This window comes from Zeus faber (assembly GCF_960531495.2).
Source record: "Zeus faber genome assembly, chromosome: 15".
NCBI lineage: Eukaryota > Metazoa > Chordata > Actinopteri > Zeiformes > Zeidae > Zeus > Zeus faber.
The window spans coordinates 11583737-11653922 of record NC_137194.1 but is presented as its reverse complement, the minus strand read 5'-3'; the positions used below and the strand labels follow the sequence as shown (position 1 = coordinate 11653922).

General features: G+C 44.3%; 4 protein-coding genes across 5 annotated transcripts; 3 read left to right on the top strand and 1 right to left on the bottom strand.

Moving 5' to 3' along the window:
- The first annotated feature begins 10558 nt into the window (after positions 1–10558).
- tmem9 (transmembrane protein 9) lies at positions 10559–13922 on the top strand. Of its 2 annotated transcripts, none has more exons than XM_080015925.1 (6): positions 10559–10620; positions 10841–10943; positions 11062–11153; positions 11688–11796; positions 12477–12608; positions 12695–13922. In XM_080015925.1, the coding sequence occupies exons 2-6, from the start codon at positions 10866–10868 to the stop codon at positions 12842–12844; spliced, it is 561 nt and encodes a 186-aa protein (XP_079872051.1). In that variant the 5' UTR covers positions 10559–10620; positions 10841–10865; the 3' UTR covers positions 12845–13922. The 2 variants fall into 2 exon arrangements, with proteins under 2 accessions (XP_079872051.1, XP_079872050.1); XM_080015924.1 differs by having other exon boundaries at positions 10573–10691.
- A 1562-nt stretch (positions 13923–15484) lies between these two features.
- Positions 15485–45077, top strand: LOC307241555 (dihydropyridine-sensitive L-type skeletal muscle calcium channel subunit alpha-1-like). Its single transcript, XM_080015720.1, has 45 exons — positions 15485–15865; positions 18088–18193; positions 26392–26531; positions 27896–28029; positions 28436–28588; positions 29261–29466; positions 29572–29675; positions 29800–29945; positions 30060–30141; positions 30224–30384; positions 30490–30715; positions 30842–31049; positions 31235–31355; positions 31512–31626; positions 31728–31827; positions 31968–32037; positions 32539–32671; positions 32898–33027; positions 33124–33183; positions 33441–33547; positions 34072–34159; positions 34268–34375; positions 34479–34531; positions 34634–34780; positions 34961–35162; positions 35712–35870; positions 36359–36469; positions 36561–36644; positions 37300–37347; positions 37954–37980; positions 38083–38208; positions 38303–38368; positions 38512–38603; positions 38679–38838; positions 39012–39139; positions 39247–39343; positions 39458–39560; positions 39664–39765; positions 40578–40711; positions 41035–41160; positions 41274–41482; positions 41584–41648; positions 41744–41790; positions 41872–41940; positions 42906–45077. The coding sequence occupies exons 1-45, from the start codon at positions 15681–15683 to the stop codon at positions 43230–43232; spliced, it is 5565 nt and encodes a 1854-aa protein (XP_079871846.1). The 5' UTR covers positions 15485–15680; the 3' UTR covers positions 43233–45077.
- Positions 45078–45213: 136 nt separating this feature from the next.
- smc1a (structural maintenance of chromosomes 1A) lies at positions 45214–62325 on the bottom strand. Its single transcript, XM_080015721.1, has 26 exons — positions 62001–62325; positions 59576–59764; positions 58718–58830; positions 58203–58406; positions 55674–55912; positions 54744–55002; positions 54290–54430; positions 54092–54174; positions 53880–53979; positions 52799–52906; positions 52184–52369; positions 50856–51035; positions 50590–50736; positions 50341–50478; positions 50132–50248; positions 49936–50042; positions 49647–49788; positions 49380–49525; positions 49095–49248; positions 48899–49009; positions 47823–47979; positions 47035–47189; positions 46690–46841; positions 46500–46569; positions 46314–46424; positions 45214–45901 (listed from the first exon to the last, which is right to left on the bottom strand). Exons 1-26 carry the CDS (start codon positions 62107–62109, stop codon positions 45821–45823), a joined length of 3699 nt encoding a protein of 1232 aa, XP_079871847.1. The 5' UTR covers positions 62110–62325; the 3' UTR covers positions 45214–45820.
- A 200-nt stretch (positions 62326–62525) lies between these two features.
- ribc1 (RIB43A domain with coiled-coils 1) lies at positions 62526–69052 on the top strand. Its single transcript, XM_080015196.1, has 8 exons — positions 62526–62628; positions 64166–64386; positions 64868–65064; positions 65167–65272; positions 67024–67142; positions 67726–67968; positions 68604–68770; positions 68944–69052. Exons 2-8 carry the CDS (start codon positions 64188–64190, stop codon positions 69023–69025), a joined length of 1113 nt encoding a protein of 370 aa, XP_079871322.1. The 5' UTR covers positions 62526–62628; positions 64166–64187; the 3' UTR covers positions 69026–69052.
- The last annotated feature ends 1134 nt before the right edge of the window (positions 69053–70186 follow it).

The window sequence follows — 70186 nt, the reverse complement described above, 5'->3', positions numbered from 1 at the left end:
ATCTTTAATTTGTTGTTCCGTTTCTTCAACAGTTCAGTGCAGCATTTATAGATGAGGAGTGGACAGTGTGTAAATTTTTGGAATCCAATTGAGCATCTTTTTAATTCCGCCTGCTATGTTATCAGTTGTTTGCGAAATATTTATATATATAAATATAAATATAAATATAATTTTTTATTTTTTTATTTTTTTTATACAAATTGTTCTGTGTAATTATTTTTGCACCATGGCGCTGCATCAGCTTTATTGTATAGCTGTGCCGCACACACTCACGTGAGATTCTACAAAGAATCTCACCCCGATAAATGACCTGACATCGATTTGTGTTGCTTATGAAATTGCTTTTGCCAAGGCTGTGCACATGCATATATATAGACATCCAAAATGTTAAGGGCCACGCTGCTCCCCGCCTCTCTGCCTTTCCACAGCACCGGAAGATATAAATGGAATGTAGTCAATTGTATATTGGTAATGCAGTAGAGTGCTGCCGTGAAAATGTCAATATTGCTGGCTCATTAATGCCGCCTTTAAGGTACAGGATCACTAAGAAACACAGCGAGGATTGGGCAACGTGTCCCTCTGTCGTCAGAGGCGAAAACGCATTACATTCAGCCTGGATACAAGTGACAAAAACATGCTTAATAAATGCATCAGCAGAAATGACTAATGACTGGTGCAAAGAAATGTATTTGATTAAAATACTTTATACATAATATTTTCAAAATTCAGTTCATAAACCAACATTATAGCATTATAATTGTGTTAGCAGTAGCATTGACTTTGGCTGTTGATTGTTATAAACACTTAGAAAAACCTAAATGTATGAAATAAAATATAGAGTAATAATTGTGTAATTGCATGTAGTGATTTTGGTCTATAATCATATATGGCTATATCAGGGGTTTCTGGCCTTAGAGACCCCCTAAACCCAAACCTGATTTAATCTGAGACCCCCTATTTAACACTTCAGTCAGTGATTGTTTTGTCTGAATTGGTTCTATTTTCATGGTAGAGAGCGACACGTTTTGAGGCCATGTAATATACACCTTGATCTGCTTATGTGACAAAGTTTTACATCATACTGAATCATAAACCATGTGACGTTTGTGACGTGTGACAACGTATAAAATAACCTCAGAGACAGATTTTATATATTTGAACACTCAAATGTAGATTTTTGAGCTAGTATATGACTTTTAGGAAACATATGCCTCAAAAGGCTTATTGACCCCCGCTGCGATGGCTGGCGAGCCCCTGAGGGGGTCCGGCACCCTAGGTTGCAATCACTGGGCTTATATTATAGACTCTCCAATCTATCAATAATGTTCTCCCGTGCTGACCCATAAGAGGAGGGTACATACTGTAATCACACAGTGGCTGGTGAACTGATATGAAATTAAAAAAAAAAGAGACAACGTTGTCAAGGTTATCGACAATATAGAACACTTACAGGGAAATATGCAATTTCGAAATGTGTTTGATTGAAATACTCTTACCAAAAACACGGGCTTGCTCCTGTCAAACTTGCGGTGGGAAGAGCGGGGGACCGGACACAGGTTTGACCTGGCGTCGTGGGAATGCGTTACAAGGGCAGGCGGCGCAGGGAGGAGGGGAAGACACAAGGGCTCCCTGTGAATTATTAAGAGCCATCATTTGGTGACTTATGGTGGGTGGCTGACAGGGATTCAACGATAAATTGTGCCGGGGAAAGAATTACACTTTCTTTTTTTCCCCTCCCACCGCCGATCTGTCTCCGGCTCTCTCCGAAACACCCACCCCTTCGACACTTCACCTTTATCCCTCTCCATCCCCTTCCTCCTCATTTACGGCAGGAAGTTCTTTTGGCCGGCGCGTCCTCCGATGTCCGTCGGCGACGCGCCGCCGGCGAGGAGAAAGTCCCTGCTCCCGACGTTAAAACCGCTGGATTCCAGGCGAGATGGACGGACGCAAAATCTCAAATTCGACCGAGCTTCTTAAGAACCCATCGGCGCTCTCCCCGCTCGATCCCTCTCCGAGCGAGGGATCCCTGTGAGTGAGTGATAATGTGCTGGGAACCGGGGGAACCCAAGACCCCCCACGGCTCCTCGCCGGCGCATTTCCGCCCTGTTGCCTCCTCGCCGGTGGCTTGGTGGTCCCTACATCGCGCCCGTGTCAGGAGACGCGTTTTCCCGAGTCTAATTGACATTCCCTGTTGCGTAATGTTTCTAACTGACTGATCAGGTATCAGAGATGGAGTTCTCCGCGCAATAATTCATCAGGGCCTGCCGGAGAGAAATGGGGGGAGCGCCGGTGGGGGCGGGGGGCTGCGATTTTTGCATCCCAAGGCCCCCCGACCATGAATAATTGAACTGATCTGATTAAGTTTGCCGTGATTACTCGCCCACACCTGACTGATAAAGCGCCGCACCTGTGTTTGCCGTCTCTTCTCCCGTTCTCCACCTTCCCTCTCTCCCCTCTCCGTCAGGCAATCATCTCTCCTCTCCGTCAATTAGTCACACGCCTCGTGCGCCGCAGTTTGAGAAAGACTTCTTTGTTTTGTCTGTCTCACTTTGTCATTTCTTCCACTGCTTCTGGTCGCCGCCACATGCTGTTGTTTTTTTTAACGCTGTATATTCATTGGCGCACAGATGCCAAATTCGGTTCATTAAAGGCTGTGTTTGTATTCGGAATGCGATATTGTGCTACTTTTCTCCATGCCCCTAATGACAAATACAATTAATCTATTCTCCAGCTCAGACTCTATCCGTCAGATCTTGATTAGCCTCTGTTGAAGTGCCAAAAAACAACTCCTCCTCCCCTCCCTCTTCAGGTAATAGAATAATGGATCCTCAGATAACTACAGAGCAAACTTCAGATAATACCGTAATTGTAACAGGCACGCCATCTGATACACTGTATAACTTAAATATAGGCCCTCCAGACTCCTTGATTAACGCATCTCGACTTGTGTGTGTGCGCACATCTGATGCCACGCGCACGCACGCGCACACGCACACGCACACACTCCATTTAAACAGGATCGTTCTATCCGCTCTTAACCTTCAAAGTCTGACTAAGGTTGGCACTTTGATCTGTCTTCCTGAGCTCAGGAAAGAAATGCATGACAGAGAGCAACTTAAAGAGGTAGCGAGGAGGGGCGGCAGAGGAGGTGTTTGGGGGGGGTCTGGGAGAGTGACAGCTAATGACAGTGGCTACAAGCTGTGACCTTTAGAACGATCACACGAGCATGACGATCCGGGCTCAAGGTGACAGGGGAACAGTCGGCTTCCCGCTGGAGGATAGGAGAGGCGTGGACAACCCAGCCCCGGCGGTCTAACGTTCGGCGGGTGCGTTTTATACGGACGTCGGCGGGGATTCGAGGACCCGGAATCTGGGTGTAGCTAGATTCGAGGCACTAGTATTGCAAACGGAACCCTTACAATACAAAAATAAAATGCGCGTCGTGTTAAATAGGACTGAGGAGCTGGTTTCGGAAATTTACGGCCGTCCGCTCCACAGGTGAAAAACAGAGGGACGAGGGAGGGAATGGAAAGGAAAAGGGGTGTGGGCTTATAGGGTGGATGTGTCCAGGCCATCCTGTCAACCCTGAGCAAACACCCTATCCTACTGAGAAAGAAAAAAACAAAACAACCAAAAAAACCCAAAAACTTCCCAGCCTCCAGCATCGCAAGCGGCTTGGCCGGGACCTCGTAGCAGTCCACTTGTCTGCGCTTCCCCTCCGCAGAGCCCTCACAAGAGACGGTAGGAATACTAAGAAAGCAGGCATAGATTTTCTGCGGGGGGGAGTGTTTTGGTGTGTAGATGTGGGGGGTTCGGTGGTGGGGGTGGATAGAGGAGAAGGCTGTGTGGTGAGTGGTGGGGTTGACTGCCCACATCACCCAGCGCTCCCTTTCTCCTCCTCTCCTTCTCCTCTGGAGGGACCCTCTGTTTGTCAGCCAGGCAGTGGAGCGTCTCCCGCCCCAAATCCCATTGTCTCTCTCTCTCTCTCTCTCTCTCTCTCTCTCTCTCTCTCTCTCTCTTTCTCCCTCCCCTCCCTCCCTCTCCCCCCCTCCCTCCTACTTCTTCTGAAAATATTCCTTTCTGCATTTCGCCCTCCCCTGCGTCTCTCTTTTCCTTTTCTCCCCATCACTCTCTCTCTCTCTCTCTTTCCTCTCCTCCTCCTCCTCCTCCTCCTCCGCCGCCGCCTGTGAGTTAACCAGCACTCCCCTCCTCCTCCCTCGCTCATTGTCTTTCAGTTGGAGGAGCGCACGTTGATAAAGTCAATGAAGTCCGGAGACAGTGCGGTACGCCCGGACGGGGGGCACGGCTAAACAGAGGTGGGGGTAGGGGCGGAGGTCCAATTTGGTCCGAGGAAGCGTTCGCGATAAGTGAAGGGGGGGGTGCATTGAATTACAAATGGAGAGCGGGCGTACGGATGACATGGAGGAAGAGAAAGGGAGGGAGAAAAAGACAGAGATGCTAACTAGAGAAGGGGTGCGAGGTCTGCGAGGCATTTCAAACGCCGCAAAAAATTATAGTTTCACTACACCCGAGTGTTGCACCGCACCGTGGCTCCATCATTTAGATGTCTATCCTTGAGTCGAAGCCTCGCTACCTGCAGTGCATATATCTCACTTTTCCTTCGCCTGCGCTCAACCTCCCCTCTTTTTTCAGCCTCTGAAGTTGTCAAACAGGGAATATTTTCTCCCTTTTCATTCCTGTCCCTGCCGGGTATTCCCTCCCTTATTCAGCGCAACTGCACCGGTCTCTCTTTTCCACCGCTTCCATCCATTTCTCTCTCCCTACCTCTCTCGCTCTCTCTCTCGCTCCCTTTCGCTGCCTCTGTCATTTCCAGGCCCCTCCTCTGTGCCCAGCCGACCCGGCGTCGCTCCCCACGTGAGGCCGGATTAGAGAGGGAGAGCGCTGGGCTCCATTGATTTCTGAAGCTGTGAGACGACAAGTTTAGTCTCAGATCTCCCTGTTTACAGCTGATTCACCGCAGAGGGGGGAGGGAGGGTAGAGTTTGGTAGAGTCTGGAGAGATAGAGCGAGGGAGATAGCCTGCTTATCCTTTGGCAAGATGTTTGCCTGTTATTGTATTGTGGTCTAGATCTATCTATCTATCTATCCATCTATCTATCTATCTATCTATCTATCTATCTATCTATCTATCTATCTATCTATCTATCTATCTATCTATCTATCTATCTATCTATCTATCTATCTATCTTTCTATCTTTCTATCTATCTATCTATAGATGTGTGGCTCTGGCCTGGGGTGGTGTGACGCTGAGCTGCCAGCTCAGGTTGCAGTAGGTGCCACCGCAGTGGAAGGTGAGCGTCTGTGGCACCGGGAGGAGGAAGCTCTGCGTGGACGCAGGCCGTCATGTTCGCAGCGTCTCACAGGTGGGGCCGCACAAAGTGGGTCATTTTGGGCGGAGGTGGGGGGAGCATCTCCAGCAAGTTTGAACACATTGCGGCAGTTCCCGACTAGACACATGTATGGATATACGGAAAGCCCCTCTCAACATGCCTCCCTGTCGCCAACGGCAGGTGTCTTAGCACAAAACAATGTAAAAAAAAATACCCTGCAAAAAGGACATTGGAATAAATTCACAAAAGTAATAAAAATGCATAACTGTAAAGATGGTTGTCAATGTCAAATGTCGGTTTTTAATAAGATAAGATAAGATAGTCTATTAACTACTTTGCCGCAGCTCAGTGAGGAACGTGAAGTAAGTACAGAAGTAGGAGTACACAGTAAATTTCCAAAACATATGCATATAAATAAAAATTGGTAATAGACAGCTCAAGAAGTGTACAGCGTAGATTTACAATGAAATAGAAATAGAATTGAAATATTAAATATAAAGTATGCAATGTGCAGTTTAGCATATAGCAATGATTATAATAATGACAGCAGGATATTTATTATGGAGATGTTATAAGTATTATTAACGTGACCGCTTGAGTCTCTGGTTTCAGGATGTTGGCTTGTATCTTAGTCATGTCTGTCCACAACCTAACAGAATAATGGAATAAGCCAGTTCTTACATATAATATGTATGTAAAATGTGTTTTATTATTCTTTCTTTCATGCATGCATAAAATATTGAATCTAGGTCATTGTGTGCATGCATGTAGATATGTATGTAGGTATGCAAGTGATTACATACAGTATATGCATTTAATACGCATATCTTATCAAATGTGCGTACTGTATGTGATGTACATTAGTATGTATGTATATGTATATGTTAAACGTGTATTCATTTAGGTAGTAGATATATGGATATATGGAGATAAGTCTCATCTCTTCAGGTTAAGAAAGAAATGCACTGAATCAACCAATGGCATTTTTAAGCCTATTGCTATTTAAGCCTTTGCTGATGAAGACTGTGATGTTCAGTCATTAGCAAAACATATTTATTGAAAGCTGCTTTGGACAAAAGCATCTGCTCAATGACGTAATATGATTTAACGTAATGTGATAAATGAACTGATCCGTCACCGATTTGACAGCTATTGGTGTCGTTCCTTTCCGTCTCGCTTTGTCCAGTCTCTTGCTGAGCCAGATGTGGAGCACTTATCACCCTAAAGACACCCATCATAGAAATCAGTCTTAGTCTGAGATTTGGTGCTGGCGCTGTGTCACGGGGACTTTGGACGTTAATGGCTGACAGTTTATTGACCCGTCTGCCGACACCTGTTCAACAATTTGGCTGATTTCTTTTTTTCCGAAGACCAAAGGCTACATCTCATGGAACAAAGCCCCATCCGGCCCTGCAGCTATTTATCCACCTCTCCATTCACGTCACCTTTCATTTCTCGCTCTCGTTCCTGACTGTCTCTCTTCGTCTAACCCCGTGGGCTCCCATGTGGCATGCAAAGGGGGGGGGGGGGGGGGGATTTCTGGCAGGGTGCTTTTTACTTTTCCTCTTCTCCTAACGTGTCAGGGTTTCCCGATTGACCCAAGAAGATGCCTTTGAAGCTCCCGTGTTTGGTTCTAAACATCATAAAGAACATCTAAAGGCCGCGCATTATAGAGGGCCAGAGTTCAAATGGGAGCCCGCTTCAAACATCTCCCTTCTCGGCGCGTCTTGCTTTCTCTGCGGCGAGGGGGAGGAAGGAGACGGAGAATAGTGAGCGGGGGGGTGCGAGGCGGGGGAGGCAGCCTCTCAGGCATGTGCGTGTGTGTCCATCATGTGTCATGGCCGCCGCTGGCTTTCATGTTCTGTCTGGCTGAGTCTCCTGCTCCAGCGGTCTCCGTTTCCTCGCCGAAAAAGTCAGCGTCTCTCCGAGGCGGGAGTCATTTCAGCCCGGGCCCCGCGCAGCCCGACTTGCCGTCCCCACCTCCTCCGACGACGACACCTCCACCCGGCGTGGGGTGGGCCGGTTTAACTGGCAGCTGCCTGTACAGATGAAATGGAGGAGGGCACACACTGTGCTCCGTGTCACCCACGGCGCCTACTTTTCTCCCAGTGCCTCTGCCGTCGCCAACCTCTGTGATCCGGATCAGTTCTTCCTGAAGCTTTTCATGCTACCTTGCTGAGGAAAACATTCCCTGAAAGCTTTTCCGGTGCTATTTTTTTTTTGTTTGTTTTTTGCGACGGTATAAAGGTGATTGAAGACAATATTTATTGCTTCGTTAAGAGGGTTTTATTCTCGCTTTCAGGCTGTTTAAAAAAAAATAAAATTATTACCGTATGTCTACCTAATCTCCGCAGGTCGCACATCTGACAACTGGAACTTTTATTCCAAGGCTGCATGTACTGTTGGAATATTGCTCAAGAGATACACGGTTTACCTCGCACTTTACCCATTCGGTGCGTATCTCAGTTAACGTGTCTCCCGGTTAATTCGACCGGCTGGTTCTCAGTTGCACCTGATTTGTCTTTGGAGCTCCCTACAGCAGATTTTGACACCAACACACACACACACACACACACTCACACACACACACACACACACAAACACGAGAGAGAAGGACCATGTTTGATTACCATGGGAACGAATAGGATTCAGTTGCTGGGGTCCAAAATAAGCCAGTGGCTGATGAAGACAAATGTGCAAACACATGTTGGCAGAATTGCTTTTCGTTTGAGGGTGATCGGCTACACTCAGGAGGGCGGAACCAGGAGTGGTTGATTTATAGTTTGGTGTTGTCCCCGGACCACCACTGTCTGCTGCCTCCCACCGCTGTAATTACCATGTGTGGGTATTAGAATAGTGCTCACCCCATCCAAGAGCAAAGGGGAAGAGAGGAGAGGAGAGGAGAGGAGGAGAGGGGAGGAGAGGGGAGGAGAGGAGAGGGGAGGGGAGGAGAGGAGAGGAGAGGAGAGTAAAGAAAAGAAAGAAAGAAAAGCTGTGCCGTGGAGGGTGGGTCGAGGTGGGAAATATCACTTCCCAACACCAGTTTTGATATTCACACAGTGTCCTCCGCCGTAACATGATAGAGAAGGAAGGAGTGAACAAAAAGCAGATGATGTGATAAAGGTCAAAAAGGGACGTAGTGAAAGGTCAGAGGGTGGAGAGGAGCAGGGGGGTAAGAACAGAAATAGACCAAGTGTGACTCCGTGTACAACTTCATTCTGATGCAATAAACCAGAGGCAGGCATCCTGCCGCGTCTTCCACAAACCACACTGGAAGGGTTTGGAGTTGATTTCTTTCTGTTTGTTTGTGCACTGTCATTCCGGAGACATTGCTGCTGATCTGGGGAATATAATTGTTACTACACGAGTTCCAATGACAGTGTTTTCGTTTCAGCGTATATGGCTCGGCGTATTTAAAGGCATGGGCTGCACAGTGGACCTCATTAAAGAAAACGGGACTGACAGAACCGATCACCAATCCATCTAATCTTCTGCGGCTTTCTGCGTCAGCTCCCTCTGCGCATTGGGAATTAGAGCATCTCCTAGTGGGCAGACGGTTTCCAGGCCAACAAAATGCCTTCACACCATGGAAAAGATCAAATCCAGCAGCACCTTGACACACAGTTGAAATACTCACAGGTGTAATAGGTGAATATATTCACAGGGTCTATGTGATTCATTTACCTCCGATTGTATTTGTCAAATGTAAAAAATAAAGCTGAAAAACTACTCCTGCGCTGTACAATATACCTGTTCCTCCCTCAGGAATCATCTGAAGAACAATGTTGTCTTTTTTTTTTTTTCTATGCCATTTAAACTATCATTTGCCCAAAAGCAATGCAAATAATGGTATGTTAAGTGTCTGGTTATGCACTGGAATCCACATAGAACTAATTGGCTTATTATGACAGGACACTGGTAATAACAATTGACATGGTGGAAGTTGCCATTTAGTGCAAAATCATCATCTTCAGAATCATTACGCTTTGTACCCGAATTACATCTTTATATAAAATTATTCTGATTTAATAACCGGGTGAGCCAAAGACTACTGTGAATACAACACAATTGTCAATTATGACTAATATAATTGAAAGGTAAACATTAAATGTTTACCTTTCAATTATATCAGTCATAATCATTTGATAAACAGTATAACTTGTTTGGGATAGCTACAGTAACCGGGGTGAAAACATACTTATTACTGTGCCGTGAGTCATTTAGAGTTAGACATTTAAGTGTCATGAGTGAAGGTTGAAGAAAAAGAGACTTCTAGAAATGGCTAAATGACGGGTCACAAGGAGGTGGTTGGTCAGATCATGGCATTGTGCTGTTCTCATGGACATCATGGTTCATTAGTAAAATAACAGTGGCCCTAATTCTCTGCGGCCAGGAGCTCAAGCGGTTCAGGCTGAATTTGTGAGACATTGATCTCCGCGGCTTATTAAAGATATGGGCAGCTCACTACACAGAGAGATGTGAACAAGACATAAGCAGGATTACATGGCAATGGAGCCACTGATCAGGTCAAGGATCCAATGGCTACGTCGCAAATTCCACCAGGGAGGAGGTGCTTCGAGGTAAAAAACAGTGTTGACTGAAAATATGACCTGCTCTACAATACTATCCCAGCTTGACCAAATCGAAGATAGATAATAACAACAATAATAATTATAATAACAACAACAATAATAATGATAATATTAATAATAACACTATAATAATGATTATAATAATAACAATAACAACAACAATAATCATTATAGTAAGAACAACAACAATAACAACAACAATAATAATACTAATAAATTATTTATTTATTAAATAATAATGATAATAATTATACTACTACTACTACTACTGCTACTGCTACTACTACTACTACTACTACTAATAATAATAACAATAATATATTATTATTATTATTATTATTAGTAGTAGTAGTAGTAGTATTTGACTTAACTAGTATTTGTTTTAAATATGTAGGCCTACTTCTCCATACAATAAAGGATAAACTTATTGAGTAAGAGTTTAAAGTCTGAAGTTTAAAATATGATTTAGTATATGTTGTGCGTGAGTTGTGAGTTGTAAGTGCCTAGAAAATGCAGAAACAGCGCAGTAAATACCGTCACAGTTATTATTTCTCGTTACGGCCCGGTAGGGGGCGCTGTGCCCACGTGTTTATTCAGCTCTGTTGTGACGTCACGGCCGAGGAGGAACACCCGGAAGAAGACGCCGCAGAAGAAATACATACACGTGTTTTATGAAGGTACGCAGCAGTTTATGATTAAAGCCATCTTATTCCGAATGCCAAGTAAAACAGTCTACCGTTCGCACCACGTAAGTTAATTGTATTCCCGTTTGGGGAAAAAAAAACCAGCCTTGCAGTTTACTAATGCAGGTGCTAGCTTAGCGGCTATGTGGCCTGTTGGAAGCATGCTTCATAAACATGTACTGATTAGTTTTATTTGTGGATGGTTTCTTTCCAGAGTCCTTCTTCTTGCCCGTGGAAAGATGTCCCGGTGGAAAGGATCCGGATTCTCTGTTTTGGTTCTGACGCTGACACTGATACTACTGGAGGCAGAGTCCAAGGTATCTCACGAATACCAATGTTATCGAAAGAGCCATTTGACATGGGGCCTAACTGACATACTGTTAAACATAAACACCCGACAGATCTGCACTGACTTGCTTTGTTTGCAATTCACAGAACTTTGAAGATATGCGTTGCAAGTGCACCTGCCCGCCGTACCGAAACATTACTGGATACATATATAAAATAAATGTTTCCCAGAAAGATTGGTGAGGGACCCACCGCTCACCAATCTGTGTTTGTTTCTGTAATGAAGGTTAACGGCGTGCGTTTCCCCGTAGTCCACCCTGTGTTCCCAAGGCTCGACAGTATGTTCCCTCTAAAAAGGAATATTGTCTGTACCTCATCTACATTAACAAAAATGCATAATACGATTATGGATGTAGCTAATATCGTTCACGCCAGTTTCAGTTCCAACTTTCTAAATGTTTTGTGATGTTAATTCAACGTGGGTTTTCGTTGGAGTATCTTTGAAGGCAGCCTATCCAGAAACACCACCGTCAGATATTATTTATCGAACAATTAGTGTTGTATCACGCGGTTAATATACCAGAGGTATGGACATTATGTTGGAGGAACATAGAATTAAGGGACCTGGGAACATAAATGTGCTTCAAAATTCCAGACTCTATGGATTATATCAAATGTTATCTAATGTAATTGTACTATATCTGACCGCAGAGGGTTGTATATTACTGATGTTTCACTGCCCCACACTGTTCCTCATTCAAAATGTTTTTCAGTCACTGCCTCCATGCAGTGCAGCCTATGCCGGTGCCAGGGCACGATGTGGAGGCCTACTGCCTTCTGTGTGAGTGCAAGTATGAGGAGCGTAGCAGCAACACCATCAAGGTACAAAACCTTCAACTCCCCTTTACAAAAAATTCATTTAATATTAGTTTTCATACTGGACATTAGTCTCTTTAAATTTAACTGAAATTAACTCTTTATTGGTACCTTAAAGGCCTCTTCTTCATCTTAATTATCCCTTATACAGCCTACTTGCATGTATGTAAATTGCTACATAATCTGACTTTCATGTCAATATTTTGGTGTTGGATTTTGCAAAAATATTGACACCATAAATTCCTTTTTTACTAAGCATTAAAATGCGTTTGTATATGCGCTTCAATATTAGATTTTTGGCTAAATGTTTTTTATCTGAGAAGTTCATGACCCTATTTGTGTGTCTTTAAAAGTAATTCAGGAATTAAAAGCAGTCGGGGTCACCAATCATTTTTTCCTTCCTTTAATCATTTAGCCATAATATATAATGTATTTTGTACACATAACTAACAGCATAATTGTCACAATGACAACTTCTGAGAGTAAATGTGCAAAATGTTTTTAGCTGCAGATGAAAATATTTGGGAGCTTATTGAAAGTTGATGTCAGCCACCAAACAGGGCCATAAAGCCACATAAGTACTATTACAACTTTTCATTTGTGAGTTGAAGTTACTTGCGTGGTAAAGTGAAAGCCAGTGTTCGCAGCTGCATCAAGGTGACCAAGAGGTTTTCCCTTTACGTAAGGTGACCATCATCATCTACCTGGCTGTGGTGGGCGCGCTCCTGCTCTACATGCTGTTTCTGCTGCTGGTCGACCCTCTCATTCGCAAACGCGACGCCTACACTCAGCCGCTGCACAACGAGGAGGACTCTGAGGTAGACACACACACAATCTTACAGGAAGTGAGCCAGGGTACATGAACGTGTGTTTTTAAATTTGGGTGTTTGAACTTTTCTGTCAGTGCGTTCAGGAGATGCCTCCGCAGATGGACGGAGGGCTGGGCCAGGGCAACACGGTGCTGGGGCGGGTGGAGGGGGCACAGGAGCGCTGGAAGAAGCAGGTCCAGGAGCAGCGCAAGACCGTGTTTGACCGCCACAAGATGCTCAGTTAGACCCTGTTGGCTGATCTCAGACCAGGGCTAGAGCAGGTAACCTCTCAATGCGTCATCGCCAGCCCCATATTTGCTAACCAGAAAGATGACTTATTTTATTTTCAGTGGACAGCACCTTCTGGATTCCTATTTTGGTATATTAATATATACAGTATATAATATAATATCTGGTCTAATGCTTTCAGTCGTTTCCGCTGTTGATTGAATTGATAAGTGCTAGCCAGCACTATACAAGAAATAAATACTACAATACCATATTTTAGGATTTGTCTGAGCATTTCGGGCGGAACAATGTCGCTGTAATTTCAGCATCTTTTTTGCACAATTTGTTTTGCACGTGCACTACTATGACACTGTCTCTACGCTTGTTTGGATGGTAATTTCCATGTTATTGACTCACGTAGGAGTTTTTCTTTGCCTTATTGTCTGTGAGGTTACCACAGGACAGGTGCACTCTGTGTTAATGGTCAATTTGCTGAATAAGGTAATAGCACTTGTCTATCATTTATGATGGAATATACAGTAATTCCATTTGTAGTTTGCTAGACATTTTTTGATATTATTTTTCACTTGACAGAAGTGTTTCCTTCTTATTCTTGCCTTGAAAATGTGACTTCATCGCGTTGATATTGCTACCTTTTTGACAAACGGCTCTACAAGTAAAATCCCCTGAAGGGAGTTGTAGATTAGAAATGGACGCCTCATTGCTTTGAACGGCCTCTGTGTGTTTGGTCCTGCTCTGTCAGCAGGTTCCCTCTTACACTGACTTCTAGAGGGGGGGGTTGAGAGCACTCCAGAAAACAACAAAACCCTTTATTATATCACGCACAATTAAAAATCTTGTATGTCTTTCTAGTTTAACCATTTGTGCTCATTTTTGCAGCAAAAAATGTGCGTAAATATTTCAAAAACCCCATCATTACATTGTTATGATATATGATATATTATGATATGTTTAGAGTGTTTTTGTCACTTTGAAATTGTGTTTATTTAGCCTTCAAAATCTTTGCTGTATTGAATGATTTATTGCCATGACTATACATTATGCTTGTGTGGAATAAAAAAAACAATAAAAATCTATTCATATTAAAAATAATGAAGTTCTTGAACCAGCACATGTGACCCACATGTAGGAATACAACTGGGCTGCTCGTGTAGCTGCAATTATCTCCTAATTTCATGTGACAATAACAAAGTCTGACCACACGGCGGCTACGCAGTATGCACACACAAGAGATGTACATATATAGCAAAATAGCAATATATGCTTTTATAAAAAAATACAGACTGGAACAGTCACAGAAGGACTAATCAAATACTGGGACCTGCTTGTGGCATGTAAAAAAAGTTTTTGTTTTCTGCAGTCACAATTTGAGAGCACATTGACAGGATTAACAGTAAGATTTGACAGTGTTGCTGAATTACTGCCAACTATTTGTGTTGAGTGGGATTTTTAGCGATTTCAGTTCAATCTCCTCTCCACCATCAGCCTTGTTGTCTTTTGAAAGCCGGATGTCTGCAGGGGTTTCATAGTGTGGTGTCTGTCGGCGCTTACTTCAAACCCCTGTAAAACCCTTACCAAACCCAAGGTTTGAAGCAATGAAAATATCACTTTACGACTTTTATGGAACATTTAGTTTCAAGTCAGTTTGATGTTTTAGTCAGTGTGTGTGACCGGTGGCACTATTGATAAGCGAAGTACACAGTATGTGATTTAAAACGTCACTGTGTTGGACATAAATTGTCCATGGAATGCTGAATTAAATAGCAATATAATGTTGGTCATGCATCTTAGAACGACTGAGATCTCCTTTACGTGTTTTTGATTTTGACTAGCGATAAGGACGCAAGATGTGTCACTTAAATTAATCTGCTTTTGGGATGTCTGGAGGTGTGTTTCCCTACCTTTACAGGAGCTAGGCTAGTTGATTCCCTCTGCAGCCTTGCGGATGAAGTTGGTATTCACCTTCTCTGAATGTGGGTAAGAGACAACAAGTGAAATTCCCTCCCTGAAACACAAGGCTATCCCTTATAACTTTGGAGCCTGTGTTTCACTAAATCATTGTTTGGTCAGGGTCGTTGTCGAAACCAAACTTCTTGGATTTGTGGGACGCCAACTGGTGCAAATATAATCTGAGCTTGTAAATACTGAGGCCTTTGCCAAGAGCTCTTTGACTTATTTCTTTGTCTGGTGTTTTCGTCTGCTCCATTTGTCCAACTCCAACCGATGTCAAAACAATCCCCCTCTGTCTGCACATTGTTTTACACACACACACACGCGGGGGACGTAGGGGCATCCATACCTCCTTCCCCTGCTCCCTCTCTCCCTTGCTTATTCTCTTAGTTGTGGGTGCCAGACCGGTGGCCAGAAAGGGGAGAAGCTTCCTCCCTCGGGTGGGTGGAGGGCAGGTTGGTCTATCTCAAGACGCCGCCTCACCCCCAATCCTCCACCCTACTCGCCCCAGGCCCCACCTACCCCTCCACCTTCTAACCCCCACCCTCCCAGCCATCCCCAAGCATGGCCAGTCGGTGGTCTATGGTCTAAATTTAAACTGCGGTGGGGCCAACTGCTCCTCCGGCGACTCTGGGATCCTATCGCTTTCCCCCCGCGGAGTATACTTTCAGTCAGAAGCACTTGGCCAGGAGGAGAGGCCCGTGGGTCTGAGGGAGAAGAAAGGGAGAAGAGAGGAGGAGAAAGGGAAGGCGCACAGACAGGCACAAGGATTTTTGAGCCCCGGTGATACAGATTGCCGGTGTCGCGTCTCGCGTGTGGAATATTTGGTGTGGAGGGCACGTTCATCCAGGACAAGGAGTTTGCGCCTCGTCCAGCGTCGAGATGGCGGCCAACGGAGACGTCGCCAAGCCGGACATCATGAGCGAGGAGGAGCTGAAGAGGAAGCAGAGGGAGAAGCTGAAGAAGCTGCAGGCCACGGGGGGAAACCCTCGGCCCGCCCGCACCCTCTTCCTCTTCAGCCTGAAGAACCCCTTCCGCAAGGCTTGCATCAACATCGTGGAGTGGAAGTATCCTTTGCCCCCTTGCGCTTTTATTCAGCCTACCAATGACACCTTTTCACGCAGGACGTCATTCGTGGACAGCCATGTTACAGAAATGGCACAAGTACAACTCTTGAGTAATTAAGGATAATTTCACTCTGTTGGATGTTCAGTACGGTGAGGTTATACGAACAACAGGGTGTGTACTCCGGAGAAAATAGGTTATGGGCACTTTAACCCGTTTGCCAAATAGCTCATCTTGAACACAGGAATTAAGTTTATACGGTTCAGTGGGCTGTCAGCTGTTGTTTAGCCCAGCTATGATGAGCATCACTTAACAAAGTCCCTCTTAAAACTCTTGAGGCTCTCGCTGGAGTGATGAGACTTTTCTTGTGTATCTGGTTGCCCTGTGTCAACGTCAGGTATGTAACTCCAGCCTTCTCACCAGGAGGACTGCTTAGCCGCAAGCTATTTACAGCTCCGGGACAGAAACAATTAATCAGCCCCTTTAATTTAGTGACAACTGTCTCAGCTGGCTGCCATTCTGCTTCAAATGTGGGAAAAGCTGTTTGGAAATTGCAGATTAAATCAGGCTGTGTTCTTAAGATACAATGGCGCAAAGGCTGAGTGCTGCGGTTCCACCTGTGGGGAGTTTCCATCCTGCTAAATAGTCTGAAGGCCATTTCCCAAATAACCCATCACTCATCGGATCTGAAGTTGATGCTATGCCAGTGTTACTTTCGTCACTACAATATTTATTTGTCAATCAGGTTAACAAATGAATCGATGGGCTTTAAAGAGGACCTATTGTGCTGAAAATACCACTCAAGTTGTGCATTCTAACATGCCTCTATAACCCTCTAAAAACGGGCTGTCTTCTGTGGGAGGAGCCACCCTCCCGAGGCCTCTCGTTCTGTGAGCCAATGGGGTTTGAGCACAAGTTCCGGGTTCTGTGAGCCCATGGCGTTTTGAGCTTGGCTTCCGGCTTTCGTTCGTATTCACTCCGTAACTTTCACGGATTTAACCTCATCGGTCCACCAAAATGTGTTTCTGAACAAATTTGAGGCAAGCAATAACCAATCCAGTTGCCGCATCTTCACTCGTATTAGATCGGCAAGGCCTCATTTAAAAGTTTGTCCTGACTCTGGTTGCGGTGCATCAAGCGTGAGGGAGACACGGACCATCGAGCACCACGACGACCGGGACTCTCCAAGGCGGGGAGTTTTTTTTGTTTTGTGTAAACGTCCGAATATAGAATAAATAAATCAAGAGTAAAAACACAATTTTTTTTATCGTTTTTGTTTGGAGAAACACACAGCGGATCAGATGGAGCAGATAACCATGTAAAGAAATCCGAGCTGACGTCAGCTCGTGCAGAGTAGAAAACACCTTTTGAAAACAGCGTTCAGAGGGATCAGCGTTTTGTTAACAGCGACTACTTTGTCATTAGTTTACCTCATTATTTGACACCTTGGCCACGTCTAATATGAACATCCAGCATCCTTACATTGTATATATGACAGAAAATAAGGAAAAGAATATTAGGTCCCCTTTAATAAGTTTAATAATAGAATTTTGTTTCTCTAAATGCTCTCTTTCTCAAGAGAGCATTTAGTCCTCGAGTGTTTTATCTCTTTGGTACCTGATTCCATAATCCAGTCCTGGTGTATGGCTGTTAGAGCAGAAGAATATTCCAGAAATGGAGATAGACAATTTTATTACAATTTTTTTCATAATTATATGGTTCTGTTTATTTGTTGGATTCCCGGGAAGCCGAGCTATTGGAATAGATTACAGTTTGAGTAACTGGTGTCTTTTCTGAAGTGGTGCATGTTTAAACGGTTCGGACATATTCTGGGGATGTGCAGCTGTCCCTTGGCATCACAGGGAGACATGATGCTGAGCTGGCAGGGGAATTCTGTCAGGGAGCCCCCTATGGGTGAGAATGTGCCAACACAGGCAGAATTACAGCCGCTGAGGCTCCACTGTCTCTTTGGTTTTTGACTGCGAGAACAACCTGTGTATACATAACGGCATCCCAGGTTTGACTGCTCTGACCCCGATCCGAAAGCCTTCACTTACACAATAAACGCAAGATAACTCAACATTCTGCTGTGATGTTGTTGTTGTGTTTTTTTTGTTGCTATATTTTCTAAATATTGCAACTTAAGTGGGCTTAGAGGTACAGGGATTCTGACGCTCTGAGATACATACATATGGTTGTTAAAGCCCTGAGCTCCGTCCTCCAGGACCTTTGAAATCATCATCCTGTTGACCATCTTCGCCAACTGTGTGGCCCTGGCTGTGTTCCTGCCCATGCCAGAGGAGGACAGCAATAACACCAATGAAAGTTTGGTGAGTAAGCATGCACACTCACACACCCACCAATGCTTCTAATTTTGACATCAATGATCTCAGTGTAACATAGTAGTTATATAGCATGGCATACTGTGCTGACACTTACATGATTCTAATTTGGCCTTTACCCCATTAAAGCGATTCTCTTTTCAATTTGCTTACTGTACTTCGGTCGGTTAAGGACGCACATTCTCTTCAGGATTCTTCTTGATTACTGGGCCGATGGGGAGCTAAACTGACACACAAATTGTTAGTCTGTTTTAAGCGTGTGAAGTCAAACTTTCCGCACTGAGGACATCAGCTGGTCTCTGTTCAAACCCTTGGAGCTCCATATGCAACATGCCTCTGGCTCATAGTCACTTCTTTACTTGGAGGCTCAGCTGGTGTTTCACAAGTCTGTTATCAAATGGTTGTTAACGCCATGTTTCATATGTTTGTCCATCTAGCTGCAGGCACAAAGATTTAAAAAAAACATGAAAAAAAGATAAATCTCTGATGCTTAAAAGGCTCTAGATGGCAGCTGATTTGGAAGGTGTACCCTGGTCGTAGTGTAAGATTATGTGGACGGTCGATCCCCCTCCCCCGAGACATTTGTAGAGGGCACTGTAGGGATTTTGTAATTAGACCTGCAAGGTGTGTGTTTACGGCGCCCTGCGAGTGCAGGCGTGATACTGTAGGCTTCAGCCAGACCACGTCAGAGCTCTGTGGATCTGGTGAAGTGTGTCTGCCATTATTTGGTCAAGAGACCAGAAGATATGGCAGAGGTATGATTGCACTCTCCCAGTGCACATACATTGTCACATAGCAAATGTTTGGGATCAAATTGTGAAAGGGTTTGGTTTCTGGAGTTTATATTCAGACTGTTACTCCAACTTGCATTCAGGGTTTATTCTTGGTGCTGTATTATTCTGGTTTTCATTCTTTGCTGGAGTTCCGGGCTGGAGTTTCACATGCATGGTCACATACTGTACATACGCTTAAGTTTGTGTCTCTCAGGGAGATATTTCAAAGACGAGAATTTGCTGTGCACTTTAATTCCATATCACTCAATCATCAGCAAATTTAAAGATCGGGTATCATGGGGCTATAAGAGCATTTTTGGTGTATTTAGGGGTCCAGCCCCATTCATTTTGTGAATGGAAAAATTGACGTCAGTAGTCTATGGATGTCATGGATCTGCCGTGCTCACAGACAAGATGAGTAGGTGTATTCGGGGCAGTTTCAACATGCTGTCGTCCAAGTTTGATCCCGATCAGTCCATTATTGTGGAACGATTTTGTGGAATACTGTTTTTCACCACCGCAACACGCGTGCATGTTCAAATGACGGCATGCAAAGGTCACATGATAGCATTTCAGTCTAGTGATTGGTCATCAATTTGGGCCTCACCAAGATGGCGGCACATGCAGATGTAACTGACGTCAGAAATTTATGGATTTGACGAACCCACAGACAATCTGAATATGATTTGTATTCGGGGCGGTTCCAACATGGCGTCGTTCCAGTTTCATCCAGATCAGCGGTTCAGTATTATTGACGGAGTTTGTGATCAACAATTGCAACCTCACCAAGATAGCACAGACACATGCGGAGAAACCCTTGTGCGCATGTGCAAGTTAATGGAGTACACAGATCACCATGCACAGATATAGTCCTGATTGGACTTTAACTAAAGCAATATAAGATACAAACTCTTAACCATTATGAAGTTACAAAGTCACATGTATTCTTTTATTACTATTAACCTTTATTATGTATGAAAAAAAAACTTTTACCAGATGACAATTTCATTAAACAAAGGGCAGTGTATGAAACATAATAAATATCTAAGTTTCTGAAGACAAGCACACGCCAGAGTAAGTTCTACAAAATAAAAACCCAATAACATCACTGTCCGAATTTATATGTATTGTTCATTCATCCACCCTAGTAGTCTCTGTGGTCATTGGCTATTTCCCAGTGTATCAATGGGATCTTGCTTCTTCCAAATATACCAAATTGCTTATTTTGACAGACCAAACATTCTGCCAATGTCTATGATCTGATGTTTAAATCTTTAATATAATTGATGCAACTGTGCTTTACTCTTATTGACTCTTTTTCCTTTACCTTCATGTTGAGAGCAGCAGAGAGGACTTTGAAATTGGTGCATAAAAAGCACAAATATGTGCATAAACGACCCCCAGACCCCCCACTTGATTTGGGTCAACCAGGCCTGGTGCTGCTGGCAAGGTGTCCCTTATTTTTCCACATTGAAGGTGGCAACCCTACGTGCAGTGGCTCAGCCCTCATTAGGCTGGAACGAATGAACTGCAGTCACAACTTAACAAAGAGCCGACTACCCTGGACCCAGCGTATTATATATAAATTATTTATTTATTTTTGTTAAGATTCTATAAAGTAAGATGGATGTGATGGAGAAATTGACATTTTACAACTTATACAAGTTTTCTTAATGACGCCTGACCTCCAGCGACACTGAATACTTTACTATCTACTACCAAATCCCTGCGATCTGGAAACCTCCTACTGTGATGCCTGTCCCAAAGATCCTCGGCAACTTAATCATTTTAGACCATTTCCATTATCAATTGGGATTGATAATCTTAGACTTGGACTTCTTGACTGACAGTGCAGAGGCTTTCTGTAAATAGCAGTTTCTCACTCTGTAGCTACATCCACAGGCTCGCCACAAGCGTGCGTCCTTTCGCCCTTCCTCTTTATTATATACACTGACGAACGCAGGAGCACTCAGGAGGGCAGCTATCTGGTCAGATTTTCAGACGACACTGCTTGCTGTCCCTTCTCCGAGGTTCAGAATCAGACCACGGGAATGCTCTCACTGATTTTCTTGGTGTGATAGCTTCTTGGACTTAAACGCATCTAAAACTAGGGATGCACCGATTTATCTGCTATCAGCAAATAAGATGACTTTCACCAATGGCAGTGGCCGATGTTAATCTGTTGTGTTGCAGCAATTTTGCGCTGGCTAAATGTTGTGTTGGCAGGGCCCGCTCTTTTTATAGGCAACACAAGCAGCCCCCTAGGGCTCAATTTGCGCACTTGTCCCCCTCTCCGATGGTACCTACTGTGCGCCAGTGATGGGGTGCCAACCCATGCGCCATCGACGCGGCAAAACAGTGTTTTTATTTAAGATGTAGGTAGGGCTTAATTTGTGCTGGAACATGATTTGGGACCTCCCAGTTTGGGACCGGCACCTATTTGATTGGATCCGGCACCTCCTCAGAAGATGCAGCAATATTTTATATCGGTGCGCTGCACATAGCGTTTATGTCATTCTTGTTTAATTTCCGCACAGCAGCACCTAGGTGGTGTCTGTGTGCCAGGCACGGTGGTTTTGATGAGTTCCATTGGCAGCACCGGGAAATGCGTAATGGAGAGGGAGCGATGCTTGTTCTGCTGCGCGTCCCCGGTCTCTGTTTCTCCAGACAAATAAAAACACGACAAAATCACAAAGAATGGACTGCACCCGTTAATAGCACCACGAACTGGGCATCAATTGCGCGCGTTATCTGTGCCGTCTTAGCGTCCCATTCATAAAAGATATTGCGCTCATGATATGACAGCGCAAACATGGCCATAACTTTTTGCAGCTGAGTGCAATTTGCACTTGTTCTGCCTATGATCACAATGGTCAATGTGTAAAAGTAAAAGCTGTGTGTCAGCGGGGGAGCGGGGGGCGGGGGGGGGCTCTCTATTTACAGATCACTGTAAAGTCTAGGCGTGACACCCCTTTATAAATGTGCTCCAGTCACCACTAGCTCTCTGAAGAATTAGACGCCTGATTTTTCTGTAAATCTGTTGAGTCCTTTTGTATTTGTTAAATTATGTTGTTATTTTAGATGTACCAACCCAGAGTGCGAATTATACAAAGGGGGGAGTCAACTTTGTTCTCCAGCCATTACGCACGGTTACACAAGGCATTTTATTCTTTTTGTTTGGTTCAATTAGAAAACAGCCTAAAATAAATAAATCTACAATAAAAACAGTTTTTATTTCTCAATTTCAAACATTTATCTTTGTTTGGGGGGAAAAAAAGATCGCTCTGATCTGGGGATCGCGGCCTCTACTTGCGGAACTACTCCGCGCAGTGCGATGCTCAGTGTAATGGTATGGTCCACTTTAGGGGTCCCTGAAATCCTATTACAAGATTCTTCCTTGCATGAATATGGGAAAAAAAATTGTGTAATATTTACGATTATAGGTAAGAGGGATATATAAATGTTTCAATCCCCCCGCCCACCCCGACTTGTTGTTTTTGCCTCTTTTGGGGGGGTTTCCCAGTCTTAATTAGGGGGATCAATCCCCCCCCCCCATCTCCCCCGTAATTCGCACTATGGACCAACTGCACCACGCGACACCACCTTGTCCAAATCCTCCATCTGCTTCCTCGTTATAGCACCAAACAGCCTCCATGCAAATAATAAAGAAAAAAAAAACAACTCTAATATCAATCCACGGTTTTTATTTAAGCCATTTAAGTGCGATATTCCAGAGATAGCGATATTACAATGACAATAAGGGGCAACTTTTTCTCTCAGGTGGGGGGGTGGCTGAGAAAGTGCCCCCATTACAATCAAAACACACAGAAAAAAAGATCGCTCTGATGTGAGCTGCAGAGCTGCTCCAGCTTGCCTGGTTCCAACGCGGAGCGCAACGCTCAGCATAATGCTATGGTCCACTTCAGGGGTGTCTGAAATCGGACACGGAGCCACACGATCTGGTTCCCTCCAAAGAGCCGTAATTCCCATCACTACAGCAGACATGCTGTGATGTGGGGGAGGTGTGGTTTCAGCAGCCAAACTTGTCTTGGGTCTGGATAATTGGGCCCAAGATCAGTGTGGCTGTACGCCTGTCGCTCGTTAGAGTAATCAAAAAGCAAATGGTAAAACCCACATCCCCACACACACACACTGAAGAGGAGCCCCTGTTATGACATGTTGTCCATCTGCGCCGGGCTTATTCCACCTCCCCCACTTGCTACAATAAACTGGTGTTGTCTTTTTTTTTTTGTTTTAACCTGTGCTGTCAACACAGAGTACACACAGTTGTGTGCCATTGCATTCAGGACAGAGTTAGTCTGGAGTTCAAGTTCTCAACCTGCAATGCAGCTCTTGATTAATTCTTAAATCATCAAGAACTGCTGCAATAACTCTGTCCTGTGGACAGTTTTTGGTTATGGAGAGCCACCACCAACCCCCCTCTTTGAAGAACTATTTTACCATGTTTGGGTCTATAAACAACTGATCACCGCGGTGAGACAATTAAACATAGAAACAAACAACATTTACACAAAAACATGAACACTGGATGACAGCATGTATTGAAAAACAATGGATTAGGTCCAGGAAAACTGGAACTACAACTGGTCATGTGGCCTCTTCCTGTCATAATTATGGCAGCAAATGTGGGAGGAAAGGAGAGGAATGCAACCAGGAGGGTGGTGGGGTGCACTTGAAGCAGGTGTGTGTGTGTGTGTGTGTGTGTGTGTGTGTGTGTGTGTGTGTGTGTGTGTGTGTGTGTGTGTGTGTGTGTGTGTGTGAGAGATGTCCACCAGTGGTACTGGTCTAGAAGGCCGGTATTATGTCGCGGCGCCTCCAAGCAGCGGAAGGGCCCCCGAAGCCCCCCCGAACTCCACAGCCCCGTGGACACCCCTCAGCTGCAGGAAATCCCCGGGTACCCTGCCCTGCGGCCACAGGAAACCCCCGGGCCCCCAGAGAAGCCAGAGGGCCGTGGAGCAACCCCCATGCCCAGCCCCAAGGAGCATGACCCAGTCCCAGGGAGCACGAGGAGACCCGGCACCCCAGGGGCACACACATACAACCAACCCCCCGGCTGCAGGCACAAGAAGCAGCCGCCGGCACAGAACCCGGGCCATTAGATGTATTTGTTTGCCTTGCACAAAAGGGGAATAAGTAACAACAAAAATAAACAAACAAAAAAAAAGCATCGGCTATCAGCCAAATTGTTATTTTAAACATTGGTTCCGGTGCATCCCTCTCTAAAACCAAGGTACTGACTATTTTCAGACGTAACAGAGTGCATAGCCAAAGAGTGCATCATACATAATGGAAGTGTGGAAATGTTTACCTCATACAAATATTTAGGTACTATTTTTCGAAAATAACTTTCAATTTGACGTGAACACTGAGGCTATTGTGAAGCGGGGCGGCGGGCAACAGAGAATTCGCCCTCTCCGCAATTCATTCTCCGGCAGTCCTGTCATCCTGTCGTTTTTTTCAGTCTTTTATGGAGTCTCCTGTTTTTTTTTTCTTTTATCTGCTGGTTTCACAGCCTCACAGTAAAAGGCAGAAACAGCCTGAACGGCATCGTTAAAAATCGGTTCTAGGATCACCGGCGTGAAACAACGAGGTCTGAATTACTTTGTGCAACCAACAAATCCTCCAGAAGGCAGCAAGTATTTTGGCTTCCTCTGCTGGCCCTGCCCCTCACCTCCAGTGCCAGAGCTAATATGAAGCAACCCCAGCTCAGGACCACCCAGCACACACTGTTTATTTGAGAGGCTCTCCCTATCTTTTTAATATTAACACTCAGGTGTATGCAAAATCAGTGCGGGCAGTATACAGTCAGTATTCACACAACTTATTTTCAAGCCCAAAACATCTCCCTAACATCTCACTGAGTGACTTCTTAGCGCGTCATTCCAGAGATGGGAGAGCTATAAGCAGAACCAGTCGGACAGTTTGGGACGAAAAAGCCCCCACACACCCAGAAGTAGGTCGGCCTGGACGTGTCCAGTTTGTAATCCAGTCTCCGAACACGAAGTGCGACAACTCCAGCGTGAGACCTCCTGCGGGGGGGGGGGGGGGGGGGGGCGCTCATTTTGATCATTGACATTTTTTATTTTTACTCACGTTAAGTAAGTGTCCACTTTCTAGTCGGCGTTTTTGAGATAGGTTCTGGACGTTTTTATAAGATAAGTAATTAATGAGCGTCTGGAGCAACACTTTGGTGCGGCCGCCAAATTAATGACCCAATTAGTTTGATGGTGTGTAATGTGGATGGATAAGGAATTCATTACATCATTTACAAGAATATCAGCCATATTTCATGGTAATTGTGGGAGTATGCTGTAGAAGCTGAATTCCCGAGGCCGTAGTGTATCTGCACTTAGTTTCACCTCCTGTAAAATCTGTTGTCAACAAGGACGAGAGCTTCATGCGTTTAATGCTTTCTTAGCAAGTTCAGCACAAGCAGAAGTTGATGAATTGGTTCAGTATCAAAATAATGGCCACCGTACTGTGGTACACCAGTTAGTTGCGTGTGTCTGTGTCTGTGTTGGTCTGTTGTGACAACACTCATTGTCTCTACCCAAGACTCATGCGCGCGCGTGCACGCAGACACACACACACACACACTGATGCACACGCACACACAAATATTCCGTTACGTGTGAGGAAACCTTACATGGAGCTCTGTCTGCTGTGTCTAAATTGTTTCTCTCTGATGGTTCCAACTATTACAATGTGTACAGGGGCAAACTATTTTTTTTCTCTTTAATATTTAGATAGGTACTTTATTCATTCCTGGTGGGAAATTGTAATGTCCCAGCAGCTCACATCATCACTATAGGCAAAATAATTATAAAGCAATAAAACAAAAATAGGAAAAAATGACATTATACGGTACACAATAAAAAAATATGGCAATATACACTGATAATACGCTAGATACAGCCTAAAACAATAACTTAGGAAATAAACAGTGAAGCAGAAAGATAAACTTAACAATTCATCTGACATGAAATATAACCCTCTGGTTATATTATCAGGTTGGATGTAATGGCTTGGCGCGCGGCACCCTGAACCTGAGCAAGGAACATTATTTCATTTGTAAACTGTTTACAGTGAATTCAACAATCTGTCTGAACCAAGACACATTATGTAAGGGCCCTTCTTTTGATTTTTATTGTGGAGAAGGAGGTCATTGAAAGGATGTAAAGTTCAACGTAGTTATCTGGTTAAATAAGGGAATAAGGTACCCTAATACAAGCACTCATATTAACTACTGCTCTTCCCTGTGGCAGATTAAAAGGAAGATTCCAAAGATTATAGTAAGTCAACTGATTAGGTGGGTTAGTGGCCTATAATGCCTAATGTTGTGGTCTGTGTTGTGCTTTTTTTTGCTTTGTCTTTGTAAATTTTTTTCTTCAGGAAAGTCTGGAGTACATCTTCTTGATCATCTTCACCTTGGAGTGCTTTTTGAAGATTGTGGCGTATGGGTTGGTTTTCCATGAAGGCGCATACTTACGGAACTGTTGGAACATACTGGACTTTGTCATCGTCTTCATGGGGTAAGGCAAGCTCTCCTCATTTGAAGGCCACTGGAAGCCACTTTCCACCGCTGTATCCACGGCTTTCACAGTTTAGGCAGGTCATCAACAAATTAAGCAACGAATGTAAAGTAAGAAAACCGTGTTATGTTTTAAATGTACTTACATTTCCTCATACTTAGGAAAATATACCAATCAGCCACAACATTGAAACCACCACGAATAACCACTTATATTTGTGTAGCTCCCCCTCGTGCCGCCAAAACAGCTCTAACCCGTCGAGGCATGGACTCCACAAGACCTCTGAAGGTGTCCTGTGGTATCTGGCACCAGGACATTAGCAGCAGATTCTTTAAGTCCTGGAAGATGCGAGGTGGGGCCCCCATGGATCAGGCTTGTTGTTCCAGCACATCCCACAAATGCTCTATCGGGTCAGACCCTCCATTCATCAGACCAGGCCAATTCTTACATTCTCCATGATCCAATTCTGGCACTCACGTGCCCCTTGTAGGTACTTTTGGCAGTGGACAGGAGTCAGCATGTGCACTCTGACTGGTTTGCGGCTACGCAGCTCCATACGCAGCAGGCTGTGATATACTGTGTGTTCTGACACCTTTCTATCATAGCAGCATTAACTCCGGCAATTTGTGCTACAGTAGTTCTTATGTGGGATCGGGCCAGACGGGTTAGACTTCACTCCCCACACGCATCAATGGGCGCCCATGACCCTGTCGCCGGTTCACTGGTTGTCCTTCCTTGGACCACTTTGGTAGGTACTAACCACTGCATAACACTCCTCTGACCCAGTCATCTAGCCATCACAATTTGGCCCTTGTCAAAGTCGCTGAAATCCTTATGCTTATCCAACATCAACTTCAAGAACTGACTGTTCTTTTGCTGCCCAATATATCCCACCCCTTGACAGGTGCGATTGGAACCTGATGAGCAATGTTATTCACTTCTGCTCTCAGCGGTTTTAATGTTGTGGCTGATCGGTGTATTGCTATATACTGCAGTATCGGTTGATGTAAGCAGCTCCCAAAAAACTATAAACTTTTATCTTTGTTTAATGTCCATTTTATTTAAATATTGTTTGTTTGTTTATATTTTTTGACATTTTATTGGCAAGACTTTTTTTATAAAATTCTATCTATTTTAATGCCTATTTGTCTATTATAATCTTCTATAATCGTTTCCTGCCACTTATGGCACACTTCACGTCTGTTTGTGAAGCAACTTATAACAGTGTAACAAGAGGTATAAAAGGGTAACCAGCATATCAAATAACCAAAGATGATGACATTACATAATAGCAGCTCATACATTACAACTTTAATTACTATTTTTTTTTAATGCATTTTCATTTATTTCCTCTTTTCCTGCAGCCTCTTCACCTTTGCGCTGGACACCATCAACATGATCGCTGGCATTCCGCTGGAGAAAGGCGGAGGCTTTGACATGAAAGCCCTGAGAGCCTTCAGAGTTCTGCGGCCACTGCGCCTGGTGTCTGGAGTCCCCAGTACGACCCCAGTAACCCAACTACACACCCAATACCACAGCATTCTGGATTAAATACCTGGATATGAAGAGATTTGTTTTACAAACTCGCACACTAAAAAAAAAAAAGCTCCACATAGACCTTGTGTTTTAAGTCTCATAGGAGTCTTCATCTGTCTGAAAGCTTGTTTGGAACTTTTATTTATTCATGGAAATCCCATTGAGAACGCTTTCTCTTTTACAAGAAGCCCCGAGCACAATTAAAATCAAATAAAACAAAAGGAAATTTCACATAATTCAGTAATAACACGCTAATACAGTTCCTTCCACTTCCGGTTCATATGATCAAGTCTTTACAGCTGCAAATGGGAACGGCGAGGAATGTTTTTCCACCGGCAGACACACGCCGTTTCACTTTCCCCTCCCAGGCCTGCAGGTGGTGATGAACTCCATCCTCAAAGCCATGCTGCCTCTGCTCCACATCGCGCTGCTGGTGTTTCTGCTGGTCACCATCTACGCCATCGTGGGCCTGGAGCTCTTCAAGTGCAAGATGCACAAGACCTGCTACTACGTTGGCACAAGTGTGTAAACACAAGAGCAAGGACACGGACGGTTGAGGAGACATGGCTGCGATCAGAATGCAGCCGATTCTTTACACCTCATCGTTACTGCCACCGCGTCTGGAGTGGCGTACGAGCATCCTGTTTATCATGCCACAGTGGTGTTTAGTATATCCAAAACTATAGTGTGTGTGAAAAGTACCAGGATGACATACTACATCTGGTGTGATATAACAGGATGGAAACGCTGCACCGTACGCTGGCAAACTCATGATGATGGAGCATATCAGAAAAGCCGCCGTTCTTTCTACTCGCATACTAAAGTATGCTGGTTGATGGTACAAATTATGTACTACGAAGTACGCCATTCTTGATGCAGCGTCTGAACTCTAGGCTAGCTCGTGGGTGAGAAATCATTTGATGCCAAAATGATGACATCATGATGAGCACTGCAATGAAACTCCAATGCTGTACTCTCGATGAATGATTAGGAGAACACCGTACACGTACAGTTTGAGCCCTCAGTTAGACTCGTGCACTTCAAAGCAGATATTGTGATATTTATTAATATTGCAGGAGATCTATTACTATTAAAACCGTAAGAAATGCTTCCTTATTGCCCAGCCAAAGCCGATATCACCGTAAATGAAGTACTTTCTCTGCTGTCCCTCTCATTCTGCTCATCGTTCCCAGACATCTACGCCACAGCAGAGTTGGAACATCCTGCTCCCTGTGCTCAAGCTGGTAATGGCCGCCGTTGTCTCATCAATGGCTCAGAGTGTCGGCCTGGATGGGAAGGACCCAACAATGGCATCACCCACTTCGACAACTTTGGCTTCGCCATGTTAACCGTCTACCAGTCCATCACTATGGAAGGATGGACAGAAGTCCTGTACTGGGTCAGTGGTGGCAGATGATGGGCAACAAAATTATTAGTTTTGGTGTTTATTATTAAGGGAAGCAGTTGAGATACAGAAACATATTTTCTGTATATTGTCTTTCAGGTGAACGACGCCATTGGAAACGAGTGGCCCTGGCTGTACTTTGTGACCCTCATCCTAGTGGGCTCCTTCTTTGTGCTCAATCTGGTTCTGGGTGTGCTGAGTGGGTAAGCATCCAAAAACTCCTTTCTTATTCTCATGACGATGAGCATTCTGCGTCTTTCCATTTCGAAAGTGAAGGGCCAAAAAAAAAAAAAAGGAATTCCACTTTCTTCTGTCAACCCCTCCTAGAGAGTTCACCAAGGAACGAGAGAAAGCCAAGTCCCGTGGAGAGTTTCAGAAGTTGCGAGAGCGCCAGCAGCTGGATGAAGATCTCCACGGCTACATGGAGTGGATCACTCAAGCCGAGGTTCTCGACGCTGACAGAGAGGGCAAAGGTCACCGCTGTTTCGTTTCCCGGGGAACATAATTCTATTTTTTTAAGAATTTCCAGGTCACAGATATTCATGGTTTTTTTTTTATTTTGTTTTTGTTTTTTTTACCGTCATTAGGTCTCCTGCCTCTGACCAGCGGAGACTCTGACACAGACAGCCTCTATGACCTGGAAGGCAAGAGTCGGATCGTGTACTACTTGTGAGTCTGTCACTTTAGTATTTCACCTGCCATGCGAGATGCGCGCGTCCAATATGCCGCAACCTTTAACGTTTGTGTTCAGTCGCCTTGCGCGCCGTTGGAACCGCTTCCTGAGGATGAAGTGCCTGGTGTATGTGAAAACCAACGCCTTCTACTGGGGAGTGATGTTCCTGGTCTTTCTCAACACCCTGACCATCGCCACCGAGTACCACCACCAGCCGGACTGGCTGAGCTCCCTGCAAGGTTTGTTAGGAACCGCTGCAGCTGCTGCGTCCAGTATTTCGCACTTGGGAGTCTGTTCCCCTTGACGCAGCAACCGCGGATTCCAACGTATTCTCTCCTGTCCAGATGTTATCAGCAGGGTGCTGCTGGCGCTGTTTGTGCTGGAGATGCTGTTCAAGATGTATGCCCTGGGACCGAGACCCTATTTCATGTCCCTGTTCAACCGCTTCGACTTTTTTGTGGTGCTCTGCGGCATCTTGGAGATGATCCTGCTGTCCATGGAGGCCATGACTCCCCTGGGCATATCCGTGCTCAGGTGTATCAGGTTGCTGCGGTTCCTAAAGGTCACCAAGTATGTACTGGCCTCCACCCCTGGCTTAATGTTACTGAGAGAATGTTGTGGATTGCTGTGCCATAATTAGGTTTGTGCCTCTGATGTGTGGGTTGATTATTTATTTAGTTGTGGTTGTTTTTTCAGGTACTGGACCTCTCTCAGTAACCTGGTGGCCTCCCTCCTCAACTCTGTCCGCTCCATCGCCTCCCTTCTCCTCCTGCTCTTCCTCTTCATCGTGATCTTCTCCCTTCTGGGCATGCAGGTGTTTGGCGGAAAGTTCAACTTCCCTGACAACCGACCCAGACGCAGCAACTTTGACAACTTCCCCCAGGCCCTCATCAGCGTCTTCCAGGTAGAGGAGCAGAGCGTCTGAGAGCCCCCGTTCTGTGCGGAGACTGGTCTGAAATCAGATTGCCTCTATTTTGAAGAATAAGCGCTGCGGCTTTGCACGCCTTAAATCTCACTTTGCTTATTTCATTACGTTTGGATCTGATACTGGGAAATGGCTGTCTGGTTGTCTATCTCATCTCAACTCAGGTCCTAACAGGAGAAGACTGGGACTCTATTATGCGCAATGGTATTTTGGCCTATGGAGGCCCTGCCTTCCCTGGTATCCTGGTCAGCATCTACTTCATCATTCTCTTCGTCTGTGGAAACTGTATCCTTCACAAAAACTCATGATAATAAAGTCCAAAAGGAAATGAGGTACAATTCTTCTGATGAATGTTATCTATTTTATTAAAGTACTACTTTTGGAACGATATTTTGCGCCGCAGCTGTTTTGCTGTTGTTTTCCTGAGCTTGAAGATGACAGATATCCTCCTCAATGTTTTCCTGGCGATCGCCGTTGACAACCTGGCGGAGGCCAAGAGCCTGACCTCAGCGCAGAAGGAGAAGGCCGATGAGAAGATCCGCAGGAAGCTGCTAAGGTCGACAGCCTGTAGCGTCGCTGATGTTTATAAGAGATGAAACTATGACCTTTAGAACTGGGTTTCCCCAACGTTTTGTTTCCACCGCGTGTGCCCTCCAGGTCTAAGATGCCCGAAAAGTCAGACGAGGAGAGGGAGAGGATCGCAAAGAAACTGGCTGAGCAAAGGGCCAAGATGGACTGCATGCCCACAACAGCCAAGGTTGGTGCTCTTTCTTATATCATGGTAACGTTATCGTATGGATATATCATGTAGATATACATTAAGTAATGTATATCTACATTAAATTTATATCTAAGTACAATTATTTATTTAGTTATTGTCACCTTTTTCATTTTTAGCTCAAAATTGATGAATTTGAGTCCAACGTCAATGAAGTGAAAGATCCATTCCCGCCTGCAGATTTCCCAGGTAAGGTCAGACACACCAGGAAAGCTGTGCATATACTTATTGTACACATACTTACTTTTTACATTTGCCATATTAACAGAATACAGCTTTTGGTTCACAGTTTTAAACTGATGACACTGGCTTGATACAAGTGTCTTCCCCTGACTATGCTGCAGTTTTAAGTATAGTCTCTTTATTATTAGACTCCCCAGAGCATATAGTCAGAGTCTAAAGTTAGGTTGTTTCCACATGCTGTTACCATATAAAGCATACTGTGTGATTCACTCTTGGGATGCACGTGGCTTTCCATATTACCCACTTTATTGTATAAGTACATTTAAAAAAATAAAATAAATAATAAATAAATATAATGTATCTGTGTGATACTTTGCCTTGTTTCAGTGGTTCTGGAATACACTCTCTGTCAACAAGGCAAGGGCATTTTTAGCCCTGACAGATTCATACGTCACCACAGTTTTGTATTACGCAGCCTTCCAATCTCTGCTTACTTCTGTGATGTAGGTGATGACGAGGAGGAAGAGCCTGAAATCCCCATCAGCCCTCGGCCTCGACCGATGGCTGACCTGCAACTTAAAGAGGAGGCCGTGCCGTTGCCTCAAGCCAGCTCCTTCTATATCTTTGGGCCTGAAAACAAGTGAGAACTGGACCAAACAAATAAAGAAATAAAATGTTTCTAATGTCATTATGATAATAATAGATCCCTAGATTGTATATCATTTAGTTGCCAGTTTTCTCATTAAAGTATATTGATTCCAGACTGCATTTATTTAGTACTCTTTTCTGTCATTAAAGTTAAGTACTAGACTTGATTAAAATCATTGCTAATTGTGTGTGTGTGTGTGTACGTGTGCGAACGTAAGGTTCCGTAAACTATGCTACAAGATCATCAACGCCTCTTCTTTCACCAACCTGATCCTTCTGTTCATCCTGCTGTCCTCCATCTCCCTGGCCGCCGAGGACCCCATCGACCCCAAATCCTACAGGAACCAGGTGACTGCCGTGGTGGCCATCTTGGAATGAATTTTTAACTGTGAAATGGGTTGCTATGGTAACCATCCCTGCCTTCCGTCGTCCTCCTTTCTCCAGATCTTGGCCTACGCAGACATCGTCTTTACAACTGTCTTCACCATCGAGATTGTGCTGAAGGTGAAGTTAGGAAATGGTCACACACACTGTCTGAACCTGTAATTGAAATTATTTTTTTGTGAGCGTGGCAATGTTTCAGTCTTAAAACCTTTATCAGGGACATTTTGTAGTATTTTGTAATTTATGTAGACATGTCATGATAGCTGTTACTTATCTTGCTGCCCTTCCAACTCAATCTGCAAAGTGATGACTTGAGGCTAAAGCGATCTAACCCTAAAGCGATCTAACCCTAAAGCTCCGACACGTGTGACCGACAGATGACGGTGTACGGAGCGTTCATGCATGAGGGCTCCTTCTGCCGGAACTCCTTCAACATCCTGGATCTGATCGTGGTGGGAGTCTCGCTGCTCTCCATGGGAATGGAGTGAGTTATGGTTTAATAATAGTTAGGATCATAATATATAATAATAATCATGATAGTTGGGTTTCGCTGCCTTGGCTGTATATATCGTCGCCTTCCTAAAATAATGGCATAAGTCATTTTTTGACAGTGATTTTTTGGCCTAAATCATCTCCTCATGATGCTGGCCACCTCTGGTAAAATCGCCTACCTCCTCAGTATGTCAATAATCATCTATTGTCATAACCTTTTTGAATTAAATCATTAATAAATATAATATGTTTGGTTCAGTTTTTTGTGTTTTCTGAAAAAATGTCTTATGCCATTATTTTAGCAAGGGGACGATATGTAATATTTCAATTCTGCCAATTTAGTTTAGGATCTACATGCATATAACAGCCATGAATCGTTGTTTTTTTTTAGTCCTGTTTGCTGTACTCAATACGTATAGTGCCTTCATTGATACATCGGCAGTTGCGTGTTGTCTTCAGAATTTAAGACTCTTTAAGAGAAGATTTAAGAGAACATTTTTGCCGTGTTGCGTGCAGGTCCAGTGCCATCTCAGTGGTGAAGATTCTCAGGGTGCTGAGGGTTCTGAGGCCTCTTAGGGCCATCAACAGAGCCAAGGGCTTGAAGGTAGCACACCCACATACATTTTTATGAGCTTCAATAGCTCTGTTGATCTGTTTGCAATATTGACATTGTGTTATTGATAGCCTTTTTGTTGTCCATGTGTATTGGCAGCACGTGGTCCAGTGTGTGTTTGTGGCCATCAAAACGATTGGAAACATCGTGCTGGTCACCATGCTGCTGAATTTCATGTTCTCCTGTATAGGAGTGCAGCTTTTCAAGGTAGGGGTTTTTAACGGATGTACTGTAAAATACTGCGCTGTGATTGCATCTCAAGGCGTTGATTGAAGAGGGTTCAATGCATCATGATCGTGTGTATTCCCAGGGGAAATTCTACAGCTGCACAGATGCATCCAAGATGTATGAGACGGAATGCCAGTAAGTTATGACTGTATATGCATTTTTCAACCCCTAGTTATTATTGTACAAGACGACTAAACTCTTTAAAAAAAATAAACGATCCGTGTTCTCCTCCCACAGGGGTGTCTACATAAAGCACATTGAAAACTCCCTCCAGGACACCGTGCTGGCCAAGAGAGAATGGCGCAACAGCGACTTTAACTTTGACAACGTGCTCAACGGGATGCTGGCTCTCTTCACCGTCTCCACGTTCGAGGGCTGGCCACAGTGAGTACAAGCAGCTCCTCAACTCGTGGATTTTGGTTTCAGATCGGATGTTTCCAATGAAAAAATGTACATTATATATTTATATAATATACCGTGCGTTCCATTGCGTTTAACGGACGTGATGTTGGTTCATAAATCTGTTCTCTCGTTTGCCTCCCTCTCCCGTCCGTCCCTTCCCAGGCTGCTGTACAGAGCTATCGATTCAGACAAAGAAGACACGGGGCCCGTTTTCAACAACCGCGTGGACATCTCCATCTTCTTCATCATCTACATCATCCTCATCGCCTTCTTCATGATGAACATCTTTGTGGGCTTCGTCATTGTCACTTTCCAGGAGCAGGGGGAGCAGGAGTACAAGAACTGTGAGCTGGACAAGAACCAGGTACAACGCTCTTGTGCTGTAAAGCACAATAAACCTGTAAAGTCTAAAGGTTTCTATCATAAACTCTCTATTGACATGACATGAGTCACAGTAAAACCACTTGCTAAGTTAATTAATAGATTTAATGACATAATTTATTAATAGCAATGTGGTGCTACAAGGAGTCTGTTTTTTTTCTCCATCTACATAACCAACATGTGCAGCTGAGACCATCGGCAGTTTCTATGTAATAATTACGAGGGCTCCAAGAGGAAAAGTCCCTTGTACAGTAATGATAATTTCATATTTATGGGATGGCTATTGGTGCTATTGTCCGACATTACCACACAATAAATATTTGAGAATGAATCATTATGTTGATGAGAACAGTCGATGAGGTTCAGAAACGCTCCCGAGGGGCAGCCTGAAAGAAGACATTTAACTGTATTGTGATGTTATTACAACAGAGAGCGTCACGTATATCCATATTATGAGGATGTATCGCCGGAGCTTCAAGATACATCACCCTAACCTTGAAGTCATATTTATCATCCTCTGCGTCCACTCCAGCGGCAGTGCGTCCAGTATGCTCTGAAGGCCCGTCCCCTCAGGTGCTACATCCCCAAGAACCCGTACCAGTACCGGGTGTGGTACATCGTCACCTCCTGCTACTTTGAGTACCTCATGTTCTTCCTCATCATGCTCAACACGCTGTGTCTAGGAATGCAGGTACACACCTCTACCCAGGCATCCCCTTACACAACAAATTCAAGTCAATATATTTAAATGTAATGGTATGATATAAGAAATTGAATGACTATACTTCATATTTTATGATTCCAGTATATTTAATATGTATTCATAAATTTGATAATTTTGTGAAATATATACTTTTTTACAACATATAAAAGCAATTGGTATACTTGGCAATATATTGCAAATATATTATTAATTCTATTTCTTTGTAAGTGTGAAAATGATAAAAAAGTATATTTATTTCACACATATGTCTGGGTCATCTCTTCATTTTAGTGTTGATTATATTATAATAGCGTGTGTAAATTCTTTCTGAGACTGTGTTCCACTGACAAGAATAACATGGAAAATATACGTACGTCGCATGAGGTTCTCTAAAATGCTTCAGCATTCAACTCTGCCCTCGGGAACCGGGTGTAGATGACAAATATGTGACATTCTGAGGGGATTTTCTTTCGCAGCACTGCAACCAGTCAAGCCACGTCACCAAGCTGTCCGACACTCTGAACTTGATTTTCACCGTGCTCTTCACCGTGGAGATGATCCTCAAACTCATGGCCTTCAAAGCCAAGGTAAAGACCACGGGAATGTCACGCGGAGGCGGCGTCGCCCCGGACCCGGTGTCTCCGCTAAGATCTCCGAGCGGTCTGTCCCTCTCCGCAGGGCTACTTTGGGGACCCGTGGAACGTGTTTGACTTCCTCATCGTCATCGGCAGCGTTGTCGACGTCATCCTGAGCGAGGTCGATGTAAGTACAGAGGCTTTGAATGAATCCTCTTTTTGTCATTGTATTTTTTTTTCAATTTGCGTATAAAGCCTCCGTTTTGTCTCGGCGAGGCTCTCCCAGTCGATACTTGGACCATGTTTGAAATGACTGAATGTGTCGTGTTTATTTAATACTTTGACCCAGAGACATGTTGTCGTGGCCCAACGGCCTCTCGGGGCTAGTACAACTAGTCCACAGGACATGGTCAGTACTCCACCCTGCTGCCTTTTGCAATGTCAACAGCACCGCGCACCACCCTCACTGAATCACCGGAATGCTCCATCACCAAGCCACCAGTCTTCAACCATCCCCACAGTTCTCTGTCACAGTGATTTCAGTGATGTCATCATGCCTGCGGTGTCTGAGCAAGTTTAAAAGAGCACAGTTTGAATCGTGTACAGGATGTCCGTGTTGCCGTTCTCACTTGTACACGTCTTTTGATCATCTCTTCCCCTCAGCTGTTGCACTACATTGTTCTCGTCCTCCTCACCCAACCACCACGCCCCACACGGCAAACTCCAGTTTTTACCATCCCTGACCGTATCTCTCTCTCTCGCTCTCTCTCTCTCTCTCGCTTTCTTCCCCCATCCCCCTTTTCCTCCGCCTGTCTAACTTGTCATTTGTCTGTCCTCCTCAGGCTGCCCTGGCCACCAGTGGAGGACTGTACTGTCTCCATGGCTGTGCTGTAAATATCTGCACTGCACCACTGCATGAGCTTTGCTGTGATGCCACGCTGCTCTCTGTGCCGCTCTAGTGGGACTTAACTCTACTGAACTGTGTGTGGCTCGGGCCTGAGCAACTAGTGGTGAGAAATTTGAGCTGCATCTTCTCTAATCGTAAGATTAGTGAGTCGTTTGCGGTTAAATGTACTGACATGGTGCTTAGAGCTGACAGTTTAATTTAATCAAATAACATGCAAGACTTGAGGAAAGCCAGTCAGCAATGCGATTGCCCTGAAAAATAAGTCTCCGGTTAAAAAAAAAGGGTAATAATAATTTGACAATGGAGTGTGTGGGTACTGCGTATTTTTGCATGAGCTATAAAAGGCTGCCCTTCGGTTTTCAAACAAGCAAGACCTGTCTGTTGGGAGCTTTGCAACTGAGCGAAGGAGGAAAAATTAATTATTATTATTATTAACACTATTTTGCACTACTGGCAGATGTTGCTCATTCTGAAAGACGTGACTGCTGCCATATTCTCAATTTGCCTGGCGTTGGTGATGTTAAGCCCCTAACCCAAACCAAGCACTCTAATTCTTATCCCTTCTTTTGGTCAAACTTTATTTTCACAGGAAGTCAATCCTATGCAGGCCATAGCGGTAAGCAAAGACTAAATCCACAATAAGATAACGGATTCCCACTGATTTGCACTGGTTTACCTTGCATTCTCATTCCAATGTTTTCCGTCTGCTTCTGCCAAGGACTCTGAAAACGCCAGGGTCTCCATCACGTTCTTCAGGCTGTTCCGTGTCATGCGTCTGGTCAAGCTGCTGAACCGCTCGGAGGGAATCCGTAATTTGCTGTGGACGTTCATCAAGTCCTTCCAGGTCTGTCGCCCCGCCGCCATCATTAACCTCCTCCTGATTATCAACTCACACCTCAATGACCTTTTTTTTAAATTTTATTTTCGTGTTTCTACAGGCTCTTCCCCATGTAGCTCTGCTCATAGTGATGCTCTTCTTCATCTATGCTGTCATCGGGATGCAGGTACAGCATAATGTCATTGCTGTATTTAATGGTATTAAATCCTTTGTAATTTTTTTTTACTGTACTTATGTTACCAAGTCCAACACGTATTGTGCCTAATGATTAAAGTGATTCTTATTTACTGCACATATGTAACGTTTCAGATATTTGGGAAAGTAGCCTTGGTGGACGGCACACAAATCAACCGCAACAACAACTTCCAGACATTCCCTCAGGCCGTTCTGATGCTATTCCGGTGAGTCCTGGCAACCAGGCTGCGCTTCGGCGCAAAGAGACCGAACAGAGGCCTCACCGTAGTCTGTGTGTTCAGATGTGCCACGGGGGAGGCGTGGCAGGAGATCCTGTTGGCCTGCATGTATGGAAAAAAGTGTGACCCCAAGTCGGACTTCCTGCCGGGAGAAGAGTACACCTGTGGAGCCAACTTTGCTGTCTTCTACTTTCTGAGTTTCTACTGTCTCTGTGCCTTCCTGGTGAGAAGTGGTAGTAAATGATGTTTTTTCAGAACCTGTGTGTACATATATTAAAAAAAATAATAATAATTTGATTTTCCATCATTGTGAAACGGCTCCCGCGATTAACTGTCTCATGTCGTCTAGAATACAACATCAAATATCGACTACATCTACATTGCTTTATTTTCCAGATCCTTAACTTGTTTGTGGCTGTCATCATGGACAACTTTGACTATCTGACTCGAGATTGGTCTCTGCTGGGTCCACATCATCTGGATGAGTTTAAGAAGATCTGGGCGGAATACGACCCCGAAGCCACGTGCGTCTGCCGACCCCCATTCCATTCGACTTTTCGTAGGCTTAACCTGACGTACGGTATCTGTGCAGCGTTGGGCCCTGAGTGTAATGTACATCTCTAACCTATAGGGGGCGGATTAAACATCTAGACGTGGTGACACTGCTGCGACGCATCCAGCCTCCGCTTGGTTTTGGAAAGTTCTGTCCACACCGTGCTGCATGCAAGGTACAGACAAACATAATAAAAAAAACAAAAAAAACCATCTATTGGTGTTAATAGTATATTGGATGTTTTAGCGTTGTTTTTTTTGCCCTCATTAATGAACTTTTTTCACTTTAGCGATTGATTGGCATGAACATGCCACTCAACAGCGATGGCACAGTCACCTTCAACGCCACCCTGTTTGCTCTGGTCAGAACCGCCCTAAAGATCAAAACTGAAGGTAACGTTCACCTGTATCACGGTGGATATTGTCAAAGATTTCATGCGTTTCGGGAATTTGTTTCAACATGGTAGGTCATGCTCTCGTGGTTATTTCCCACCAGGCAACTTTGAGCAGGCCAACGAGGAGCTGAGAGCCATCATTAAAAAAATATGGAAACGCACCAGCATGAAACTGCTGGACCAGGTCATTCCCCCCATAGGAGGTGAGTCTGTCGAACCTCAGATTTATACACAAGTATCTCTCACATTAAAGTGGACCTATTGTGCTCCTTTTCACACGTATAATATAGGTCTCTGAGGTCCCCAAAACAATCTTTTTGAAGTTTGTGACATGCCTCTAATCCCGGACTGTTCCAAAACGGGCTGTGTGTGTGTAACTTTAATTATGAATGAGCAGCCAAGCCCCTAGTCCTGAGCCAATGGGGTTTTTGTTTTATTCACTCTGTAAACTTTCACTGATTTCCCCTTATCAGTACGCTAAAATCTGTTCCTGGAGAAATTTAAGGCAAGAAATAAACAATCCAGTCGCTGAGTCCTCACTCCTATTAGATCTACAAGGCCTCATTTAGAAATTAGTTCTAACTTTAGTGGCCATGCTCCAGGCTTGTGGGAGACACGGACATCACACCGGGACTCACGCACTTGGGGATTTTGTTTCATGTAAACGTTTGAAAATAAAATTAATAAATGTACAGCAAAAACACACTATTTTTATTGGTTTTGTTTTGGGGAAAGCACAGCAGATCAGATGGAGCGTATGAAGAAATCTGTTACGAGGTGACGTCAGCTCGTGCAGAGTAGAAAAAAAACCTTTGAAAACCGAGGGATCAGCGTTTTGTTCACAGCGACTTCTTTGTCATTAGTTTACCTCATTATTTGACACTTTGGCCACGTCTAATATGAACATCCGACATTGTGACAAAATATAATCATATCTACTGTATGTATGTGACAGAAAATAAGGAAAGGCGTAATAGGTCCCCTTTAACAAAATCGTTCATGTTTTTGGTTATAGACGACGAGGTGACTGTGGGGAAGTTCTATGCCACCTTCCTGATCCAGGACCACTTCCGTAAATTCATGAAGCGCCAGGAGGAGTATTATGGCTACCGTCCCACCAAGAAGTCTGCTTCAGGCCCAGAGATTCAGGTAAAGACCTTTGTTACAACAGCAGGCTATTGCTTTTTTCTGTTTGTGTGTATGTATGAATGGTCTACTTGTAACTTCCCAGACTGCATGTGTCAATCTCAGCTCTGCATTTTGGTCTTTTTGTGACAACGGCCTCCTTTGCAGCGTTATTCTTGTCCATTTTCACCTCCCTCGAGGGCAGTAATCAGTGGGTCGACGATAATATTGTTTTAAATCCCATTTGGGATGGTAATGGTCTACCTTAAGCTTTCTCTAGCCGACAGGGCCTGAAATCCCTACCCCTGCCAAACGGTAAAGACCACCTATGCCTATGTGTTTTGTAGGCCGGTCTGAGGAGTATAGAGGAGGAGGCAGCTACAGAGCTGCACAGGGCCATCTCCGGGGACCTCCAAAATGAGGAGGAGATGGACAGAGCTATGGAAGAAGCTGGCGAAGAGGGCATCTACAGGGTGAGAGTCAGACATTCATGTTCACGTAACGCAATGTCTGCATACAGATGCACACCGCTGACCTTGCTTCATCCTGATTATTGCCCTTTTATTACCTAAACCCTGGCGTGTAGCGCACCCACGGCCTGTTTGGAAACCAAATAGACTCCTTCTCATCAGAGCCCGCCAGCACCCAGCCTGCCCAGGTGACCAGTCAGCGCCCCCTACAGTTTTCTGAGAGCCAGCCCGAGTCTCCCCTTGACTCCGCTTCCTTCCTACCCACCACCGAGTTCTTCCCCACAACGGTCCCAAGGGACAACACAAACAACAACGCCCTGGAGGAGTGAGGAACTGGCCTTCTAACACGCAATTCAATTAGTTATTTGACCGATAAACGGTGGTGTCCGCTCTCCCGGTTTATGACCAGTGGTGTTCTCGTTTAAGGTTTTCAGTCGAGAAGGAAGGCGGTCCCCGGGGGTTCTATGATCCCAGTGAGGATACGGAATCTGGTGAGTTCCGGGTCTTCTCCCTGAAAACGCATAGATCGCTTTATAGTTACGCTGACTTTGATGTGATTATTATTTTTTTGTCTTCCCTGGTGTAGATAACGGACGCTTTTCAAACTTCACGGTGAAAACAGATGTCACACAGGTAATGGGATTTTGACGGTGTACGCATCTAGCTCACAATCACCAAACAGCAACTGAATAACACTGTGCATCTCCTTTGTAGTTCCCCTATAACCATAACGACAATGACATTGCGGAGTGCCTGCCAGCTGCTGATCAGCTAATTCAGGAAGTAAGTGAGACATTGCTTATCACAAATCAAATACAGCTTACCAATTAGTAGAAAACATCCTCAGCCACTATCATCTGCAATTATCAAGCATCCACTCGCTCCGCCAAAGTGAGCAAATTGCTCCCAGTTCCAGAGCCGCTTTACTGTCGCTGACCTTCCTGCCAGTTGGCAAGCACAAAGCGAGTGACTCCAAGGGTTAAACTGGACCCATTATGCTCCTTTTACACAAGTTAATGTAGGTCTTTGAGGTCCCCAAAACACAACTCAGATTATGCATTATAGCAATTATAACATACCTCTAAATCCATTGCGTTCTTGACCCTGTTTCAGTGGGTGGAGCCACAGGCGCCAGTTGTGTTTGAGCCTGGCTTCCATTCAATTTACTCCGTAACTTTCACCGATCTCACCTCATCGGTCCACCAAAAATGTGTTTCTGAACAAATTTGAGGCGAGAAATAAGCAATGCAGTTGAATCTTCACTCATATTAGGTCTCATTTAAAAATTTGTTCCGACTTTGGTTGCCGTGCTCCAAGCTTGTGGGAGACATGGCCACTGTACCGGAACTCTCGCTTGCGGGGATTTTGTTTCATGTAAATTTTGGGGGGGGGGGAAGGAATAAAATATACATCTACAATAAAAACACTTTTTTGGTTTTGTTTGGACAAATGCACAGCGGACCAATAGAGCAGATGACCATATAAAGCCATAACCATAAAAATCTGTGACAAGCTGACATCAGCTCGTGCACACAGTAGGAAAAAACCCTACTTCGTCATTAGTTAACCTCAATATGAAAATTTGGCCATGTCTAATATGAACATCTGACATTGTAACATATATATGACAGAAAATAGGGAAAAACATAATAGTTCCTCTTTAAGGCTCAAAAAATAAAACAGCAATTTGTGGATACTGGTAAGGGAGGTGGATGTCCAATTTCCTTACTATGGTTTCTTCCCTCTAGGCTCTGGTGGGAGGAGGCCTGGTCTCGCTGGCCAGTGATCCACGTTTTGTATCAGTGACCAGGAAGGAGATGGCTGAGGCCATGGATATCACCGAGGCTGATATGGAGGGCGTGGCCCAAGGCATCCTCTCTGGCCAGAAGAGGAGGCGTCCTGTCCCAACACCTCCCTCCTCCATGCACTTGGTGCCATCTGTTTCTGCTCGGAACCCAGAGGACGCCGAGCAGCCGGAGGCTGCCGTGAGGAGGAAGAGACGCCCCGTCCCTACACCCCACCCTGTTCCTGTCCAGTCCTTGCAGGAGCCGGAAGCGGCCGACAGCAAAGTTTAGAGCCTCTCGCTTGGATCCACGAGGTTATCCTGTGATGTCACACCGGACAAGGCTGTGTTGGTGGCACCACCTCACATTACCTTAGCGGGCTTGTTGCCCTTGCCTCAGATCATAACTACCTGCCTCACCAGCTGTGGTTAAATCTTATCGAAACCAAGGTAAATCAATTTCTCTGCAAAAAGTAAACACTTACCCCCAGCACAAAGGGTTTGAGAACCCTTTTTCTTTCTATGTGGTAATCCACTCCATGGCTGCTGAACATGATCTGAACAGTGTGTGAACAGGGGTATTCAGCATACAGGTGCTGTGGTGTAGGGCGGGGGAATTGAAGTTGGGAAGGATTGTGTGGCGTATTCGTATCCAGGCCCGAAGGACCTTCGACTGAAATGTTAAATATTTAGTTGGAACAAGATCACGGAGCAAAGGATCAAAGCCTCTTGGATTTCTGTTCTGGCAAGGTTTATTTTGGCAGACCTGCCATCTTTGTCTCTTATCTTTTAAGGCAGTTTCTTCTGCTCACTAATGTTGCAGTTGGCGCTAGTATGTTTTTATAGAAGAAACGTTTATTTTTTATGTGAGAAACAATGGTTCTCAAAGGGGATTGTGCTCCTTTTCAACAAGTTAATAAAGGTCTGAGGTCCCCAAAACAACACCCAAGATTTTTGCTGAAAATACCACTCAGATTATGCATTCAAGCCATTGTAACATGCCTCAAAACACTACAATGTAAATGAGCAGCCAGGCCCCTAGTTTTGTGAGCCAATGGGGTTTGAGCTTTACTCCAGATTCTGTTGTACTTCTCTGTTAACATTCACTGATTTCACATTATCAATACACTTAAATCTGTTTTTAACAAATTTTAGGCAAGAAATAGGCAAACCAGTTGCTGAATTTTCACACATTAGATCTACAAGGCCTAATTTAAAAGTTAGTTCCGACTTTCACCGCGGCGTCGGTGAGCAGCGCGGACCTTGGGACTTTTGTTTCATTTGATTACGGAAACAGTTTTTTTTCACGGACAGTTGGTATTAATTCCTTTTTCTTTTAAAAGATTTGTGCTGGACAGCCAACAACGGCAGTTCCCATGCTTAGCTTCGACACTAGCGGGTCCGGTGACGCTTCAGCCATGGGTGGAGTTACTCAGATAGGGGGGGCGATTCTAATGTGTCTCAATGAGTTTTACGGCTCATTTCAGGACACGTCTTCTGAATTACAATGCTCACCAAAAAAACTGACTGAGTTGTCTTATTTCAGTTTGTGTTAGTAGGCCCATCAGAGACCAAAATCTATGTCCACAAGCACTGAAAAAGTGAGTTTTGCATAATAGGCCACCTTTAATTTATAAACGGCACGTTGTAGTTATGTATTTAATTCTACTGCTGTAGGTTTATGCTTTACACCAAAAAAATAGAGCCTAATCATTGGTTGGATTAGGCTCAATTTATTTTATCAAGACAGTGTTCAGCATACCTGGAGTATGATGGATTTCGACAGAGGGCCCACTTTCACTGGGAGCTACGTTTTAACATTGCACTTCCCTGTATTTTGTTTGCGCTTTCACGGGTATTGAAGAATGTTTTTTTATTTATTTATTTACTCTTCTAAGCCTGTACTTTTGGTTTGTTCTGGAGATTTTGATGGGTGAAGGGCTCACTCGATTCTGTGACGTCAGGTATTTGATAGTGAACCAGTTATTACTACAGTGTAAAACAGGTGAATTTTGGAGTTAGCGCTTGTGAACAGTGCCAGACTCGTCTCTAGGTGTACTCTATTTTTTCCGTAGAGGCTTCTCGACATGCCTTCTTACCTTAAAGAAATTGGCGACTTTTCCTCGCCTGCTTCTAAAGCCGGGAGGTCTCTATGAATAACCCTGCAACGTGTGTTGCCCCCTTATGGGATGGAAACTGCAGCCGCACAATGAATGCTGAACCCAAAACAGAATTCAATATGCAAGTAGTGTAGGTAAAGAAGAGATAAATGGTAAGACTTAAAATAGTTCAAATTTATTTGTAAAGAAATCCATACAATGGAATAGACATGTAGCACAGGACATTTCAAACCCAGATATTTAGAGTTATGTTATACATCTTATGTGGGCCGATTCTCAGTGTGTTCTATTTGACTTGATATTGTAAATATTCACAAATTTATCTGCATAATTGGTAACAAATCTTCCTCATTGACCATAAAAAGTTTGGAGTAGCACTAGAGAAAAGAATGCAAATAAACCCAAAAAGTGGAATGACTGTTAGAAAAGTTCTGAGAGGAAAACTAAACATTTTAATATGTGGTAATTTAACCATTAAACTGATATAAAAGCGATTTCTGATTAAAAAATAAACAAGACATGATTTACAATCCTTTTCACGTTCACTGGGGACAAGTCTTGTATGAGTAAGAGAATGCCAAATTCGTAAAGAGACATCTTGTATAAATGCACATACTCAGTTTGCAACTGTCTACAAAGTACGACCCCCTCCCCCCCTAAGGAAAAAATGGTAAACATAAAAAGCATAACACCTAAACGACTAAACAATACATTATCAATCCACAGTAGCAGACTGACCTCAGTCTTGGGAGTATCTGTACTATTCATTGGGGTTGGGGTTGGCGTCAGGGTACTGGGAGAGGTCAAAGGTCAGGACTTTGCTGATGACACAATCTCCTTGCTGTGGGCGACAGAGAGGGAAGAAGAGTTAAAAACCCAAATCACATCTGACGTGAACATTACGGTCTTCATCTCTTTCACCGCACGACAAAGTACAAATTTCTCAACGATCCCTGAATTAAGATGAAATATACTTAATGGGGATGGGTTTATATCTATGTACCACGTTTTAAAGATTAACAGGAAGGCTTTTGCAGGACTGTTTTTTGTTTTTTTTCCCCCAATAACGCACAGATGTTCAAAATGTTAAAATACTCTTTGTGTTGAAATAAGGGCTCGTTGATGGATTGATATAATTAAATCCTGAACTTCGTAGCCCCAATTGAAATATTTAAATGTAAAGAAGACTCTGACTGGACGTCTCCGGTAGTTGTTGCACGCTATCGAAGGCGGATGACGACAAGCAGACACACCTCTGGATACACTCCAATGAGAGAATCTGCCTTGGTGTAAAACTCCTCCTTCAGAGAGATGACGATGGCCTGGAAGTTCTGCACAGACTGGTCCTTGATGTAGTTGGCCACCTAGAAAGTACGGAGAGGGAAAACTCAGACAGACAGACCAACAGACAGAGGCAGACCAAGAAATCATCCACGCACCTTGCCAATATTGGTGTTGTCCAGGGCGGCGTCAATTTCATCCAGGACAAAGAAAGGTGCAGGTTTGTAGCTGCAGACGAGAATACCCGTTGTTAACTCATTGCAGCAGACCCACAAGTTGTGTACAATTGTTCAAGACTTATCGAATAACAGTTGTAGTCTTTTTTTTTTTTTTTTGCATTGAAATCACCTGTGGATGGCAAAGAGCAGAGCCAGAGCCGCCACGGTCTTCTCTCCTCCAGACAGGTTGTCCATGGGCCTGAACCTCTTCCCTGGAGCCACACAGTTGTAGTTGATGCCGTCCAGGTAGGGCTCCTCGGGGTTCTCCGGGCCAAGAAACGCCTACGACAAGAGAACCGGAACGTTCCAAAAATTCCCACATCCAACACCACTCACCAGGAATGGCCACGGTCAATGTTAACACTATCCAACTAGAAATACAGCACTGTAGACCTTGATTGTTAAGATCGTGAGTATCATTTTGGTCACCCTATGGGTAAATAAAACATCCGTTTCTGTGCGGCGCTGCGCCGACCTGAGCGCTGCTGTTGCGGGAGAGGGCCTTGTAGATCTCGTCGATGTTGGTGGCCACGGACTCGAAGCAGGCGTTGAAGCGGTCAAAGCGCTCCTTCTTGATCTGTTCGAAGGCCTGCTTGGCCTTCTTGGCCCTCTTACGGGCCGCCTCAAACTCTGAAAGGGGCAAACGGCACAGACGGGGAACATGAGGACATGTGCATGCGTGTAGAGGGGAGGTTAAAAGGTTTGTTTCTATCTGCAAAGGGCGTGGGAAATACAGGCCGCGCAAATAAGCCATACATTTCAATCAATTCCCAGGGAATGTTTCCCTGGGAATTTTGCAGGCATAAGATGTTGAAATGTAAGATAACCCCTTGTGCAAGTCTAGTGCCACGTTCATCCCTCTTTCCTCTCACATCTAGTACATCCTTCATTGTCTCCTTCACCTCCTTATTATTCCTTCCTCAACGTGGTTCAATGACAATGAGCTGAACCTTGACCATCACCTTGACCATCACCTTATCCCCAAAAGGGATAAGGTGATGGTAAGGTGAAGATAAACCCAACAAAGAGTTCAAAGAAGGATTGTCCTTCCAGTAGTGCTGGGCTATACATTGTACTTGAAGGCACAAGGAATCAAATTTAAAATACTGTAATGTTTTTCTAAAAATGTCCATACTAGAATGATTATTTTTTTAAATATATAAGAATAAACAATATGATTATACAATATTCATAAAGAAAGTGAAAAACATTAGGGGAGTGTACTGGAAAAATCCAAATACCGTCACACATGTGAGGACTTACCGTCGCTGGTCTCCTGGAACTTGTCCCTGACGCTCTCCAGCTTTTCCATGGCCTTCATGTTGGGAGCGCTGATCCTCTGCAGGATGCTCTGCTGCTCGTTGAGCCGCTGCTGCAGCGTGTTCATCTCCCCCTTGATCTCCTCTTCCGACAGCGCGTCCTGAGGGGAAAACGTAAAAAAAAAGAAAAAGAAGAAAGGCTTATCATACGCTCAAACCATAAACTTGATTTACGTCACTGTTTCAACAGAAAATAGCACTATATAAAAATTGGGGAAAGTGACAATACATTTTGAATAGCCAAGCTAAAGCGCTTAACGTCTTTACACACCCATTTTAAACCATTATAATAAACAGAACACTGAGGAACAGGGCTATAGGCGATCGTTTGAGTACTGGCCCTGGGGCAAAATTATTAAAGACCGTAGTATCGATAAGCTGCGACCTCACCGGTAGGTTAAGCGGTATTGGAGAGAGTAAGAAAATGTATTTTCTATTTATTTAGGCTATATAATCCGTTTTTTAACTTGCAATAAGATTGAGATATTGGTCTTTGGCTATTATCAACACAGACATCTCTCCTTTCTCGCTCTCTCCAGATTGTGCCCTGATCGCCCCCTCTCCATGCGTAATGAGCAGAAAATAAAGCTGTGTTTATTCTGCTCTTAATTTGTTTTAGTTTCTCTTAAAAAAATAAAATATAAAAAATAACAGATGTGTTTTTAGATGTTTTATTTGGAGGAACAGGGCACGGCAATTGGCCGCATTGGGAGCCGTGTTCCTGTCCGTAAAAAAATAAATAAGGGAATCATCAATATATTTTTATAATTCCTCATTGAAATGTTATCCCTGTGCATTTTGCAAGCTTCTATCTGTATCATCCTGTTATTGTAATGCAAAAACGACTGCTAGACTCGAAGAATCTCAGTCGACTGACGGGTTTTCGACTGATGATTCAACTTTTACTTTCGGGGGGCTGCCCTACAAAAGCACATTATACTTTTGTACTGTTGTATTCCAATTTTCCATTGAGAACAACTGAATTCCAGCGGTAAATTTCCTCCCGACAAGCATGGCTACCTTGAGGTCCTCAGACAGGTTGCTGTAGTCGATCTCGATCATGGCTTCTTTAGCCAGAACGGTACTGGAGGTCCTCTGGCTGCTGCTGGACTCTTCTGCCTGGGAGCTCCCCTAGTTTGCCCCAAAGAAGGGAAGAGATTACAACCCTCTTCAGAGCGCTACGTTTAAAGTCATCAAGTGCGGGTCAATGAAGCACCTCTCCCTGGCTGATGTCATCCATGGTTCCCAAGCGGAGAGGCAGCTTGATGTCCTGCATCTTACAGGCCTGCAGCAGGTTGTGGCGGTCGCTGCGCTTCTGCTCCAGTTTGGTCTCGATGGCCGTCACCTCCTTCTGCAGCTGGGTCAGCTCCCTGGAACGCAGATCAGACAAGGTCAGAAACGTGCCGACAAAACTGTCCACGCATTGAAAACAAAGTGGATCAAAAACAAGATTTGTATAAAAAAATTTTTTTTTTTTTTGAAAGCGTCTGCAGCCACTGACTTGTTGGCGCCGCCTAGTTTCTTGCGAATCTCCTCCATCTCGTGGTTCTTGTCGTTAACCTCCGACTTCTTGGTGAGGTGCGTGTTCTTCAGGTCTTGGAGCTGGGCCATCGTCTCATCGATGATCTTCATGTGCCGGTGCTCCTCCTACAGGACGCATAGAAGAGAGGGAGATAAGACTTTTTTTTTTTTTTTTTTTTTTTTTTAATAATCTTTAGAAGTTGATGGAGCTTGTACCAAGGCGTAGTCCTTCAGCCACCATCTTTACCTTCTTGAGTCTCTCAATCTCCGCCTCGTCCTTTTTGACAGTCTGCTCCCACATCATGACCTTCTCCTGGTCCTCCTTAAGCTGGTTCTTCTCGTAGTCCACTTGGATACCCAGACGAGTCTTCTGGGTCTCAAACTCCAGCCTGTCAGACAGTATGACAAGTTAATTACACCCAGACCAAAAAAATAAACAAATAAATGAATGAGTGAATGAATAAATAAAAATAAATCAAAAAGATGTGGGTGGTGCAGAGAGAGGTGGACTTATTGAATCGCGACTCAAGACTCACCGCTTCTTGGCAATCTCGTTCTGCCGCTTGACCTTCTCCTCCTCAAACTCTCTGATGTTCCTCACGCCGATCTCCTTGCAGAACTCCACAAACACCTCGTCTTCCACCTGGAGAGCAAAGCCACGGACACTTGAGATTAAAAAGGGAAGTCTCCTACGAGCATCGAGGAAGTTTCTGACATTTGGGAAGAGCTCACCAAGTTCATGCGGTCTCTCAGGTCGGTGATCTCCCGCTCACGAGACTGGATGATCCGCTTGATGTCATTAATTCGTGGACCAAAGTTCGCCAGCTCACTCTCCAACTTTGATTTTTCCTGCATGACACAAATGAACAACTCCACATTCACCATTCATGGTACAGGAGAGGTGGTAAAGGTGGGCTGGTGAGCTGGTGAGCTGGCAGTACCTGCATGTTGAGGGAGAGGTGGCGTGTCTTGGTCTGCTCCAGGTCGCTCTGGGAGTATTTCAGCCTCATCTGGAGGCCATGGGCCTGTGACTGCACCTGCCGCAGCTCCGCCTCCTTCCTCTTGGCCTTCATTTGCTCCTACCGTACGCAAATTAGATCCAAGATGAACTTTTATTATCCAGGCGTCCCAGAACAGAAATACTGCAGGCAAGAAAGGATGTTGTGTTACGTTCGAGAGCGGCAGGTTACCTTGAGCTCCTCTGTGAGTTTCTCCTTCTTGTCCTTGAGCTTGTCCACCGCCTTCTCATCCCAGCGCCTGGCCTTGGCCTTCAGGTCGCTGGCTCCTCCAGAGATTACACCAGACTTCTGGAACAGCGTGCCGTCCAGGGCCACAGTCTAGACACGGAGGGGGGGAGAGAGAGAGCGAGAGAGAGAAACAAATCTTGAATACATCTTCAACTTTCCATTCCTAATTTGCATTCACCAGTTGAGGGTGTTTTTATGGGCTTGTGTACCTTGTGTCTGTATGGCCCTCCAAAGGCGATCCTGCGGGCATCTTCCACATTCTCACAAACCAGGGCGTTGCCACAGGCATACTGCAGGGCTTTCTTGATGTGTGGAGGCTCGTAGCGGATCACATCAATAACCAGCTTGGCTCCACGCAGCTCTCTCAGCTTCTCATCGGTGGGTTTCACCTGGATAACACAAGGAATAAATGTATGTTGAAAAATACTTTGATGTAGATTACAACACAATTTTGCTTACATCTGACCTCAAAACTAAATTACAATGATTTAATAGTGATAACGGTGGAGTGGAACATTCATATTTTTTTTAGATTTTCAAGATTGATACGTAATAGGATACTTTGCTCTTTGTTTAAAAGTACAACTACAAAATGTGGCTCTCCTATTTGCATTTTTTCAATAAATTTTAGATCATAGGGGGGATAGTGTGTTATTATTATGGTGTGCTTTCAACTGTTATGATTGGGTTATTTATTTATACATTTCTTTTGTCAAAATATTGGGCAAAAAGTGCCTGAGCTTATGTATTACACAGCACTTGCACAAGCAGCTGAAGCACAATTTTCTTTCTCAAACTCTTTTAAAAGTAGGTTGTTTGCATATTTGCATCCCCTGGTGCCGTCTTATTTTAATTTGTAAATCCATAATTCCATAGCTGGGAAGCAGCAATGTTTTGGTCTGTCTGTTCCTTCATTATTTCTTGAAAGCATTTGCTACAGTTAAGTCCCATTCGGCCCGCAAGTTAACAAAAAGCAGCAAATCCAACAACTGTAAAATTCATGTTGATTAAATAAATATATCCAATGGATAGTGAGTAGGTATTACAAATAGCACAACACCATTGGTTAAATTATCCTTTAGTTAGCCTGAAAGCTATTGCACTAAAAAGTCAAAGAAGTCTATGTAAATACCACTGCAACAAAGTGGAAAAACAGCAATTGTGCTTGTGTATCAAAGGGTTATTATGATCACAATCTCACAGCCCTCCAGTGAAAACATATCATTGAAAGCTTTTAACTGGTCAGTTAAAACTTGTTGAAGGGGCTGCATCATACGGATTTGCCACTCTTTGCGAAATACTGCCAGCTATTGTTGTTGAAGACTTTATCTTCTGTTAGTAAATGCTCTGGGTTTTTTGATCTTGGGTTTCTCCAAGCTTTGTCGTCAATGGTACGGGCTGGACTGTTTAGAAAGGCACACTTCTCAGCAACTACTGGAGTTCAAATGGAGTGTCTGGTATCTATCAACAGTTACTTCAAATATGTTCACACGTCACAGTCCATTTTCAGTTTGAAGCAGTGAGATCACAAATTTACCTCCAGGTAGTCCAGAGGAAGGAACGTCTCCGGCTCCCCTCTCTGTTCCTTAATGTACTGGATACAGTCTCTGCCGGTCTTCTCAGAGTCAACAATGATGGCATCCATGTTCTTCCCCAGCACCTTGGTGACAGCAATCTGGTACTTCTTCTGCGTGGGCTGGCACAGGTCAATGAGGCGGCCATACTGTGTACAGACAGGTCAAAATCTTTAAATCCGTATTCAGTTCATGGAACATTATAGAAACAGCAGTATAGCAGACAACAATAGTTGACAATAATAATAAGACATTAATAGTTGTTTTGTCCATAAAGATTTACATTTAGTCATCTAGCAGACGCTTTTATCCAAAGCGACTTGTAATTATTCAAACACCAATAGACGCACCCATCAGGGGTTGAGTGTCTTGCTCAAGGACACTACAGCATGCTAGGAGGAGGAACCTGGGATCGAACCAGCGACCTTTAGATTACTAGACAACCAGCTCCACCTCCTGAGCTACCATCCCAATAAAATGATTATCAAAATAGTTGGCCATTAATTTAATAGTTGGAAACGAATCGACTAAGCGTTGCAACTCTAAGCAATGTCACTTTAATAGTATATTAAAAATACCACAGAGCCGGGGTAGAGCCTCTTGATGCTCTCCATGATCTCAGCTTTGCGCTGCTGGCGGCTGTTCTCCTGCCTGTCGATCCTGGCATCTCCCAGCTGCTCCATGACCTACAGAAAGAAGACACAAAAAGATTTGAGATGCTAAATAGAATCTGAGAGAAATAAACTGTTTTTGGCTTGCACCCTTCAGGCACGTCACTGCAAAGGGTCTTCCTCAGAGATACTTCCAGTAGGGCCGACCAGCGCTGGCTGCTTTGGTCACTGTGTTGGTTGTGGCTATGGTCACTCCAAGTCTGTGGGCAGTGCTTAATCAGTGAATTTGCATTTCCAAAATATATGTTATGCCTTCCCTCCGCTCAAGTTTTTGTGACAGTTCAAATACCAGAACACCATGAGTTCTAGCGAAACTCAACACTATTTTAATATTTACAGCGCCTGTTTTGTTGATTGGGAATGCTGGGTTGTATAATATTTCTTATTTTGAGTAGACACAGTGGCGTTTACTAGGGCTTCACCCTGAAAGTCAAGGAGTGGAATCATCAGTCGGAACCCCCTCAGTCGACAGAGATTCTTCGAGCAGTCTTTTTTTTGGCATTGGCGTAAGCAGTAGTGAGAGTGCCGGTCAACCAAGAGGTCCTGAGTTTAATTCTTCACATGTGATTGATTTTGATGCGACCATAGCCACAGGCAACACAGCAACCAAAAGCAGCCAGCCAAGCGACCAACACAGCAATCAAAGTGACGTACGTCGTTGGTTGCTCACGGAGCTTCGCCTTCCTCTATATTTCATTGAGGCAAATGTCGGCTAATATAGCAGCTTCAACTCGAGTTACTAAAAACTAGGAATGGTCATGATTATTTAAATCACTGATAGGATGCGAGTGTTGAATAATGAATTATATCCCACGGGAAGGAGATATTTTAATAATAAATAAAAAAGTTGAATTAACCACTTCCGCATTGGATTAATTAAACCTTATTTTAACAAAAAAACCACAACAAACCATCGTCCACAAAGCACACAAGATGCAATCCAAGGTCAATATCACAGATCAATATCCCCTTTGTTTTGCAGTGTTACCTGGTTCAGCTCCATGTTGATCTCATCGATCCTCCTCTTGGCCTGCTCCACCTCCTCCGTCAGCTCCTCCTCCATGCGCTTCTGCTCATCTAGAGACTGTCTGAGGAGTAAAGAAACAGCAGCATGGAACACTAGAAGGTGCAGGATCTTGTAAATTGTAGAGTCTTGAATGTGTTTTTAATCAAACTGTAAGATGTTGTGATGTAACATACCTGCTGCTTGTGATGTAATCCTCTAACTTCTCAATACGTTTCTGGTTTTCCTCAATCTCACGAATCTTCTGCTTTATCTTGGCCTAAATAGAAACGCACCCAAACATTTGGGATTATGCATTTAAAATGTATGTTTTTATATACTTATTTGCAGATGTTTTCAAACTCTCTAACTTCATCATCTCTCCACTATCATACCTCTGTTTCCACTTTCTTTCTCTCCTCCAGATCCAGGCGGTCCTGGTCTGCCTTTTGGTCACGGTTGAACTTCTCCAGCTCCTGGGCGAGGGTGGCTGCACGCTTACTGGCCTCCTCCTTGAGACGGTGGTACTGTTTCACCTGAAAAGCAAATGGCAAGGGCAAAAATGAACAAAATATTGTTAATTCCCTTATAATAACACACTATGGTAATCAACTACACTGAATTGAGTTTGTTCATGCTAGATTTCCAATGCCAAAATGCAAAAAAGAATAACAATATTTGTTATTTAATTTGTCAGGGGCATCAAAATTAATGTTTAACATTTAATACTTTTTAGTCAACATTTCTTACAAGACTGAGGGACTTTATAAAGAAAAAAGAGAGCATTCATCTGATATGCTTTAAATGTTCAGTAGTTCAGTGTGATGAACCCCGGTTAATGGACCAGACCTGGTTCTCCTCCAGCGTGAGGTCCTGACCCTGGCTCTGGGCCTCCTCCTCCATGCGTTCCTCAAACTCCTGCTTGGTCAGCTCCACCGCCTTCATCTCCTTGTCCAGCTCATCCATGTCTCCCTTGCGTTTCTTGTACATCTTCTGGGCGTTCTGCAGAGACTTGCGCGCTGCCTCTAGCTTCTTGATCTTGTGCGAGGTGTTTTCCTTCGCCTTGATGTACTGTGGCCGCTTCTGGTTGAGTTCAGAGTCCTTCTCTCTGCAAGGAGAGAGGAGTTTGTGAGCACTGGATTAAAACAACTTCTTGCTTGCCATTAATGCAGGATCTGGTTGTCAGAGTTTCCGATTTCAATTGTTTTCATCTACACCCATTTTCAAAGTGAACTTTTTGACTTGAAAAGGAATCGAGGGCGTGAGCCAAAAAGTTGTTTGGGTGGTTGCTGAAATGCCTAAAACTAACGTCAGAAGAAGCTTTTCTTGATACTTATATATAGAAACTGCCTATAGGGAAATATTTAATGCCCCACGGAGAATTACAGGTGCAATTACAACTGCAGAATCACACAAAAAACAGATTAGTACCTCACGGGATATTTGAACCCCAGCTATTGCTATAGTAGATGTTTTTGCTCAGTAAAAAACAGCCTATAATTAGAAAGGCCGACATGAAGATGTTTTTTCCAAAAGCACTTAATTTTGTCCATGTGTTCATAAAAAGTTGTATAAACCACTGTTTCTTAAAGCCTCAAATAATTCCGTCAATGGCTGCAGAATATTGCTGAACACAGTTGTTGACAGTTGCGGAATTTTTCTAATTCTTTGCAGAATCGTAATATATTTTTACAGCTGATATTTGGGTCTCACTTATGATCTCGATCAACCGAATCCCGCTCCAGAGCAGGACAACAAAAACACATTCCTGCCACTCACTTAATCTCCTTCTCCACGGTCTGCTGTTCCCTCATCAGCCTGCCCAGCTCCTTCTTCTTCTCCTTCAGCTCCTCCTCCACATGGTCCATCTTCTTGCGGTCCTTGTCAATCTCCTTGTTGCGGTGGGCCAGCTCTTTGTTCAGCTTCTCGATCTCCGTCTCGTTGTGGTACAGTTTGAAGAGTTGTAGCTGCACATGGGCCCTCACCACCTCGTCTTTGAGGCGCTGGTAGCGCTCTGCCTGGTAGGCGGAGGGAGAGAAGGAGGTTAACTGACGTAGGGCTGGAAAATATGGCCGAAATTCTTTTCGCGATAATTTTTATATTGATGGATCTTGATAATTATCACAATATATATTTGATAATAATAATGCTAAATTCACAGTTTTAAGTGTATTCTCATGGCTTTGTGTTAAACACTGTTATTCAGTGTTTAACACAAAGCAAATTGAAAACATGTTATAAAAAATAAAGTAAAAAAATATATTTAAAACTTAAGAAATAAATATATATTAGATCCATTTAAAAGTATGATATAAACATCATTGTCATCTGAGAACAGTCCGAAAAGTTCCTGAATCTGTGCTCTGATTATATGCGGGAACGTTTGGAGCAGACCGCGGGACTCTCTCTCCGAACAGGTCACTGAAAATCGCGGATTCTTTCTTTAATCGCTCTCCTTCTGCAGGGATGGGGGCCGGGCTGAGCTCGGGTTGGGAAGAAGGCGAGCTCGAGTTCAAGTTTGTGTTTAAGGAAGACCCTCCAAGTCAGCTCCGGGGGCCCTCATCTCCGCTGCCCGGCCAGAAAGTGCCGCAGCCGGGGAGAGAGAGGAAGCACCGGCGCTCCTGCTGTATGATTGGATGTTCGTGTCACATGGCTGTTTCTCTGCTCTGTGCGATTGGCTGTTTGTGTCGTGTCTTTATAGGTAGATTAAAACGGACTACACTACTCACAAAAAGTTAGGGATATTCGGCTTTCGGGAGAAATTTCAGGATGAACCTAAAATGCACAATAATCTTTACAGGTGAACTTAATTTGACCTTCTCTAAAACTTTGAATGCACATGTCCAACTGTTCAATTTTTCAGTACTTTTTCCACAACTTGCTGTTCTTTCACAAGGAGCTGAACGGCAAAATTCACAACAGGTGTTTGATTCATGAATCGACCAATAACTTTCCTGGTTCAATTAGAATTGGTATTTAAACAGTCCTCTTCATCATGCTGTTCACATTTTGACATCATGAGACCAAGACGACACCTAACAACTGATCAACAGCACCTTGCCATTGAGAGGCTTCAAACAGGATGTTCTCAGAGGGAAGTGGCCACTGAGCTTAGAGTGTCACAGAGTGTCATCAGCAGGTTCCAACAGAGATACAGAGAGACTGGAAGAGTCACAGAAAGGCATAGAAGTGGACGTCCTTTGGCCACATCCCACACCGATGACCGCTTCATTGTGAACAGTGCCCTGCGCAACCGGATGATGAATGCCACTCAACTCTAGGCACATTTAAGGGAGAGGCACCCAAGTGTCACGTCAGACCATTCAAAACCATTTACATCAGCGTGGTCTACATGCTAGACGACCTGCAAGGGTACATGACCACACCACCAGGCGCAGTCATCATTGTCTTGCATGGGCCAGGGAGCATTTACGCTGGACGAGGGACCAGTGGCCTCAGTGCTGTTCTCCGATGAAAGTCGATTCACATTGAGCAGAAATGATGGCCGTCAATGATGTTGGAGACGTCAAGAAGAGCGCTATGCATCAGCCACTGTTGTCACCAGACGAGCCTTTGGTGGTGGTGGTGTTACAGTGTGGGCAGGTGTGTCTAGTCAATACAGAACTGCCCTACACTTTGTGAATGGTACAGTGACAAGCCCATACTACCTGAATAACATCATTAATACAGTCATTGTGCCCCTGCATGAACAACACAGGCCTCATTTCATCTTCATGGACGACAATGCTCCAGCTCATCGAGGTGGCATCATTAGAGAACGGCTGCTGGAGACTAGGGTACCTCAAATGGAGTGGCCTGTACTTTCTCCAGACCTGAAAACCATAGAAAATCTATGGAATCAGCTGAGTCGCCGTGTAGAGGCTCGTAACTCTGTACCCCAGAACCTCAATGACCTGAGGACCACCCTTCAAGAAGAGTGGGGGGCCAGGCCTCAGCAGACAATAAGTCGACTTGTGAACAGCATGAGACGTGGTTGTCAAGCTGTAATTGATGCTCAAGGACACATGACAATTTATTGAGACATTGACATTTTTTGTTGTGGTAAACCCACCACTGTTGTTGGATTTTGTTTCAATAAATTGTTTGAGATGAGGAAAGCACCATTGCATGCTACTACTTTCATGATATAATATCACTGTCGCGTGAACTTTTTACATTTTCCATAAATTTCACCCGAAAGCCAAAAATCCCTAACCTTTTCTGAGTAGTGTATGTATTGACGTGAATCGAAAATAAAGCTCATTAATGTATCATTGTTATTGTGGAAAAGGACCCAAGATGACATACTTCCTCTTTCTCCTGCTTGGCCTCTTTGCGCTCAGCTGCAATGTTCTTCTTGCGGTGGTAGTTAAACTGAGTGTCCTCTTCTGCCTTCACCATCTCCTTCTTCCTGCGGTCGTACTCCTGCGCCAGCTCTCCAGAACGCGAGATCTCTTCAAACAGCGCAGTACGCTCCTTGGGATTCTTCATGGCAATAGACTCCACAGCACCCTTGAAAGTAAATAAGCAGAGCAGAAAAAAAAGAAACTAAATTAATTTCATAAAATAGTCAGGTCACAATCACAACCCAAGTAATGAGGGCTACATTCATTATATGAACACATTTCAGCAACAGAGATAGAGCAAAGTAAAGTACTACACATGTATAAATAGTATTACCCATTTAAAAATAAATTACAATGTAAATAGACATTCAAGAGTCAAAGTGGCAATTCAGAATTCATCAAACATAAAATAACTGCGTGAATGAATTTAAAAATAAAATTCTTACACTTATAATTATACCAAGCACAATGTCTGACCTGGAAGACCAGGAAGTTCCTAGCCTTGATGAGGATTCCCAGTTTCTCCAGTTCTTCACTGTACTCAGCCAGGGGCACAACCTTGCTGTTGATGCGATACTCTGAGGATGAACCTAATCAAAACAACACATTAAAGGTGCAGTAAGTAGAATGTAGTGGCATCTAGAGGTGAGGTTGCAGATTGCATCCAACTGAATACCCCTCCCCATGGCGGTGTAACATGGCCATTAAGAGGCCTCCGTGGAAGAGACAGAAACTCGCAAAAGGCCCTCTCCAGAGCCATTTTTGTTTTATCCGTTCTGGGCTACTGTAGAAGAAACATGGCGGTGCAACATGGTGGCCTCCGTGAAGCGTACCCACTCCTTATACAGATAAAAATGGCTCATTGTAAGGTCAACACCAACACAACAATTCTTATTTTCATGGGATTATACACTAATTAAAGCATAATTAAGAATATTATATCCCATTTGTGCCACGTCCGTTCTGTAAAATCTACACAGTGCATTTTTAAACAGGAAATTATATGACATCTATGTGGGCAAAAACTACATAACAAGGTGGATGAAATAAGCAGAGCCTTTTACAGAACTATTAAGACACTTACGTTAAGACACGTCTATAAAAGCTCATTTTATTTCTCCAGGTTAGATTATTGTATACAGATATGTATAGAAATGTCCAGAGTGGTAAACTAATACAACTTTGTTGTTATACTCATGGGGGAAAAAAAAAAAATCACAACAAAACATAACATACATTTTAATGTGTTAAGAATATAAATTACAATATTGCCAATGCAAAAATAAGTGAGATGACTGGACGATGCCAGGGATAAGCAGCTATGAAAGTCCATACCAATAATGACTCTTGTGAAGGTGCGCTCTTCTCCATTGTCCTCCTGATACACCATACTGACAAAGGCTCTGTTGGCAGCGGGCTTCCCCACAGGCGCTCCATGGATCAGGTCCTTCAGGGTTTTCACACGGAGATTGCTTGTCTTCTCTGCCAGCACAAAGCTAATGGCATCCATGAGGTTGGATTTGCCTAAAATGTCATACATTAATGTTAGTACTAATATTGTAATGGGTTAACATGTTATGCTCTGCAAAACCTGTTGAAAGATAACATTCAACATAGATGCACCATATATTGGAGACATTAAAATTGTAAATATTGAAGAGTAGTTTGATATAGATACGTATAATATTGTGTATTAAAACTGGAACAACTTCAATTTTAGAAATTGTAACAATTTAGAAGAAGAAGAAGAAACAGTCTTTATTTGTCACACAACACACCACACTACAACACATGCTTGCACACACACACGCCAAGCTTTGGACGGTGGCCGGTGAAATGGTTCCTCTGCATTTAACCCATCCGGGCCTGTCCTTCCTCCGGGATTTAGACATAGCATCGTAATAATTTAGACCTGCTCATGCATTGTTCTCCATGCCAATATGGCTGTATACATAGTTTAGCAATTTGTCTGTGTGTGTGTACACACACACACACACACACACACACACACACACACACACACACACACACACACACACACACAAACCATCACTAATAACCACAAATATTGTTTAGCATCAAGACGTTAGCAGCAGATCCTTTGGGTCCTGTGATACCATGGGTACACTACATCACTTTCAGAGTTGTTAGATCGCTGTACTGTTCACACTACACAACTTCCTGTTTTGTGATCGGGAATCTTGCACATTGTATGACTGATCAGTGACAAGGGGGTCACACATTACGATATCTTTAATCAGGAGGGACCCCCGACGATGTGTCGGGTCAAAAACACACGCTAGAATTTACACTGGAAATTATGCAATACCATGTCGTCAGGATAATAATTTTTTTATCATTATTATATTCTTAATCACTTGGAAAAAAAACCAAATGAATTCAGAATTTAATTAAGAAATATATTAAAAACCTAGAGTAGAAAACTAAAATAGGTATGTGTCCCTGTGCCTGCGCTCACTCATTTGCTGTAGCTTGTCGTGTCACTCCCAACTACATGACCAGATATTAAACCTGCTTGATATCTCGCCGATCACTTAGATTGTATCTTTAGCAGACTCAACATGGTTGTCACTAACGGGAGTGCACTATGATTTTCCTCCGATCTGGGGCTTTGCTTGGCAATCTCCAGAAACCTGTCCGCGAGCTTAAAATCATCCCAGTATCACGTCGTCGGAACTCGGCATAATTTGCAAGGTGGGGCCTCCATGGATCAGGCTTGTTGTTCCAGCACATCCCACTGATGCTCGATTGGAGCAGACCCTAACTCTGGCCTGGTAGAAGAAAACATCATTTATCAGACCAGGCCACCTTCTTCCATTGCTCAATGTTCCAGCTCTGACGCTCACACGCTCATTAAAGGCACTTTGCACTGGACAGGGGTCATCATAGGCACTCTGACCGGTCTGCAGCTATGCAGCCCCATATGCAGCAAGCTGCGATACACTGTGTGTTCTGACACCTTTCTATCATAGCCAGCAGTTGCAGCAGTTTGTGTTACAGTTGCTCTTCTGTGGGATTGAATTTAGACGGGCTAGAGATCGCTCCCTACGCACATCAATGCGCCAATGGCCCGGTCACCGGTTGTCCTTCCTTGGACCACTTTTGGTAGATACTAACCACTGCATACAGGCAACACCACACAAGACCTGCCGTTTTGGAGATGCTCTGACCCAGTCGACCAGCCATCACAATTTGGCCCTTGTCAAAGTCCTTCAGATGTCTACTCTTGCCCAACACATCAACTTCAAGAACTGACGGTTCACTTGCTGCCTAATATATCCCACTCCTCGACAGGTGCCATTGGAACGAGATGAGTATTGTTATTCTCTTCATCTGTCAGTGGTTTTAATGTTGCGGCTGATCGAGAAATGTGTGTGTGTGTGTTTTAACTGTTAAGGTCACGGAACATTAGACATTAGCCATACCTTGGGTGAATGAGCAGCCAACGGCCGAAAATTATGCTTCTAGCAGAGTTAAGTAAATATAAATAAGAACTTAGACCACGAATCAAGAGTCGCCAGCAACACAAACCACCAATTAGTGGACGCCCAAAAACGTATTGCAATAAAACAAACGGGCAGAATTAAAAGTTGTAGAGATGTAGAATTGTGACATGAGATACAAACAAATCTGCGTTTAGAAAACCACGACAGGGGCAGTGCACTTCAGCTGCTAATGACAATAGTAAATGCTGGAGCTACGTAACGTTGGCCAACGCCGCTTGATGACAATAATATACCTGATCCATTGGGTCCGATAATTGCAGTGAACTTGTGAAATGGTCCGATGATTTGTCTTCCTTTGTAGGACTTGAAGTTTTCGATCTCTATCAGTTTTAAATACCCCATGTTTGCTCGCTTTTCTAAGAGAATGCGGGAAAAAAAATCGGTCTTGTGGGGTTAGCTGCTAGCCGTTAGCTAATGTCAGGAGGCGACGATTGCGTTGCGCGCTATCTCAAGAGTGGCCGCAGTCAAATTCATCAACCTGTCTCCTCAAATGGCAACTGCATGATAAACGAATCGCTCCATAAAATGCACATCCACTAGCTCCCTTTGAGATCGCATAGCTAAAAAACAACGCTACCACTGTGACAACAATGCGCCATTTTAGAATACTGCGGGATCAGAGCGCGCGAGAACCGTGACTGCACAACCTCTCGCGAGATCAAATTCCTGCCGGCTCCGAGGCTACGTGACGATGCCACGTTCCATCGAGCTGGGAACTCGGACACCTCTGAGCTCCTGCGTCGAAAGGGGCGCAGGAATAAAACATTTAGGTCGGAGTTTCGGGGGCGGATCGCTCGGGCCCAAGCTGAGCGAGAAAACAGCTCTGACGTCGCAGCGACACGGCGGCACGCACCTTTCACGGTGAACATTGTTTCCAGTGCACGGGTTTTTTCATGTAGCGCAGGAGTGGATTGACCGATTTCCCGAGTTTCAATCGACGCAGCATAAAACGCCACATTTTCTGCGTTATGCCCCAACTATCCGTTTTTGTTTTTCAAAATATGAAATTAGTTGAATAATCAATAACATTTGGAAGTTTATTTAGATCGCAGGCGTGTAATTTATTTGCCTACGCACGGTGCAGTAAGTAGCACACTGCAGTAGGCACAGAATTGTGTTACCATGGTTACAAGAGTCCAAACACTGCTCGGTGGTAAGTGCTGGTTTGCTTTCTAAATGGTGATCACACTGTCACTGCAAAGTTCATAAAGACCGAACCAGGCTGACCAACGACCACATAGGAAGGTATTCTCTATAGGTTTTATTTATTTATGTACGTGAATGTTTTTGTAATGTATCGATGTTTATCATTGGTGGCTTGATTGATGCTTAGGACTCAAAATCTACATTCAAATATATTTATTTTGAATATGATAAACTCCTTCTCAAACGAGTTTGAACGTTGAACCACGTACGTTTGCAGTATTATTTCCCCATTATTCAATAAGTGGGCTGGCAGGGCCACACTTCTTACTATTATAATTAGTTGTAATAGTATCCTATCCTATCCCACATCATATTCATTTTTACTTGTGAAATGTGTATCTTTTCAGATAACCACAAATAATTTCTGGAATAACCATAAATACCACTATTTAATTCCAGCAAATATAGAGGAAATGGTATAAACAATGGTACTTCACTATGGATATTAAAAATAATGGGTTTAAAAACGCTCCCCGTAGCTGTGGCAACCGCCGGCATAATCATGTCTTTGTGACGTCACAGCTCTCTGTATAAAACGCAGTGTTTGGAGGCCGCCGCCAGTGCAGCAAAAGGAAAAAGACGAAAACACTTGCGCAGTCAGTCTCTTACGCTGCCATCCTAGCTCCTCGACCGTCTCCTAAGCATATATACGATTATCAGGTAAACACAGGACCATGTGGGAAAACATCTCTTATAAAGGGATGAATCTCTTATCTGTCTGTCTGTATGTCTGTGTTTGTATGTCCTTCGATTATCTCAACAACCGTTCATCCGATCTACTTCACACTTGGTGGGTGTATTGCTGGGGACCCAAGGACGTGCAGTGTGGAATTTGGTGCAGTTTGGACATGCCTGTCATATTAATAAACTCTCAATAAAAAGCGAGCCAGCGGGCCTTCAGCGCTCTCCAACCGAGTCATAAAGAGTGTCCTTTCCCGTATGACTTAACCGGCAGTTTCGTCTCCCATCGTTTTGAACAGGCATGCTAAGGACTGAATCATTGCCATTTTGTTCAACTGTGCCATTCAAATGTCTTAGAAATTCTTACATTTTGACCGGGCATGCACTAGTATTGATAAATTGGAGAAGTGAGAAATGCCTGATGGCTGAAAGTAATTAAAAAAAGTAAAGAAAATGAGTAGCCACACTGTTTCAACAAAAATTGTCTAGTAATTCTAATTTCTTCCCTTAGAACGGAGCTTTCTACCTGTGAAATGTACAAGGTGGATCTGCCGGTAGAGGACTCTTCAGATGCGGCCGTGGAGCGGCGCCGGGCTGCAGAGTCTGCACGACGCAGCCGTATTTTCAACACCCGGAGCCGAGTGATCGGCGTGGATCTTAAAACCCTAAATGAGCAGGTGGAGGAGAAAAGACTGTTACAGACCGGGGAGAGAATACGAGACCAAGCTTATGGTAAAGGAGGGCATCGCATGAGTGCAATTAACTGAGCGATCGTCGCAACTCTTGTTTCTTTCAAAGACGAAGATTCCAGGGGCGATGGGATCATCGAATAACCGACCCCAGTAGTCATATCTTGATGAATGAGAAACGAACGGTTATAAAATGTGATTTTTTTAATAGACATTTTTCTCAAGTTAACAAATGTTGGTGTCAGTATCTTTAAAACATAGTAGGTGTGTGTGGAAGCTTGCATGCCATTGACAGTTATTAATGCAGCAACTCTGTGTTATTATCACAGGATACGAGGCATAAAGTACTCCAGTACATGTCTGTTATGCTCAGGGAATGATAGACATGCCTCATAACGTAGCGAGTTTTTATCCAAAGAAAACTACTGGAGGGGGCCATCGGCCATGGCTCCAGGGGGGCATCCCCCTGTGCCCAACCTAAAGTTACCCCCCTTGATCCCTCTTAATGAATTTCTACATTGCAGATAACATGAGAAGAAGTCAGGATGAAGCACTGATGGAACAACAGAGAGAAGAGGAGGAGAAGTGCTCGGCGATGAAGAAGGATCTCGCTGAGTACTGGTCCACTCAGCGAGCGGGGGAATCCTTTGACCTGGGGGGGGCGCCGTTGATCACCATTCCAGAGGCTGAGCTGGGGCTGGCCAGTATGATGATTTTCGAGGTGGTCCCTCCGTAATAACACACACCAGAACAGTGGGAGTTCAGTGTGCATGAATGAGGGGTCGAACACGTCATTTATTTTTTTTCCTTGTTGTGTAAACAGGGAGAGGCTAAAGAGTTCACACAGGCAAAGATGCAAGCGACGGAACGAAATCTGCGAGCGCAGAAAGAAGACAACGAGAGAAGGCGGATGGAGGAAAAGCGCACAGGTGACGCCTGGACTCAAGGACAGACAGCCTGAGCGACAGCCTGACAAACAAACGCAGATTAAACACACATATTCAGAATCAGAATGATTTTATTTTGCCAAGTATATTTGCAAATACAAGGAAAGTGACTTGATGAGGTTGGTGCATAAAAGACAAAAAGCAACACGATATAAGCAAAATATTAACAGCATATTGAACAAGAAGATTTAAGCAAAATACTAATTGACAAATATTTACACACTAACTTATGCCCCTTTCCCACATGGAACGAAAGCTGTAAATCCACTGGCAATGTTCAGTATTGGCCTTTTGTGTGGAGTGTCTCTATCCAGGCAGGAAAGAAGAGGTGTGATAGCTGTGGAGGGGGGCTGGGTATGTGGGTCAGAGTCAGGACTGTTCCATATCTGTCAAAATCTGCAGTAGAACTCATTCAGGTCGTTTGCCAGTCCGACGTCAGCCCTAGAGTGGGTGGGATTTGGTTTTATAGTTTGTGATCCCCCGTAGTCCCTTCCAGACTGACGACGAGTCGCTGGCTGAGTATTGTTTTTGCAGCTTCTCAGAGTACTGTCGTTTGGCCGCCGTAGTCCCCTGCCAAACGTGTACTTAGCCCGTCTAAACCTATCACTGTCTCCACTCTTGAAGCCCTTTCCTTTATCCAAACAAAGATGTCTGGGTTTTGCTGTGAACCAGGGTATGTCGTTGTTATAACTCACTCTGGTACGTGTTGGAATACAGCTGTCCGCACAGAGGCGGATGTATGAAGTCAGAGCCTCTGTGTGTTCATCCAGGCTGTTGGAAGCAGTCCCAAACATGCCCCAGTCTGTGTTATCCAGGCAGTCACGCAGTTCCTCCACTGCTCCTCCTCTGGTGTTCCAATTCTTAGATCTCGGCACAACAGGTTTAGTTATTTAGTAATTCACAAGGAGAGTAAGGCGGTCTACAGGCGATAAAAAATGATTCCAGGTCAGGAGAACAACTCTATAAAATCACTTGCAAATCGTTGCACAAGCTTTGATTTAAATAGAAACAAAGAGCTTCACCTTTTGTTTTGCGGTCGTGATCCGTGTGTAAGAGCTGGAAGCCGGGCAGTTGCACGGCGGAGTCCAGCATAGATTCACACAGCTACGATTCCGTCAAACACAAACCAGAAGAGCGAGAAACTATTTGTCCTGATAAGAAGACACAATTAGTCCATTTTGTTGTGCAGTGAGCGGACATTTGAGAGTCTTAAGTATGAGAGTATTCAGGGTAAGCCTCTCTCCCTGAATCGCACCAGAGCCCCGGCACGCTTGCCTTTCTGCCTCTGCCTCACTGCTTGGCCAAGGGTGGGAACACCTTTGACCAAAAATGTCCAGTAAACCCACGGACCAGGGGAAAACATTGGGACATAAATCAGATGTTGTTGAGTCCCTGATGTTTAGCATCTCGTCCCTTGTGAAAATAATCATGGAGGGATCACAATAAACGTAGACAAAAAAACAAAGAAATGCGCACCAACACACCGTTCACACCATATTCTGTATACACACGAGGAGAGTCATACAGATGCTTCATGCTCTCATCCACAAACAATCACACACCCCCGCGCAGAGCCTGTCGTCCCAGGTGGCGTTGATGGATGCTGGTACTCTGTTATGTGTGTCAGCGTGTGAGCGCGGAGTGCTCTGGGTAATGGAGCAGTGTGGGAGAGTAAAGAAAGCAGTAGGTGACTCCCCAATGTGTGTGTCTGTGCCCGTGTGTGTGGTTTTCAGAGGGGCTCATAGGGGAGGAGATGCTGAATCGGGACCTGAGGGTGGTGCAACTGCGTTCCCAAGAGGATGAGTGCAAGAAGGCCGTCCGCATCGCACTCCAAAACTACAATCACGCTCTGGTAGATGCACACACATCCATCACTGGAAAAGCCCGGGGGGTGTTGAGGTGTGACCGGGTGTCCTCACGTGGGATTTTAAGATTATAAAAAGTAATTGAAGCTGGTAACCGATGCGTATACACTTGCCAGGGGGGGGGGGGGGGCGTCACATTATCAGGTTTTAAGCAGCACAAAATGGAAAAATAATGTATGCGTGGTCCCAGTCTGCTGCCGACCGATCCCATTTAGCTCCCCCTTCATTTGCCTGAATACACTCGAAGTTGAAATCCCCAGTGGGATGCATCATTACAAATGTATCAGGTCATGGGATTTTTCGTTCATTTTCATTCATTAATTATGCGGTTTCTCTAATAACCAATTGCGTGCATGACACACAGACACACAACTGACTGAGTGCACCGCTCACCTCTCAGGAGGATATTCGACACATGGTTAACCAATCCAGACTCAAGGGCAGAGTCAACCGCAGATGAGCGGATCATGTTACTAAGTCTTATCCGAATCCTAATCACAGAGAACGATCAATAAAACCAAGCCTGGATGGGTACTTGGTCTGAGCCCTGTCCTGCCCCCCACCCCCCAGGCTGCAGAAAAGATTGAGAAGCAGAGAGAGCAGAAGCTGAAAGTGGAAGGGGAGGACCTCGCAGAGATATTGAACATGGTGACATCAGACATGCTGACGGAGTGCCCAGAGGGATCGGCCAGAGGAGCCGGAGCTGGTGGAGCTGGCTCGTCCAGGGTTCTGGTCGACAGGTGGAGGGGGATGACGCAAGAGCAGATGAGGGCCATCCACAGGGAAAGAGAAGAGCAGTGCCTTCAGAGACAGGTACTTGAGCCGCCCTGATTAAGCAGCAGCTGTTTGAGTGACTTATGTCCTCCAGATTCACATCTTGATCTTCTGTGCATAATTTTTCTCGCTTTCGCCTAACAAATCCCTCCATGTATTCTCTGTGCCGGGGCCACAGGGGGCTGGGGGGGGGGCTATCAAAGCCTATACTAGTCACAAATACAGGTGTGGTGTGAGGGGTGATGTGGTTTGAGGAGCCAGGCCTGACCTGGATGTAGGTCATTTGGAACCCAGAATCGGAATGGCTGCATACCTGTTGCCCGTTCGTTGGCCTAACGAGCAACAGGTAAAATCCCCATCCCCACACACACTCAGGAGAGAGGGCTAAATGGAATATGCCCAGGAGGGGGCGAGACAGAGGCTCCTCTCTCCTGAGGGTGTGTGGGGATGGGGGTTTTACCTGTTGCCCGTGCAGCTACTCTGATCCTGGGTCCCCAATTACCTGGACCCAGGTCAGGTGTGGCTGCCCAAACCACACCATCCCTACACCACAACAGGAAAATTAGGGTCACAAATTGCCTTTCAAAAAGAATCTATGGAAAACTCGAAATCCAGCATCTCACTCCAAACGATCATGTGAAATTCATTGGACCTGTTCTCTTGGCTTTCTGCAGAGGGAGCGTGACACAAAAAGGTTTCTGGACGCAGACAACGACCATCAATACATATACATGATGAAGGAGGCTGAACGAGAGCAGAGGAGAGTGGCCGCCCTGGAGAGAGAGGGGAGGATCCAGCTGGACCAGTACAACCGGCAGCTGGCCAGAGACCAGAGAGCACAGTGAGAACGCCACACCACACATATGTTCATGCTTTACAAGTTGCGAGAATATATCTAAGCAAGATTACCTGTGTTCTTATATAGGTTTATAAAAAAAAAAAAAAAAAAAAAGCATTCAGGGTGAAATGATTACATGTGGAGGTGACGTGTGTATGTCTTCTGTCTTCCCCTAGTAAAGATTTCCTGGACAAGCAGCTCTACACGAACAAACCCACAGCGGACTACTTCAGCCAGTTCAACACCACTTCCCGCTAATGTCCCACGCCTGACTATAAAACTGGCAAATAAAGCTTGGGGATTGTTGCGCTCATCTGGCGTTCCATGTACCATGATGTTTTTGAATAAAGTGCTGAGATTCTGATGGCACAAATTCACTGCTGCTCTGGCACAGATTGTTCAAGGTACTTTATTTTTAATCGTATATCCAGTTACAGTGGTTGATTCATAATGCAGATACAACAATATCGGCCCCGTGTGTCGTACAAATCCAAAACTCAGCTGACCCCCGCCCCCGCCCCCCACCCCAAAGTCATCTTTTCCCTATGGCACCCACCCACCCACCCACCCCCACCCCCACCCCCCACACACACCTTGTGTCCTTTCTCGTTGCGTGAATAAAGCGACCCACACTCCACACAGAAGCACATCTCCACCCCTGGCAGTGACATAGGCCCACCTTCCCAGCTGTCCATGTTAGATATCTATTGAGCTGTTTTTTTTTGTTTTTTTTTGTGCTGACAAAATTGTTGCAACAATATATATATATTTTTGTTTTAACTATAAAAGATTGGGGGGGGATACAACTCTAGAGAAGCAGAATCCAGTGGCCTCACCGTCACTATACAGAAAGCAAAGAGCGAGGGGCAGTGGAGTGAGTATCTGTGTGTGTACCCATTACTCAATCAAAGCCAACATTTGCCCTGACACGACAAACACAGATGTTTAGCAGCAGATAGTTGAGATAGAATATTGGCATATTTTGCGTTATTTGTCCATTCCTGTATGAAAATAGATTTTTTAAATGATTCTTGTCCTGAGTGTGTCTGTAGAACCGACGACAAGGATATCACTCAAACAGCTTCATTGTGACTAGACACAGACATCCCCGTGTTTTAGCCGTCGGGTGTGGTCGTCGGTGGTGTTTTTGCCAGGAGCCGTCTATTGTTTGAGCAGGGATTGCAGAGACAGCAACGTTGCATATAGGTAGGGATTCCCTGTGGTATGCACACATTGGCTTGCAGCATCCCGTTCCTCCATCAGACAAAGACTCCACAGATTCTCACTGCACTGCAACGCTTCCAATGCTTATGGATTTTCAATGCAATCTTTGCTTTAGTTGGGATGTAACTACTGCTATCACTAAATGACAATTCAAATCAAAGTACTTTTTTTTTTTGTGTTTGCAAACATCTAAGA

Coding starts and splice junctions, on each gene's coding strand:
- tmem9 (XM_080015925.1), top strand. CDS start 10,866: ATGTCCCGGTGGAAAGGATCCGGATTCTCTGTTTTGGTTCTGACGCTG. Junction 11,797..12,476: donor GTAGCAGCAACACCATCAAG/GTACAAAACCTT, acceptor CCTTTACGTAAG/GTGACCATCATCATCTACCT. Junction 12,609..12,694: donor ACAACGAGGAGGACTCTGAG/GTAGACACACAC, acceptor CTTTTCTGTCAG/TGCGTTCAGGAGATGCCTCC.
- LOC307241555 (XM_080015720.1), top strand. CDS start 15,681: ATGGCGGCCAACGGAGACGTCGCCAAGCCGGACATCATGAGCGAGGAG. Junction 32,038..32,538: donor CCCGCCTGCAGATTTCCCAG/GTAAGGTCAGAC, acceptor TCTGTGATGTAG/GTGATGACGAGGAGGAAGAG. Junction 33,184..33,440: donor CCATCGAGATTGTGCTGAAG/GTGAAGTTAGGA, acceptor TGTGACCGACAG/ATGACGGTGTACGGAGCGTT.
- smc1a (XM_080015721.1), bottom strand. CDS start 62,109: ATGGGGTATTTAAAACTGATAGAGATCGAAAACTTCAAGTCCTACAAA. Junction 58,831..59,575: donor CTTCACAAGAGTCATTATTG/GTATGGACTTTC, acceptor TGTTTTGATTAG/GTTCATCCTCAGAGTATCGC. Junction 49,789..49,935: donor AACGAGATTGCCAAGAAGCG/GTGAGTCTTGAG, acceptor ACTGTCTGACAG/GCTGGAGTTTGAGACCCAGA.
- ribc1 (XM_080015196.1), top strand. CDS start 64,188: ATGTACAAGGTGGATCTGCCGGTAGAGGACTCTTCAGATGCGGCCGTG. Junction 64,387..64,867: donor AATACGAGACCAAGCTTATG/GTAAAGGAGGGC, acceptor TCTACATTGCAG/ATAACATGAGAAGAAGTCAG. Junction 65,273..67,023: donor GATGGAGGAAAAGCGCACAG/GTGACGCCTGGA, acceptor TGTGGTTTTCAG/AGGGGCTCATAGGGGAGGAG.